Consider the following 61,540-nt stretch of genomic DNA (forward strand, 5'->3'; position numbering starts at 1 on the left):
GCGGAATCATCGGGGTGCGGCACTGAGCGAAACAGATTGTCCAGAAGTTTCCACAACAACTATTATTACAAATTCAGTTAAATGATACGTCCCATACCGTATCCCAAATAAATAAACAAGTTATCATAGAAAGCAACTAGGCAAATAATTCCGTTCCGACAACTCAGATTCAATTATTACAAACCAAATGAATAAAGTACTGCTTGAAGCTCATCAAGACTTATCCGGACAAGATCTACAGACAGCTAATGCCATAGACCCTTAATCGGACAACTCCAACGGCTCCATGGCAATTGTTTATTAGCTTCTAGAGACCCCTAGGTAGACCACTTCCTACAACTATTCATTGGCCTCTAGAGCTTTATTCTAGCCTCGCTCCCCTAGCAAGAATGCATCTTAAACACCTGTCACATACGTTAAAATAAAGTCAATACATATAATGTAAAGGTGAGCACACAAGTTTAATATTAGCATATAGAGTTCGAATAGTTTACGCATAACCAGGCACGTACACAGAGGAAAACGAAGCATGTTAATTATCGACATGGGACCATCGGTACCAACGACTGCGGGTTGACCGTCCGAGACGGCTCGCAATACATGATTACCACCGTAATCCATGCAAGTAATTGTCCTTAACAACCCCCGTGTGAACGGGTGCTGAGTCCAAACTATAGTACTATGTTGCTAAGGCAGGTAGATAGCACTCCACGTGTAAACATAATAAACAGCATTCATTTAGTCAAGTAGCACATGCAATTGGTCAGCGTTCAAATAGTTTGTGTTTGATTGTGATTTGATAGGTAACGTATGTAACACCCAAAAGTGCTAAAAACAAAAAGGGATCGAGTATACTCACAGTGATTGGTTATGGATTGAAAGGGAGCGCTGAGAGTAAGATTAGCCTGAATAAGTTCGATAGCATAACGATAAGTAACGCGGAAAAGTAAACAAGTGTGAAAGGATCGAATGGGCTGGTCGATCGAACGGCAGATTCGATCGAACGGGCTGTTCGGTCGGCTGGTATGTCCGGTTGGACAGTCCTGTTCGATCGGCCGGTAGGCTCGATCGGCTGGACCATTCGAGTGGATTGTTTCTTCCTCTGGTGTGTTTGTGTTTGAGGATTTGAACTTTTGGAGTTTTCGTTGCAGCATTTGAGAACACTGAAGTGTTCCTACCTTTCAAGTCGGTCGATCGAACGGTCCGTTCGATCGGCCGGCTTAGCCGATCGGTTAGGACTTCAGAAGTAGTTCTCTGTGGGATGTCACTCGATCGAACGGCCTGTTCGATCGGCTGGCACACCATACTACGACGAGTTGTAAAACGATTAAGTGTTGAAGTATAGTATCTCATGATCCGAAGAGTAATGTTTACGAATCGAGGAGCGTATTCGATCGAACATCACTTCGTCAATACCATACTTCATGAAACTTGAAAAGTGTGGGGCCATGTGCTAGCCGATCGGCTGGTATGTCCGATCGGCTGGGCTATTTGAACAGCCTAGCCGTTCGGCCAGCATTTCTGACCTGGTCGGCCTTCCGTCTAACACTTGGTTGTTTGATTGTTTGTCATTCTTTTAAGGTAACTTGACAACGAGTTGAACTATGATATCCTCCATCCCTACTTGCTTATTTGGCTCGGACAGGAATCACCCAAGTCCGGCCGGTGAACGGTTTGGAACGTTGGTTTAGAGTTTAACACATTGTCGGTGAACCTTGTACCTAGAATCCGAATCTTGACCCTCTTAACTGTTAGAATGATTAGTTAGCCGGTTCAAGCTTCGTTTCTACCAGTTTTAAGGTTTCGGGTGTAAAAAGGTTGAAGAAAGTTGGAAATCATTCATAAAAATGTTAAGATTTATAAGAATCTTAGTTTGTTTATGTGGAAATTAGTCAGATCTAAGCTATTCATGGTTGAATGAGGTCAAAGTTTGGTGTTCTTCAAGAACACCATGATGACATCACCCAAGAACACCTAGATCTTGGTGATTTCACGGTTAGAATCCAAGATTTGAAAGATAGAAAGATGTAGAATCATGTAATGATCAAAATCGTACAAGGATTAGAGCGAGAACTTACCGGGATTGAGAGAAATCCGAGAAAAGGTGAAGAATAGGAGCTGGCCGGTCAGAACTTTCCAAAAGTGGAAATGAAGACAAGGACAGCCCTATTTATAGGCTTCCAAAAGGGGAAAGTGGCAGCCGATCGGCCAGGAGCTCCGATCGAATGGGATGCTCGATCGGCTGGCAAGATGCTAGCCGATCGGCTGGCCTGTTCGATCAGGATGCCTCCTGTTCGATCCGCGACACACTTTTGAGTATTTTGCGACGATTTTCGGCGTTTCGATTTCGATGGACGATGATACGAATACGATAGAGTTCCTAGTCAGATTACTTTTAATCCCAACCACTATATCTACATACAAGCATCTACATTTCACATTTCGATGTCGGTTTTGATTGAATTCGATTGCTTTTCGAGTTTCGGTTTGATTTTCGATTTGTTCGCTTGAATACCACACCAAACATAAGGTAAACATGCACAAGTAACACATAAGGCACACACACACGTATAACAATACCAAAATTCGCATAATTCGAGTCTCGAGTTCGGTGATTGTTAGATTGGCTTGCTTACTGATTAGTTAACTTTATCGCATTGTTACTTCCTATCATTCACAGTCGTAGATCGGTCGCATTGACTAAACATTCGATCATTTCATTTATACAACACTTACTCCACATAATACAAAAATAAAAAGAACATTAATAGTCAAAGAAGTCAAAGTTGACTTGGACTTTGACTTTGACTTTGACATTCGAAAACGCGGGGTGTTACAGCCTCCCCTTGTTTAGGGAATTTCGTCCCGAAATTAGGTCGAAGGCTATATGACACCGTGATTTACCAATTTGATGCTTCAGATCTGTTTATTTAAACAACTGTTGGTACTTGGCCTTCATGTCGCTTTCGAGTTCCCAAGTGAACTCCGCGCCTCGCTTGCCTTCCCATCGGACCTTTACGATAGGGATGCGTGAGCGCCTGAGTTGCTTGGTTTGGCGATCCATGATTTCGACAGGCTTTTCCACGAAGTGCAAGGTTTCGTTGACCTGAAGATCGTCGAGTGGTACGATTAGATCATGATCAGCAAGGCATTTTCGGAGGTTAGAGACGTGGAAAGTCGGGTGGACGTTACTGAGTTCCTCCGGTAGTTCGAGTCTGTAGGCGACTTTTCCGATCCTTTCCAGAATCTTAAAAGGTCCAACATATCGAGGCGCTAGTTTCCCTTTCTTGCCGAATCGGACTACACCCTTCCAAGGTGATACCTTTAGGAGTACGTAGTCACCAACTTCAAATTCCAGGGGCTTGCGTCTTCTATCGGCGTAACTTTTCTGTCTGTTCCGAGCCTTTACCAAGTTGTCTCGAATCTGGTGGATTTTGTCAGTCGTTTCTTGTAGGATCTCAGGACCGGTTAGTTGCGAGTGACCGATCTCGTGCCATACAATAGGCGATCGACATCTTCTACCATATAAAGCCTCGAAAGGTGCCATTTGAATGCTGGCATGATAGCTGTTATTGTACGAGAATTCCACCAAGGGCAGGTGTTTGTTCCAACTACCCCCAAAATCTATGACACACGCTCTGAGCATGTCTTCAAGAGTACGAATCGTTCTTTCAGTCTGTCCGTAGGTTTGAGGATGGAATGCAGTACTTAGGTTAAGCGACGTACCAAGGGCCGCTTGAAACGTTTCCCACAATCGCGAAGTAAACCGAGCGTCACGATCTGAAATGATATCACGAGGCGTACCATGATTACAAATGATCTCGTCGGTGTAGATTTGGGTTAGTCGCTCCACCTTGTAGTCTTCTCGTATCGGCAGAAAGTGGGCTGATTTCGTTAGACGATCGACTATGACCCAAATACTGTCGTGACCTGATGGCGTGGGCGGGAGTTTTGTTATGAAATCCATAGCTATACTCTCCCACTTCCATATGGGTATCGGAGGTTGTTCGAGTAAGCCAGAAGGTCTTTGATGTTCAGCCTTAACTCTTGCGCAAGTCAAACAGCTTCCAACGTAAAGAGCGATATCTCGTTTCATACCCGGCCACCAGTACTTATAACGCAGGTCCTGGTACATCTTGTCCGCACCGAGATGAATAGAATATCGGGACTTGTGGGCTTCATTCATGATAATCTTTCGCAATTCGGTCCGCTTAGGGATCCAAATTCGGTCCAGATAATAGAATATCCCATCGGATTTGCTTACCAATTGAGCTCCATCGTGATAGATTCTCTCTTTCTTCAATGTACGCTCGTTAAAGCAAGCATGTTGAGCTTCACGGATAAGGGTTTCGAGGTTGTGCTGGGCTTGGGTGTTTCGGATACTGAGCACGTAACTCTTTCTGCTGAGCGCGTCGGCAACCACATTCGCCTTGCCTGGGTGATAACGAATCTCACAGTCACAATCATTGAGAAGTTCTACCCATCGGCGTTGACGCATATTAAGCTCTCTCCGATTAAAGATGTGTTGTAAACTCCTGTGATCAGTGTAAATTGTACACTTGGTGCCATACAGGTAGTGTCGCCAAATCTTCAATGCAAAGACAACCGCGCCTAGCTCGAGGTCATTGGTTGTATAGTTCTTCTCGTGGATCTTGAGCTGACGAGATGCGTAGGCTATAACCTTGTCTCACTGCATGAGGACACAACCAAGACCAAGGTTAGAAGCATCACAGTAGACAACGAAATTGTCGTTTCCGTCGGGCAGCGTAAGAATCGGAGCGTTGCACAGCATATGCTTGAGGGTTTGAAAGGCAGTCTCTTGTGCGTTGCCCCACACAAAAGGCTTATCCTTATGAGTAAGAGCGGTAAGTGGCACTGCGATCTTGGAGAATCCTTCAATGAATCATCGATAATAGCCCGCTAGTCCGAGAAAAGAACGAACTTCTGACGGGTTCTTAGGCGTAATCCAGCTTTTGACAGCTTCAATATTCGCAGGATCAACATGGATACCCTGACTATTCACGATGTGACCCAGAAACTGAACCTCCTCCAACCAGAATTCGCACTTGGAGAACTTGGCATAAAGTTGGTTCCCCTGGAGCAACTCGAGAACCAAACGTAGATGTTGCGCGTGTTCGGCTTTCGTATTGGAATAAATCAAGACATCGTCGATGAACACGATGACGAAACGGTCAAGATAAGGCTTACACACGCGATTCATAAGGTCCATAAAAACCGCTGGTGCGTTGGTTAGACCAAAGGGCATAACCACAAATTCGTAGTGGCCATAACGGGTTGGAAAAGCGGTTTTGGGAATGTCTTCCTCTTGAATCCGTAACTGATGATATCCTGAGCGCAGATCGATCTTAGAGAAACATGATGCACCTTATAGCTGATCAAACAAATCGTCAATTCGGGGCAAGGGGTATCGGTTCTTGATGGTTAGCTTATTCAATTCCCGATAATCGATGCACATCCGGAACGACCCGTCCTTCTTTTTGACGAAGAGGACTGCCGCGCCCCAAGGAGAGGTGCTTGGGCGAATAAAGCCTTTTTCGAGTAATTCCTGGAGTTGGTTCGAGAGTTCCCTCATTTCGGATGGTGCGAGTCGGTAAGGGGCTTTGGCAACGGGGTTAGCTCCAGGAATGAGGTCGATGCGAAAGTCGATATCACGACTGGGTGGTAGTCCGGGAAGATCGTCAGGGAACACCTAAGGAAATTCACGAACCACTGGAACGTCCTTCACTTCAACTTTATTTTTCTTTTCCTTCTCCGCTACTACAATGTTGGCCAAGAAAGCTCGGTATTCCTTGCGGAGATACTTGCTAACTTGGACACAGGACATAAGCTTGAGACCTTTCGATGCTGTTTCACCGTACACACATAATAGATCACCATTCGCAAGCGAGAATCGAATCATCTTTTCAAAGCACACAACTTCAGCATGGTTTTCACGAAGAAAGTCCATGCCTATTATGACATCAAAGCTTCCAAGTTGCATTGGAATAAGGTCGATTGGGAAAATGTGATTGTTGAGTTCGAGAGTACAATCACGGAGTACTGAATTAACAGCAATAGTTCTTCCTGTAGCGACTTCGACTTCGAATGACGAGGATAGATAAGAGCGCTTACGACTAAGGAGCTTCTCGAATTCAAATGACACAAAGCAGTTATCGGCTCCAGTATCAAACAAACATGATGCATAAATACCATTCACAAGGAACGTACCATTAACCACGTTGTTATCCGCCTGAGCCTGACGGGCATTGATGTTGAATGTTCGGGCATGGGCTGCTTGCTGCTGTTGTTGAGGCTGCTGTTGTTGCTGTTGCTGCTGGGGCTCTTGCTTAACCACCCTGTTCGGGCACCTGTTTGCAAAGTGGTTAGGGTCACCACATGCAAAGCAGACTCGAGCATTGGCTGCTGGTGCTTGAGCTGCTTGTTGGCCTTGAGGGGCAGGGAGTAGAGCTTGGTTGACAGTAGCCTGAACTGGGGCTTGACGGGGACCATAGCGACAGTTCGCAGTGAAATGACCGTAAAGGTTGCAGTGAGCGCAGAAACGACAAGCCAGACCCACCGGGTGATGATAAGAGCATGTCGGGCATAGTGGGTGAGGGCCTGTGTATGCACGCTTTGCTGGCGGTGCATTGATCACTGGGGCTGAGCGCTGGTGTTGCTGCTGCTGAGCTGGTACAGCTTGAAGAGGAGCAGCAGTAGTTGTCACAGCACAGTTCTTGTTGCTGGAGCTGTTGTTGTTGTGCTTATTCTTTCTTCTTGATGACTTGGAGGATTGAGCAGATGAATCAGTGGGTGCTGCAGTGGCTTGGTGCAGAGACTTTGTTTGCTTATCTCAGAAACCAGACTTTACCCGTTTGTCATTTATCTCAGCGGCGAGTAGATAGGTTTCTTCGATCGTTGCTGGCTTGGCGGCGTGAACAAAGTCGGCTACATAGTCGGGTAGAGCTCGAATGTACTTCTTGATGGCTTGATCTGAGGTCTTGACTTGATCGGGACATATGATACTAAGCTGCTTAAAGCGAGCAGTGAGAGCAGCGTTGTCTCCGTCCTTCTACTTGATTCCCCAGAACTCGTCCTCCAGCTTTTGGCGTTCATGAGGAGGGCAAAATTCATCGATCATAATTGCCTTCAGTTCCTTCCATGTCAGCGCATAAGCTACATCATTCCCACGCTTGTTTCGTTCAGCAGTCCACCAGTCTAGAGCGCGGGACTGGAAGACGCCAATAGCATTGAGAGTGCGGAGATTTTCGGGGCATCCGCTCTGGCGCAGAGTGACTTCGACTGAGTCGAACCAGTGAAACATGGCTGTAGGACCATCTTCGCCAGTGAACTCTTTCGGTCCGCATGCCTTGAACTGCTTGAAGCTGAAAGCAGCCTTGCTTGAATCCTTAGGGATTTCAGCTCGGGATTCTTCTGACGACTTGCTAGCATTTTCATACACCTCACTCACAGCTTTTGCCACGGTTTTGGAGATGATAGCAGCGAGGCGTCGGTCTCTCTTTTCTTGGCGAGTAAGTGGGGTTCGGTGTCCGGACGACGACATGGTCTGTATTAGACATCGTCACATGACTCATCACATCGTAATCGAATCTCACCTCACACGTCTACTACTATCTAAAGCCTAGAATCACGTCGAAACACACATCATGTAAAAAGCACAGAATCCACATAACCACAGAAGCACGTAAGCAAGTAGAGCACAGAAGTACGTAGTCACGAAAGGCAAATACGCATTTAAGCACAGAGGTAGTCAGAAAACAGAAACCTATCCTTCAAAGTTCGCGTGTCGTTCACATTGCATATGGAATGGCATCGTATTCGCCTAACTTAGTCGTATAGCATATTATAATATAGCATCATCTAGATTGCAGCAACTGGAAATCGAATGAGGTTAGAATAACAGTACGAGTCGTGTGTGTTGATTGAAATGGCAGTAAAATCGAATAATACCCGAAATATAAACACGTAAACAGGTAAAGTTCACAAAAACACATAAAATCAACGAGTGTATTCGATGACTCGTCAAATTCGAAACACATAAAATCGAGAGATAGATTGTCTGCGGCTACTAGACATCGACTACCCTAGGCAACTCGACTATTCACAGTAGACTTGTCATCACTTTCGACTCTAGAGGTCGTGTTTCTGCCTCGATTCTTGGGCATTCCACACGCGTTCCCTAGGTCATACTTGTGAGTTCAGGTCGTTGGAGTCCGTCGAATGCCTTGGTGAGATAAAATAAAGTCCAGAACAAACTGCCAAGGTTAGGGTTTCACCCCTTGGCTTAGCAATTTCTTCCTTGTTTTAGTAAAAATTGAGGAGATTATTCATCAAAATGTGGATTTCACTCTTGATTTGGTATAATTCTCCTCGTATGTTATTGAAAATACTATGATAAGCATGAGCAATGGATAACATCATCATAAGTCAGTCAGTTTAGTCGGGAGTTTGCGGTTTTCACACCTATTCCTGACTGAATCGTCTGACTTTAATTGAAAATTCGAGTGCAGTGATAGTGAAGGATTGCAGAATAGGCACATAAACTGGGTCTGTTGGTTCCTAACTATAGTCTAGGTCTCTAAGACAGCGACCCGGACTAGGTCGTGTCTAACCTAATTCCCTATAGTTATGGCTCTGATACCAATCTGTCACACCCCAACCGATGGCGGAATCATCGGGGTGCGGCACTGAGCGAAACAGATTGTCCAGAAGTTTCCACAACAACTATTATTACAAATTCAGTTAAATGATACGTCCCATACTGTATCCCAAATAAATAAACAAGTTATCATAGAAAGCAACTAGGCAAATAATTCCGTTCCGACAACTCAGATTCAATTATTACAAACCAAATGAATAAAGTACTGCTTGAAGCTCATCAAGACTTATCCGGACAAGATCTACAGACAGCTAATGCCATAGACCCTTAATCGGACAACTCCAACGGCTCCATGGCAATTGTTTATTAGCTTCTAGAGACCCCTAGGTAGACCACTTCCTACAACTATTCATTGGCCTCTAGAGCTTTATTCTAGCCTCGCTCCCCTAACAAGAATGCATCTTAAACACCTGTCACATACGTTAAAATAAAGTCAATACATATAATGTAAAGGTGAGCACACAAGTTTAATATTAGCATATAGAGTTCGAATAGTTTACGCATAACCAGGCACGTACACAGAGGAAAACGAAGCATGTTAATTATCGACATGGGACCATCGGTACCAACGACTGCGGGTTGACCGTCCGAGACGGTTCGCAATACATGATTACCACCGTAATCCATGCAAGTAATTGTCCTTAACAACCCCCGTGTGAACGGGTGCTGAGTCCAAACTATAGTACTATGTTGCTAAGGCAGGTAGATAGCACTCCACGTGTAAACATAATAAACAACATTCATTTAGTCAAGTAGCACATGCAATTGGTCAGCGTTCAAATAGTTTGTGTTTGATTGTGATTTGATAGGTAACGTATGTAACACCCAAAAGTGCTAAAAGCAAAAAGGGATCGAGTATACTCACAGTGATTGGTTATGGGCTATTTGAACAGCCTAGCCGTTCGGCCAACATTTCTGACCTGGTCGGCCTTCCGTCTAACACTTGGTTGTTTGATTGTTTGTCATTCTTTTAAGGTAACTTGACAACGAGTTGAACTATGATATCCTCCGTCCCTACTTGCTTCTTTGGCTCGGACAGGAATCACCCAAGTCCGGCCGGTGAACGGTTTGGAACGTTGGTTTAGAGTTTAACCCATTGTCGGTGAACCTTGTACCTAGAATCCGAATCTTAACCCTCTTAACTGTTAGAATGATTAGTTAGCCGGTTCAAGCTTCGTTTCTACCAGTTTTATGGTTTCGGATGTAAAAAGGTTGAAGAAAGTTGGAAATCATTCATAAAAATGTTAAGATTTATAAGAATCTTAGTTTGTTTATGTGGAAATCAGTCAGATCTAAGCTATTCATGGTTGAATAAGGTCAAAGTTTGGTGTTCTTCAAGAACACCATGATGACATCACCCAAGAACACCTAGATCTTGGTGATTTCACGGTTAGAATCCAAGATTTGAAAGATAGAAAGATGTAGAATCATGTAATGATCAAAATCGTACAAGGATTAGAGCGAGAACTTACCGGGATTGAGAGAAATCCGAGAAAAGGTGAAGAATAGGAGCTGGCCGGTCAGAACTTTCCAAAAGTGGAAATGAAGACAAGGACAACCCTATTTATAGGCTTCCAAAAGGGGAAAGTGGCAGCCGATCGGCCAGGAGCTCCGATCGAATGGGCTGCTCGATCGGCTGGCAAGATGCTAGCCGATCGGCTGGCCTGTTCGATCAGGATGCCTCCTGTTCGATCCGCGACACACTTTTGAGTATTTTGCGACGATTTTCGGCGTTTCGATTTCGATGGACGATGATACGAATACGATAGAGTTCCTAGTCAGATTACTTTTAATCCCAACCACTATATCTACATACAAGCATCTACATTTCACGTTTCGATGTCGGTTTTGATTGAGTTCGATTGCTTTTCGAGTTTTGGTTTGATTTTCGATTGATTCGCTTGAATACCACACCAAACATAAGGTAAACACTCACAAGTAACACATAAGGCACACACACACGTATAACAATACCAAAATTCGCATAATTCGAGTCTCGAGTTCGGTGATTGTTAGATTGGCTTGATTACTGATTAGTTAACTTTATCGCATTGTTACTTCCTATCATTCACAGTCGTAGATCGGTCGCATTGACTAAACATTTGATAATTTCATTTATACAACACTTACTCCACATAATACAAAAATAAAAAGAACATTAATAGTCAAAGAAGTCAAAGTTGACTTGGACTTTGACATTCGAAAACACGGGGTGTTACATTGTGTCACTCCAGTTGAGTGGATTTTGGCTCCCTTTTCTCTTTTAGGAGCAGATTCACATGTAGTCATTAGTAATTCACAAAGTGTTAGCCTAATATCACCAATAACACAAGTCAAACACTAAGAAATGTTCACATGTGGAGTGACGCCAATATCCAATAGTTAGAGTGATAAAATCCAATAACTTTATATTATAATATAATTAATAGTTACCTTTGTCACCAAGTATCAATTAAATCACAAATTCTAGTTTACACCGCTAATAATATTTTAATCATATTGCTCGCACTCGTTTGACCATATCAACTTTATATATTTTTCCATAAACAAATATATAAATAAGTGGGTTAAAAAATAGTTATCCATTTCGTAACACAATGCGTTAAATTAAAAAAAAAAAAGAAAAACATGAATTTAACAATCACCAAACCACTTGAAATTAATCCAATGAGAGTGTTTATAGTTTATAGTCTTGTCATTAGTCCTAATGATTTTTCTGTAACCGAAATACATATATTCTTTAAACATATATATGTATAGCAGATGAGACGACCTCCTATAGGCAATCCGGTAGGGTTAGAAACCGTCACTAGCCGGTCACTCATCCCGCTAGGTATATAATCTCCCACCCACACTTCCGATCAATGTTTCTTCACTCTTTTGCATAGGGGTAAGATTGTCAACTATTTTTTATTATCCTCAATTTTAATCATCTGATCATCAATTGAACTGTTAAATCACGAAATCTCTTTTCGTTTTGATTACTCTGCTGATTTTTTGTTTGAATTTTAGGATACCAGTGGGTTTTCTTAGGGTTTTTAATATTCTCGCATTTTTATGCAGACAGATTACGAGAATTTCGGTTCGATTTCTTCGGTTTTTAATGAAATGTGATGAAATTGCTTGTTGAAATTATGATATCTGATTGTTATTACGGGTTATTAGGCGGTTAATTTGGATATTTTTCTGCTTAATGTCAGTGTTTTCTTTGTCAGCACGCTATGAGTGAATAAATTAGGGTTTTTCATTTTGTTTTTTCAAATTAGGGTTTCTGAATTCCAAATTTTGTTTTTTCATTTTATCTTTGTTTGAGTTTTTTATTCATAGTGTTGGTGAAGTTAGTGATATTGAAAAGTTTTTTGGTGTCTTTTGTTAGAAATTTAATATTATAATTATATTTATATTTATATTAATCTGATTGTTGGTATTAAAATTTGTTGATATAGAAAAGAAGAATGGTGCATTCTTCACCAAGTTCTGGAATCTTCTTTGAAGGGGATGAGCAGCCTCAAGCTGTAAGAAATTCACATTTAAGCGCGTATGTGAATCCGAATTTAGTTTCTCAGAATATGTACCCGAACATGGTTCCGGTGTCTGGGGAGCTGAGTAATCCGGTTATGGATAATATGGGTGGATCCGGGCCTGGTTCGTTGGTTACAGATGCTAACTCGGGGCTTTCGGGGGGTACTCCATCTTTCAAACAAAGTGCGAGTATCAACACGGAATCTTATGTACGGTTTCCTGCGTCACCGTTATCGTTTAATTCTAATAATATTAGTATTTCCGGGTCGACTGTTATAGACGGGCCGTCTAGTCAACAGGGTCTTCAACAAGGAGGTTCTACTGCCACATCGTTGCCTAATCCAAGAGTTGGGCCGAGTTCAATGTTTCACGGGTCGCATGATAACGCATATCATTTGCAAAAGAAGCCTCGGATTGATATCAAGCAGGAAGATATCTTGCAGCAGCAAACTTTGAGACAGATGTTGCAAAGACAGGAGTCAATGCAGTTGCAAAGCCCGAATCACCAGTTGCAAGCTTTGTATCAGCAACAACAGTTGCTGCAGTCGTTGCCACCTGTGCAGCGGGCTCACTTGCTTCAGCAGCAGATGCTGCATTCTAGGCAAAATGTTCAACAACCTGCTGCTGCAGTCAACCGACCCTATGATAGTGGCGTGTGTTCACGAAGACTGATGCAATACTTGTATCATCAGCGTCAACGTCCAGCTGTGAGTTGATTATCAAGAATATAATATTGCGCTTTTCATTCCCGTTTTTTGTTAATCTTTGTTCTTAAGTGCAATGTAACTTTTGCTTATAGGATATAACTTACTGGCGGAAGTTTGTGGCGGAGTATTATTCTCCACGTGCGAAACAAAGGTGGTGCTTGTCTGTACATAATAATGTTGGGCATCACCCGTTAGGTGCATTTCCTCCTGCAACGACAGTAAGTGCTTTTTAAATACACGAAAACATTCAAACGATTAAATACCATGTAGTTTATTTATATGATATAATTATACGATTTTTCCTTTGTTGCTTCTGTAGGATCTATGGCAGTGTAGCATCTGTGGGTCAAAATCCGGAAGAGGATTTGGTATGTAATTCATATCATATAGAGTTAATTGCCCGGATGGTCCCTGTGGTTTCACGTTTTTTCACGTTTAGTCCCCATCTTTTGAAAATAGCAGGTATGCTCCCTATGGTTTGTCATTTTGTTACTCTGATAGTCCCCTGACATATACTCTGGGGACTATCCGAGTAACAAAATGACAAACCATAGGGAGCATACCTGCTATTTTCAAACTAACTGACATCTACTCAGGGGGCTATCCGAGTAACAAAATGACAAACCATAGGAAGCATACTTGCTATTTTCAAAAGGTGGGGACTAAACGTGAAAAAACGTGAAACCACAGGGACCATCAGGCAATTAACTCATTAATCATATATTATCCAAAGTTTTTGAATTATAGATGTGGTTATGATATCTTATATTCCTTTTTGTCGTGTATTTTGGCAGAGGCGGCATTTGAAGTATTGCCTAGGCTTAATGAAATCAAATTTGGTAGTGGTGTGATCGACGAGCTATGGTTTCTGGACTTGCCTCGGGAATGTAGATTTGCGTCTGGAATCATGATGTTGGAATATGGAAAAGCAATTCAAGAAAGTGTTTACGAGCAACTACATGTGGTTCATGAAGGCCGGCTTAAAGTTATTTTCACCCCTGATTTAAAGGTTGATCATTCATCTTAATCCGATTACTCTGTTTCCTGTATTCTAATACAACATAACTGATTCGGAACCGACACTGTTAAACAACTTTTAGATACTAAGTTGGGAATTCTGTTCACGCCGCCATGAGGAGCTTCTTCCTCGCAGACTAGTTGCTCCGCAGGTAGCATTTTCTTTCTTGAATATAAATATATTATTTAGATTGAATTTCAAGGATTGTCCTTAATCTTTATACCCATTTTCAGGCACTGTCCTTTATATTCAAAATTGACGAGTTTTGTCCTTTATGTTTTCATATCATACACGTTTTGTCCTTTAGGCTAACCCAGTTAGTTTTTTCAGTTAAATTTGGTCATATGCTTTGCATATGAGGGCATTTTTGTTAATTCAAAGGTAAGTTCAACAGCAGATTTACATTCAAAGCTTCTGCAACCTTTGAATTGACAAAAATGCCCTTTTGCACATGACCAAATTTAACTGAAAAATCTAACTGGGTTAGGCTTAAAGGACAAAACGTGTATGATATGAAAACATAAAGGACAAAACTCGTCAATTTTGAACATAAAGGACAGCGCCTGAAAATGAGTATAAAGATAAAGGACAATCCTTGAAATTCACTCTATTATCTATGACGGTCTCTTTTTGCATATTTATTAAGCAAATTTTTGTATATTTCAGGTGAATCAGTTGTTAGAAGTTGCTCAGAAATGGCAGTCTACTATCGCTGAAAGTGGGTCAGGTGGGGTTTCCCAGCAAGATTTGCAGACAAGCAGCAATATGTAAGTGTTGATTCAACGCTGTCGTTGACATTCTAATATAAGTTTGATGGTTGATTGTTTATTCGTATTCAGGCTTGTCACAGCTGGGCGGCAGCTTGCCAGGAGCTTGGACTTACAGTCGTTAAACGATTTAGGATTTACTAAAAGATATGTGAGGTCCTTGCAGGTAAAAAAAATATAGAGTTAAATGCCATTTTAGTCCCTGTGGTTTGGGCCATTTTGCCAGTTTAGTCCAAAGGTTTCATTTTTAACCTGTGGGTCCAAAAAGGTTTCACAGTTGCCATTTTAGTCTACTTGGTTAACTTCATCCATTTTTTCTGTTAACGGTAAGGCCAATTTGGTCATTTTATATGGCTGAATTGCCCTTTTAGTTAACAGAATTACATACAAAATGACCGAATTGGCCTTCTCGTTTAACAGAAAAAATGGATGAAGTTAACCAAGTGGACTAAAATGGCAACTGTGAAACCTTTTTGGACCCACAGGTTAAAAATGAAACCTTTGGACTAAACTGGCAAAATGGCCCAAACCACAGGGACTAAAATGGCATTTAACTCAAAAATATAAGTCTAGTTACTTATATTTCAACTCTTGTTTGTACCAAAGTTGGGCGTATTCGGTATTTCATATTGTTTTCTTTCATTGTCAGATTGCTGAAGTTGTCAATAGCATGAAAGACTTGATGGATTTCACCCAACAAACCAATATCGGCCCCATTGGTAATAATTCAATTAACTTGTTCATCGACATCATATTTTGTATTGAAATATCATTAACAAATACGAAAAATTGAAAACCAACTATATTATTCTATGTTACAGAGGCCCTGAGAAGGTTCCCTAGACAGACAAGTGTAACTAAATTGCAGATGTCGGATAGTCGTGGCGTCATCATCCCAAATGACAGAAATGCCCTCGGTGGTCTTGTTGGATTACAGCCGGGGGTTATCAGCGCAATGAACAATAATTTTCAACTGGGTAGCCGAGGAGCGCTTGCACATTCAAATTACCAGAATACCCTGTTGAGACAAAACTCGATGAATTCAAACTCCTCTTTTAATAACTCCATTCAGAACAGATCTCCGATTCAAGGTCAGCCGTTGCAGATTAACAGCAGCAGTATTCCAGTTGGGTATCAGCGGTTTTCGAGTGGCGTATTCCAAGCCCAGCAGAACAACCAGCAATCGTCTTCTCAAGGTGGTGGTCAGGTGGCACAACATCACATGATTCAGCAAGTGCTCAAGGGTATGACCGATGGAGGGGCGAAACCGAAACCGTCTATCTCAGGACAGAGTGGTGGTGGTGGTGGTCCAACCAGAAGCAACAGTTTTAAAGCCGGATCAGGTTCACATAGCGACTCTTGTGCGGCAGGTGGTGGTGACAAATCAGCTGATCTGCCTCATGTATCAGACATTTTCCAGGATATAGCCAGTGAGTTTTTTAACAATGAAACTGAAGACGGTTTGGGGTATGGGTGGAAAGCATGACCCGACCCGACCCGTGAACGATGAACATGGGAACTTGGTTTTGAGAATGTTTGGTTGTATAGTTTTTTTTTCGTTTTTAACTGTTGAGCTATGGATGGAGTTGGTGGTTATGTGGGCTTGTGTTTTCATGGTGAATGGCTGAATGCAAATGCAATCTATGAGTTTGAGTTTCCTTGCATACATGACCCGAAAAAAACGATCTCGATTATTTGTAAATCCACATACTGTTAACAACTAACACAGCATGATCTTATATAAAAAAGGGAATTTTGTTATTTTGCTACTTCGTTTATAAAAAAAAAAGTTTAAACTATACCAACGGCGTCATCATCATCTGAATCATCATCGTTCCCAACCACCACTCCGCCGCCAAGTAACGTGTTGAGAATCATCTGTTCCCAACCTCTTATACTTGCGGTGAATGAACGAAAACGTGATGGACTGCTACTTGCTTCACCTTCAGATTTTACGGGGGAACAACAATAATCTGCATCCGGGTAGTATTTTAGGGTACACTTTCCTCTCGGATCTATAATATCCACATCAAATGCAGGTGAAAGAGGCCGTCCTACGACTTGCACATGACACACGCTGCATCAAATCACACGAGTTTATCATTTTTTAATAAAATCGTATCGATTTCAACGAGGTGATAAAGAACTTAGTAACCTACCATATGTAGTATTTTTCATCCATTTCTTGTTTCTGAACCCTACCCAGCAACTCTATCTGCATGTACCCTCCGATACATAAAGCAGGTTCCGGTAGTTTAAACGTTTGCAGACAGCTTTCCTGTTCATGATTAAAAGAGCCTCAAATTAAACACACACACACACACACAACTTGAATGCATAAAGCAAGAAGACAAAGATGGCCAACTAGGGCTGTAAACGAACCGAACGATCACGAACAAGGTCATGTTCGTGTTCGTTCGTTAAGGAAATTAACATGTTCACGAACTGTTCACGAACGCAAACCGAACATAAGTTTACGTTCGTGTTCGTTCGTTAAGAAAATTCAGTTGTTCACGAACAGTTCGTGAACACTAATCTCGAACACAAACGAATGCAAGGAAATAAAACGAACGAAAACGAACATTTAACTTGAAAATAAAAAATAAAAACATTGTTATCCATAAACATTATATAAGTAGTTAAACACAACCATCAAATGATAAACCAAAACACAAGAAGTCTACTAAACCACCAAATAACGAATCAAGTTTAATTAACTTGCACATAATTATCCCAAAAAATGGCTTAGAATGTCCAAATTTTAGCTAACTTAGAAAAATAGGGTTTCAAGTTTTCAATATGTTTAGATAAAAGGTTTATTATTTATTATTTTTTAATACAATCAAGCGAACATGAACGAGATATGTGTTCGTGTTCGTTCGCTAAGCTAGCCGAACGAAATTTTTTGTTAGTGTTCGTTCGTTAAGCTAATCGAACGGACATAAACGAGCTTCCCGCCGAACGGTTCACGAACTGTTCGCTGAACGTTTGGTTCGTTTACAACCCTATGGCCAACTGATAAGAATTCAACTCACATGTGCCATTGGAAATGATGGAGATGTATAAGTCCAGACAACATTCTCATTGATAAACCTCAGAGCAGGTGAAGGCTTGTTTTTAGTATCGTTTCCAAATTCATAAGCAGGCTTCAGATGACCCAACCGAAAGCGCACAGCTTTAGCAGAGTAAATCGGAAAACCAAATTGAAAATACGCTGGCAGACCAACAAAACTATTGTCAGTACAGTGGCCCTAGCACTATCTATAATTTGACTATTGACAAATTCCAGTTTTAACCTTGAAACGGATGTATGTGGATCTCAGTAATCACGCACAGATTCGCAGTCAGCTTATAAACTAATGTTTCCGGAACCGAAGGATCAACCGCACCTTCACTTGACCAGTAAGAAGCCCTTTGGTCAACCCTGTCACCTGGTTCTAACGTGTTATGGATGCTTTCTTGAGGGTAGTTATCCGTGCTAGACGCAACAATCGCTTCTAATAAGCAATCTTTTCTCACAAAAGACGTAAAACCCCTTGCTAATAACGCATACACTCTGTTTTCTCGTTCCAAACATGGCCAGTCCATAGGCGTTTCATACCTAATCTGCAGCGGCTCTATCCTGTCGTGCAGTTCTACAACATGAGCGATACTTGATACCTCAGGAAACATTCTTATGCAAAGCTGCTTAGAAAGCCCATTCATGATGACTGCAATTGTTTACATGTTACAATCAACTACATATAACCATGTGAAATCTTATACTGATGCAACAGGGGTGCAAACGAGCCGAGCCGAGCCGAGCCCGAGCTCGACCAGGCTCGAGCTCGAGCTCGTTTAACATATGAAAGCTCGAGCTCGAGCTCGGCTCGATTCGAGCTTTATTTCTGAAGCTCGAGTTCGGCTCGAATGTAATTCTTCAAGCTCGAGCTCGGCTCGAGCTCGACTCGTTTAGTATTTTTTAATTAATTTATATTAATAATAATAATTATTATATATATAATTTAGTAATTTTTTATATTTATATAAATGGTAATTATTATTATATAAATATATGTTTAATATATTAATAGAAAATATATATAAATAGAAAGCTCGATTAGGCTCGCGAAGCGAAGCTCGGGCTCGGGCTCGTTTACTAAACGAGCTTGTTTTTAGGCTCGGGCTCGAGCTCGAGCTCGTTTAAGCTCGGCTCGTTCGAGCTTTTTTTCGAGCCGAGCTAGAGTAGCTCGCGAGTAGCTCGGCTCGTTTGCACCCCTAGATGCAAGGATTGATTTGTGAACTCACCAAAGTGACGCCAAGCGGTTGAAACCGCACTAACGCGAACAAGATCGGTCGGATTGTCCAAACACATGAGTATCTGCATAGACATATCAACTCCAAGCCATTGTATAAAATCACAGCAATCCTCCATCAATTCAAACCCTAGCGGTTAATCTGCAGAGAAAAATAGTTAAATAAATATACCTAAACCTAATCAATGAACTAGTGGTGTGTATTAATGCGTGTTAAGGCAATTCTGAAACACAAATAGGGAATATACAGCTTAAAAAAAACATAAACGTAGATACAATTGTTATAATTAGAATAAGAAACCTAGATGAAAGAATGGTAGTGTAAATTAGGGGGAATAGATATAGATATAGATACAGATACAGATACAATTGGGGAGGAGAGTGCGAACCAGATCGATGCGGTTGTGCGAAGACCAATGGAGCCACAGGTTTTGTTGATTGTGATGATGATGAAGGTGAAGGTGAAGGTGATGGTGATGGGAGGAGTGAAGCCAAAAAGATCAATTAATAATTTGTTGTTGTTTCTGAATCTCATCCAAACTATTTTTTCTCGCCTTTCTTTTTCTTCATTATCTCTATCAATTCAATTATATATATTTTTTAATCTGACATTGTTGTGGTTTGAATTATGTGTTCAATAATTTTAATTTTAAGTGATCAGGTTCCTTCTTAATTATAGATAAATAGTAAAAATCTGAAACATTCTACTCAATTTGGACCCGGTTTGAAGGTCTCGGTGAGATTGTTTCATAAACTTGGTTTTGTAAACTAATGTGTTTATAGAGTTAATTCACGTAGTGTCTTATTGTACAAAACGTACGAAAGACGTGAAAAAGAAAATGCGGTGATATTTTCGTAATTATTTGCTCATAGTGTAATTATCAAAATTACTCTACAAGAAATTTTGATCTTGTAGAGTAATTTTGTAAAATGATTTTGTAGGGAAATTATCAAAATTACTCTACAAGTGTATTAAAATTACTCTACAAGTTTATCAAACAACATACAATTCAAAACTACTCTATAAGATTATTTGTAGAGTAATTAGTAATTACGAACAAAATTACTCTACAAGATCAAAATTTACTTACAAGAACATTTTACAAAATTTCCATATAAGATCAAAATTACCCTACATGATCATTTGTAGGGTAATTTTGATAATTACTTTATTCTACTCATACGTTTTGTATGATAAGGGTATTCGTATTTGATCTTTTGTCTATGTTTATAACCGTACATTAAAGATACCATAATACTAAAATGTGTTAATATAAATTAAAATAGTACCATAGATTTGACAGCGAAACAAGAGATTACTCGTTTTCGTAAGTTGGTGTTAATGTCTGCCCATCGTTTTCTATTCCATAATATTCCCTCTTTATTTCGTTTTCACTCGATGTCCCTTTTTCCCGTTTCAATTGTCAACAAAATTAGATGAGCACCTTCATTCAAAAAGAATTTTATAATATGTCACCTTATCCTTCTATTTTAAAAATATTTTGTATAAAGCTTGGTTGTACCTCTTTTTGTATTAATAAACCATTTTTTTTTTATTGCCAGACCTGCTCAAAGCTAAATATTAAACACAATTTTTACATAACTATGCAAATATAGTGGAAGAATTAAGTGTCGCAACAATTTTTACAGGTTACAAAATTTTAAATAAAAAAAGAACTATTTTTTTTTCTTTTCTTAATGTGCACAACTAAAAACTATCTCATACTTTAGTATGTTTTTTTGCTCTTTTAGTCATTCAACTTTCTTTCTTTTTTTTTTTTTTTTTTTTTTTTTGGAACGGCAAATTTGGATCACTGAAGGACCACTGGAGTATCATCGTGCCACCAGAGGAACCACCCGATCATATCCATCTCCACTAGGCATAATGCCACACCAATTCAGAAGGAAACCCAATAAACATGGGAAAACCCCCTTGTGGGAATCGAACCCAAGACCTATTGGTCCCAAAGCCTTATCCCACCACCAAGATGCCACTAGGCTAGGCTTCCTATTTTTCTTGTCCAAATCTCCGTGATCTATATGCGTTGTTTTATTACGAGATGGGTATTACACCATCGAGCATTCGGTAGCAACAAATTCTTACTGAACTGGACTAACCGTCGGTAACAACTGAGCTCATACCAAACATTACGCCTAGTGTCCACGGTCACAGTCATGATGTGTGTGCGTAAGGAAGCAACAACCATCAAATCTTATTGCTAAGCAAGTAAATGCATCAACAACGAATCATGTTGTCTCATATTGTTTTTTTTTTGGGTAAAGGGTTACCCCGGTGATTCTATTAAAATGCAACCGCAATAAAGTACAAGTAGTGAGGATGTGTTCCACACTAGTTCATATACAGGACATGCCCCATATATGTAAAACAAAACAAATCCAAAGACCTATAAAACCCCAAAGACCTAGTCTCATATTGTTTGAATATATATCTTTTAATTTTTCTTGTTAAATGTTGTCTCATATTGTTTAAATATATATATTTTTTAAAATTTTCTTGTTAAGAAGTAACAACCCTTAATGATTAGAATGGGTCTAAAGTTATATCTTTTTGGTCCATATGTTTGGCGGGCCTCAGTTTTTTCCTAATGGGCCTTTCTTTGTAAAGACTCATGTTTTCACCTGGACTGGACCTTTCCAATGCACAACTAGAGGTAGAGGTGCAAAAAAAAAAAAAAAAAAAAAAAAAACTGGAACCGGAAAAAAGAACCGGGGTATTAAAAAAACCGGTTTTTTTTTTTTTTTTTTACCCAGAATCATACCTGATCCTTTCTTTGTAAAGACTCATGTTTTCACCTGGCGGGGTTAGTTTTCTTTTAGGTTTTTGGGGGGTAGGGGTTAGGTTTTTTGGGGGTTTTTTTTGACGAGGTATAGTTTTTTTTGTGTGTGTGTGTGGGGGGGGGGTATGACACTTGTCATTTTATAAATCCTTCTTACACTTCTTACAATTAGGAGCCTTCGTAGAATAACTTGACCATATGAATTTATATACATTAAAGTGTGAATCTATAATGTACTACTCTTTCTTTACTGTGAGCTTACTCAAAATAATAAACATCTCCATATTTTTAAGTTTTAACATGTGAGCTAACTCAAAATAACAAACATATCCATATTTTTAAGTTTAAACCTTAAAATAAAATCCATAACACCCATCCATACTGTTTATTTATCATTTGAGCATCTTTTGCAACAAAAATAAAAGTTTAGCCATCTTAGAAGTATGTTTTGTCTACAACATAAAATTAAAACTTGGCCATCAGAGATTCGAAGCAGTTTTTTTCAATACTCGAAATGCCTGGTTTATTAATACCTGGTTTTAACGGTTTTTGAAGAACTAGTTTCATACCTGACCCGAAACCGGGTATACTCGGTATGGTTTTTTATGCTAGGAACCGGAACCGGTTCTTTTAATACCCGGTATAAGTGATACCCGACCATACCCGGAACCGGGTATTGAAAAAATCCGTTTTTTAATGCTAGGAACCAAAACCGAAACCGGAACCGGTTCTTGCAATACCCGGTTTAAGTGATACCCGACCATGCCCGGATTTGGTTCTATAACTGGAACCGGGTATTGGAAAAACCCGGTTTGTGCACCTCTAACTAGAGGTGGACAAAAAAACTGGTTAATTAACCGAAACCGGTTATTAACCGGTTAGTAGTTAATTTTAACCATTAGTTAGTAACCGATTATAAATATTTAGTATAACAACCGGTTATTCCGAAAAAAAGGAAAGAAACCTAGCGGAAACTGTTTAATTAACCGAACCAGTCAAAAAAATAATCAATTAAAGTCAAAAGTTAAATTAACCGGTATAACCGATTACCCGAACCAATTATTGAAATTAACTGATTTGTACACCTCCTATTTGGACAACGCCCACAAGGTAATGTACAAGCTATTAATCTTCATGGTGAAAGAGTTATAGGGACGAAATCAAATAAAAAAAGTATACGCTGAAGTTAAGTACGATTAAATGCATGGGTTGGGTTGAATATGTCAAATGAACTACGAATAAATTTTATAGAGTGAATTGCAAGGATTGTCCTTTATCTTTATACCCATTTGCAGGCGCTGTCCTTTATGTTTAAATTGACGGGTTTTGTCCTTTATGTTTTCAAATCATACACGTTTTGTCCTTTAACTCTAACCCAGTTAATTTTTTCTGTTAAATATGGTCATATGCCTTACATATGAGGGCATTTTTGTCATTTCACCTTTAAAAGGACTAATTATGTAAGTAACTTTAAAAATAAAAAAAAAAAGATTAATTTAATAAAAAAATTATATTAAGATACTTTCTCATTCCCTCTCTGTAATCTATATAATTACTTAACCATCACCATAAACCATCTATCACCACCATCCACCTTACCGCCAACACTTACCACCACCTACTGCTATCACCTACAACCCAACCCACTCAAAGTCTCTCTCTCCCAACAGTAACCCAATAACAAAATTTAACAATGAAACCCACCCATCTCCCCTTCTCTATCCTAAACCCCCAAACGATGAACAATCAAATCCCACATCTTAAATTCAAATCAATACACAAATTCATCAGTCCTCGTAGTTTCTCTTAAATCTGACCAAAGTCAAATCAAGACACAAATTCATGAGATACCAATTCGCAGTTAACCACATCCGAATCACCATATCTATCTCAGATCTAGGGAACGAACTGAATACAGAGCGATCGGGTTAAGAGACGAACCAACATATCTCTCAGATAGTCAAATCGAGGGAGGTGGTCGTTTTAACCCTACCATAGATCTGGCGGTGGCCGCCGCTGCCTTTCTTCTCATCCTCAAATCTGGGGCAGTGGGTGGTGATTGCGAGTGGTGTGGTGGGGCAGTGGAGAATTGATGTAGAGAGAGGGGGTAGAGGGTGGCGGTTGTTTGTGGTGGTTGGTGGGAGGTGGTTGTGAGTGGTGCGGTGGGGAACAAATGTAAAAAGAGGGGTGTTGGTGGCGGTTGTTTGTTGTGGTAGGGATGGACACATGTAGAGAGGGATAACAGTAGAGAAGGATAAGGGTGAAAAGACAATTTTACCCTCATGTGCATTGCACATGATCAGATTTGACAGAAAAATCTAACTGGGTTAGGGCTAAAGGACAAAACATGTATGATTTGAAAACATAAAGGACAAAACTCGTCAATTTTAAACATAAAGGACAACGCCTGCAAATGGGTATAAAGATAAAGGACAATTCTTGCAATTCACTCTTTAGATTAAACTACTATTACATAATACGGTTATGACTTATTTCATAAAATGACTCGCTAACCGAAGTACCAAACTTACCGTTATCCAATTCATCTACTTTGCTACGTCTTATCTTCAAGAACTTTGACCGGGGCCTTATAAATAGACATATAATAAATCGGGAGACTAGACAAAATTGATTTAATAAGGATGAGACGCCCACCAAAAGAAAGGGACTTAGCTTTCCACAACTTCAAACGGGATTTATATTTATCGATCACCGGGTCCCAATTGCGGATTCGATTCATATTGGCTCCAACTTTAATACCAAGGTAGTCAAAGGGAAAGGGAACGGACCCATGTTTACACCCGCAAATATCTGCCAAAACTTTAACCTTCTCTTCCTCGGCATTGATACCAAAGATGTTTGACTTTTGCAAATTAATTTTTAACCCGGAGCAAAGGTGAAAAATCCTAAGAATCTGGATCATATTTTTGCAATTATCCAAGGACCACTTCCCCACAATGAGGGCGTCGTCCTCGTATAGGAGATGAGAGAGAGTAGGCACGTGATTACCAATCTTTAAACCTTCAAAAACCCCGTTATCCGAAGCCTTGTCAATAAGGCTCGTGAATGCTTCCATGACAAGAAGAAAAAGAAAAGGAGACAAAGGATCGCTTGTCTCAATCCTTTTTCACATTGAAAAATATAAGTGGGTGACCCGTTCACTAAAACCGAGGAACGCGCCGATTTGAGGATCCCATCTATCCAAAGGCACCACCTATCCAGAAATTCCATTTGTTGCATAATAGAATTCAAAAAACCCCAATCCACATTGTCATACGCTTTCTGAAAATCAATCTTGAACATAAAAGCTTTTCCCCCTTTTTTCTTCAACCACGCCATAACTTCATTGATGATTAAAGGGCCATCTAAAATAAATCGATCCGACAAAAAACCACTTTGGTTTTCCGAAATAAGAAAGTCCATAACCTTTTTAATACGATTCGCCAAAATCTTTGAGATGACCTTAGAGATAATACCAATCAAAGTGATTGGCCTATAATCCGTTAAACCAACCGGATTTTTAACCTTGGGAATAAGAGTAATAAAAGCCGCACTATACCCGTGGTTTATAGATCCCGTATGATAAAAATCTTCCATCAAATTCACAAAATCATCTTCAAAGAAGGCCCAAAATTTCTTAAGAAAAAATAATTTAAAACCATCCGGGCCCGGAGCACGATCACTACCACATTCAAAAACTGCTTCCTTAAAAGAGACATGTACAGCTGCCTAATAATCTTTGCGTGCTCTGCGAAAGAGACAGGTACAGCTGCCTAATAATCTTTGCGTGCTCTGCGATGTTTCAGCAGAATCCACCCTTCATATGTTCACAGGATGTGGATGCTCGTTTGGAGTTTGGATAGCGATCGGTGCGTGGTGTAAGTTGGATCCGATATATGCTTTTGATGTTTCGGATCTGCTTCAGTTGGTTCGGGTAGTCGGAATAAAAAGGCTTCGAAGATTATTCAAGGTATAGTTATGGTCACGATGTGGGTTTTGTGGAACGCCCGCAACGAAAAGATTTTCCAAGGCAAAGAGGCTCAAGTGGTAGAATTAGTCGCTAAAGTTAAGCCCTTATCTTTTCTTTGGCTTCGGTCTAGGTCCAAGTTTAATAGTTTGGCTTGGAAAGATTGGAAGTTGTTCCCTTTGTATATGGTGTAATCGTTTGCTTCGGTCCTTGTTTTGAGGACCGTTAGCGGTGTTTTAATGAAGTTCAGTTTTCAAAAAAAAAAAAAAATGTAATATCAATCATGCATTCATGAGACATATATACTATTCATTTTAATTTTCAACTAACTGCAAAAGTTCATTACAAACAAGGAAGAGTAAAACTAAAATATTTGTGTATATTGTTTGATCAGTTTACACTCACACCATTATAATAGTAAATTTAACGGAGTAAAAAAAATCCACTCTTAACTACATGTTAATTAGATGAGTTATTCTACATGTCCTAACTAAAATAACGACTTTGCATGAGTTATGGGCTTTAGTGGTTTATATTAATTTGATGAAGGTATGATGTTTTGATAACATTTAAACGTTTCATAACCAACTTTAAACACATGAAACAACTTATGCAATCAATCCTTACAAGCATGGTATAACATTTCTTGCATGTCAAGTTTATTGTCGCATATGAACACCGAGTCTAAGGACAAACCACCTTTTTGATGAGTACAATCGATTTGTGTCATCGAGAAGTTGATTTTAGTAGGTTTATACGAGTTCTCTATAACAAAATCCCCAACATGATACCGCAACCATTTCCCTTGCTCATTTAGAAAATGTTCAGATGTTGCATGCTCGCCGTTGGATACTGAAAATTGAAACCGAACGGGCTTGATGTTCCAACCATGGATTTGGTGAGTCGTAGTTGAGCATTGCTTGTTGGATGGTCTCCCGAGTTTGAGACGAAAGTAAAGGCTGTACCTACCCGCTGGAAGTTCAAAATCCACGTCTCCTTCTACTTCCAACCACCATATCTGATGGAGATACGCGATAGTGTGAAATCTACATGAAATACGTTAATAAAATGTGGTAAAAGAATATGTTTTTATTTTAACTTTCATAGGTTAACGATACAAACAAGAAAGTTACGTTAATGATGACCTAAATGCCAAAGAATCAAATTTATTTATTTTGAGATTATTTCAGTATCTTGGACGAAAGGTTAAGTGTTGAGTGTGGGATATAACTCAACATGCAAATAAATAAATAATTAATAATACACCAATTACATTACAATATTAAGAAAAGTTTAACGTCCCAAAATGTGATATCACTTAAACTATAGCCAACCTAACTATATATATTCTTGTTGACTGGGTATTTCTTCTAGAAATTCCTTATATTAGAAAATACTTGTGTATAAATTAATTAATTACTTAATAAAAAAATATCATTTTGACTTCTAAAAGATTCATTTAGATATCATATCAGCCCATAGGGAGCAATAAATTTGTGAGCTGTCGTATAATATCGGGTATTTTTAAATAACATATAATGAACAAATAAATTTTCAATTAAAATTTTATATCGGGTATTTTTAAATAACATATAATGAACAAATAAATTTTCAATTAAAATTTTATTATTGTTTTTAAGTCATTATTTAGATAAATCGACGAGCAACAAAAAAGATATTACATTATTTTAACATATGTTTTCTTCTTCTTCTTCTTCTTTTTTTTTCTTTTTTTTTTTTTTTTGTGATTGTAGAATTACAATTAAGATTTCCTATTCATATTTACTCATCAACAACAACAATAATAATATATACTAATAAAAATTCTATAGTTTGGTTCATGATCTGCAAGCTGTTGCTTCTTCTTTTAATGTCGAAGTTATTCTACAATTTAATACACACACAATAATAATGTCCCTATAAATTTATGTTTTGACTATTCATGAAGTGATATTCATGGATTTAACAACTAAAGTTAAACCAGAAAAATATAAACCACAAATAATCTCACAAGTTATCTTGCGGAAATCACGGGGCGTCCCGACCCCCTAATCATTGATTTAAAAAAGAGTTAATTACATAGTTAGTCCCTGTGATTTGCACAAAATAACATACTTAGGTACTAATAGTTTAAATTCACTTTCTAGGGTATTAACTTTTCATTTTATAACGTTTGAAGGTATTAACTTTTAGGGTATTAACATAGTTAGTCCCTGTGGTTTGCATAAATAATATACTTAGGTACTAATAAAATCTGATTTTAAACCTACAAATAACGTTAATACATCCAAACGTTACAAAATGAAAAGTTAATACCCTAGAATGTGATTTTAAACTATTAGTACCTAGGTATGTTATTTTGTGCAAACCACAGAGACTAACTATGTAATTAACTCTTTAAAAAATAAACTTGTAAAATTTTATTTTCGTCTTGAAAAAAGGAGTAAGAATAGAGGAGTAATCTAGTACATATAACAACTCACAAACTGGTGGATATCAATTGAAAATACTGAACAAAAATCGACTCTAGGACTAGCTTCAGCTATTCGTTTAAAATTTAAATCATCTCATGTATCAAGCTTTAGTTAATGCAATGTTAGGGTTAGGATACACTAGAATCTCACTCTTATTGAGAAAATTTAGGAAACTCTATGTAACAATTTTTTTCTTATGAAATTATAGGGCATGTATCATACATGTTTCCAAGCATGTTTAGTGTTACACACATGTTACACAAAGAACATGTTTATTTAAAAAAACCGTTTGGTGTTTTTTTGATTTTTTTTTCTTGGTATAAAACACTTGAAAAGATATACATCACATGCCCTAAAATTTTCAAAAAAAAAGTTTATTACATAGGATTTTTCTCAATAAATCTTGTTTATCTTTCACCTGCTATTTTAATTCATGATAGAGAATATCGATTGACCATCATAATATACACATGTAACAAATTAGTAATGATAATCGGGTCAAGCCAAACTTAAAAATATAGATTAATTCGTCCACCTTGAGTTCAAGCTCTAGCTTGAAAATACAACCAGATCGACCTAGCTCAAGTCGTGTTCTAAAATTAACTCGAACTCGATATTACAATGGTTTAATTCGACCCAAATTGATGATAATTATATCTTAACCTAGAAAATGTTATGCGCACTTTTCAAACTCATAATGTTATAAAAACTTATACACGCCTTTAATTTATATACAAACTATAATGAAATCCTTGTAAATATATATACTAGGTTTTATGAAAACCACAGTGACAGAAAATTTGTTCATAAGATATGATGAATTTAAATAATTTATTATTGGTTTTTAGATAATTAATAGAAGTAAGATAAAAACCTTGATTGGAGGGTGGGGATGTAGCTCCAATATCTACGATCATCAATGCCTGTTATCTTCATCCCCTTCCAAGAAACCAACATGCAAATCCCTCCTCCTTCTTTATCCATCCACACTTCCTGCATATGATCATCAAGCACCTCCACTGAGGGAGTCTCCATGTGTGAATTGAAAGTCAAGAAGCTAGAGAGAAAATGGTTCTACCTTTCTACCACTGGAGAAGCGAACAGGACAACACAATCCAGCATAGATCTCTTTCTTGATCAAACACTCGCAACTCCCTTTATATGACATCAGTTTCTCACTGAGGATCCGGTAGTTTTCGGGCAGCTTTGGTTCCCATATAAAGTCGGCTGATGAGGCCCGGTGAAAAGACCGACTAGTTCTTGCCAAGTTACATATATCCGGCGGGTCCAAGTAAGCGAGAACCATAGCCAGACAGTTCTCCGGGATGTCTCCTAGACCAAGCGGTCGTTCACTGCTCCTCGTTAGAGATCTGTCGGTGGTAGCGGAAGATAACCAAGACCCCATAGATAAATGGAGTACGCGAAGATTTTTTTCTAGAGCAGCTAAGTCACACACCCATAATAATACTCTTATGATGATTTTGGTAAGAAAGTGTAAAATGTATAACTTAAAAGGAAGGAGGGTAGTGTTGAGGCGAGAGACATTTATTGGCAAATGTGGATCACGCAAACTTATTATATTAACATCTATAGAAAATTTTTATTATTTTCTTTTAACTTTTTATAACATAATAACTAATAGACAACAACATCTTCATTGAATTATGCGTGGATGTATTGTTATCGTTATTTTATTGTTATTTTGAAATTCAATTAAGCAAAGAGAGAAATTAAGGTAACAGTTGAATCCTTAATAATAATAGTATGTCCATCTCTTTATAGTCTAGTGACATCTTAAGGGTGAGATAACACTTTGGGATCAATATGTCATGAGTTCAATTCCTACAAAGGGTTTTCCCATATTTATTAGGTTTTCTCCTGAATTGGTGTATAAGCATCAGGGCCGGCACAAGCCCAAGTCAAATGAGGTTTGAGCCTTGAGCCACCAAAACTATAGGGTCTCTACGATTTGATGAAACCACAGTCCATTTATAAAAGTTTAGGCCTTTAGGGTGTGTGGGTTATCAACAGATTGATGGTTGGTAGTGTAGTGGTTTTGTGTATGTATTAATGTTAGTGAGACCCGGGTTCAAATCCCTGCTTCACCATTTTCTTCCATTTTTTTTTCTTGTTTTTAAATTTTAACACAATCTTTCAAATAATTACACTTGGGTCCTTCAAGTTTAACTTTCAATTACATACGTTTTTTTGGGAAAAAAGGCCAAAAGCTTTTACTTCGCCTTAGGCCACAAAAATAGTCGAGCCGGCCCTTATAAGCATTATGCCTAGTGGAGATGGATATGATCGGGTGATTCCGCTGGTGACACAATGATACTCCAGTGGTCCGTTAGTGATCCAAATTTTCTATAACATGCAATTATGCAAAGGTTGGTGTGAATTAAGCATGTTTTGCGGAACCTGTGTTTCCACTGACACCGCAGAATCCCCCGAGTGATAGGAACCATAGCTTCAATCCTCCATGTGTTCTTTGTTTTTATTCATGATTTAACTCAATATATATATATATATATATATATATATATATATATATATATATATATACATTTTTTCAAAATTCTTTTTATATAAACTTCGCAATCACTTATGTCTTCAGTAAAGTTTTTTTGTTTGTTTCAAATTGTTTTATTGAGAACTTTGTGAAGTAGGGTCCGTTTGATTGATATGGAAAGATCATGCATCTTGTGTTACCTGTTCACAACTTGACACATGCCATCCTACCTAGTGAAGTAAATACCACTAAATAAAATATTATTTTTTTAAGCTTTTGTTAATGATGATCTTTTGTGATTATAATAGTATCTGTGTTTTTACCTAAGTTACTTTAATTATTGGGGATTGATTTACAGGTTGTTTATAAAAGAGGTCAAATTGATGCCATTTTCTAGGCAGACATATTTCGTGGATTTATGGGGAGTGTAAACATAACTTGTAAACACATGCAACAAGTTTATCTTAATTATTTCTTAATATTCTATATGTTCTAACATCGTAATGTAATTCAACTTACTAAATGAACATAAAGTCAAAGAGTAGGAAGGTATAATTTGTGCATAATAGAAATGGTAACTCTGCCAAGTCAATTACACAATACAACATAAAGTCAAAGAGTAGGATGGTATGAAGTGGGCATCTCTCATGATGTGTGAGAACCCTACTTCTTGAAAACTAACGAGATTTTAACATTCAACATATTATTATATAATGTCTTTGTTTGTATTGATTTTTAGTTTTATTTAGCGGTTCGAAATAGCGGCCCCTATGTTCAATTTTATTGTTTTTTTCATAAAATAGTAGTGGTTCGAAAAAAAAAAGACATGGGCCGTTGAATCAAACTTGGTGGGCTTGCCTAAGTCTTAGGACAAGTTTTGGGCTTTTCGGCTTGATTTGGTTTAATGTTATCGTTTAGTTTTTTTATTAGCTTTTACACTTTCAAGCTAAAATCACACCCGTCTTTAAACTTGCGGGGGAAGTATTAGGCTAAAATGATTTATTGTGATATAATAAATCACCACATGTGTAACCTTAAATTAAAAGATGTTAATACAATCACAATATTCCTCCTACATATCCTCCAACATATCCCTAAAGCTTCACACGATGGCTCGCTCCCTATTTTATTCGGTTACCGTTAACTATACTCTTACATAATTGTTTTTTACTTTTTTATTAAATCGTCGTTAAGTTAAAGATATTATATCATTTTGATGTGGAAACATGCTTTTATAGTTTAATATAGTGACATCATTAACGTCCTTTTAGTATGAATTAAAAACTAAAAGGCACCCACATGAATCATGTGAAAACCCATATGGTACGTTATTTTCAAAGTCCACCCCAATCAAATTCACACACATAACAAAGGTAAAAAAAAATAAAATTATTTATAATAACTAGAATTAACCCTGCCGCGACAAGAGCTGCCTTCCAATTATTTCATTACGCAAGTTACGATTTTACTACACAACGTTCACATAAAAACATCTCATTGATTGTCATTAACATTTACAACAAAATTACAACCAATGATTACTAAAGCTAACGACATATAAAAACGCTAAACTCCGCGAACATTATTGGCGTCAGCATGACGCGCATAAAACGTGTTGATCTCAAGCTGGAGTTTAGCTTACTTCTCACGTATCATGGACATTCATTCTGTTGACTCAACCAATTTTTCGTTAATCCTACGGTCCTACTCCACAACCTGTTCAAGAATACGTCCAAGTTGTTCGAAAACGTTTTGCTCCTCGTTTGGGATTGTCATTTTTTTACCTACGAATCGATTTTTGAGCTAGAATTTAGTTTAAGTCTTTACATACACGAAGTAAAATAATATAAAGATAGCAATGTTTTTAGATAAATGTAAACTCGTGCACATCATACTAAGCATTTAGCTAGTTTGATGTTACTTTTCATCACTGATCAAGAAACTAAAAGTAAAAGCACACAAATGAGGAAAAAATACTAAGGGTGTACGGGGTGTTCGCGGGGAATGGCAGCGGTAACCCTAGTCATCGATCGGGAACACCGCCGCCATCAAAGCGGGGACCCGAATCGGTGATAGGGGGCGGTGTGGACTTACCGCGTTGTTTGGCACACTTTTCGAAAGAAGACCGTTTGACAACGGTCATTTTTATAAAAAAAAAAAAAAATTCAACTTTTTTAAACAATATATATCTAACCAACCTAAATCAATTTTTTTACCACACTCACCACTCTCAAACTCACACCAAAACTCTCAAACTCAAATCTTTCAAATACAAAATGGATTCCAAGCTTCCGTTTCTTTCTACCCTACCCGACTTTCCCGACGATGGAGATGCATCGTCAAGCGATAGTAGCTTAATTTTCTTCCAAAATCTCATCCAACAAGCGGAGCTACTAGACACGGCATCGTCTAGTAAAAAAAATTATGTCCGTCGAGATCGTGAGGGGGGCCATGAGACACTCATGGCCGATTATTTTGATGAAAATCCAAAATTTAATGATGATACTTTTCGTCACAGATTTCGTATGTCCAAGTCTTTGTTCCTAAAAATTGTTAGTGACGTGGAAGCGTATGACGAGTGGTTTAAAGAAGGCTTAGACGGGAGAATGAAGAAAAGTTTTACACCGTTGCAAAAGGTTACTTCGGCAATTAAACAACTTGCAACCGGTAACCCACCAGACGAGGGGGATGAGTATTTAAATATGTCTGAAAGGACCTCTCGTGAGTGCCTTGAATATTTCTGCGAGACGGTCTGTAAAAGATATGGCGGTGAATTCCTACGTAGACCAACGAGCCACGACGTCGCGCTATTGTATCAGGCTCATGAGGAGAGGCATCACCTAACCTGGTATGTTGGGTAGTCTGGATTGTACACACTTCGTCTGGAGAATGTGCCCCACAGAATTGCGTGGACAATACATGAGAGGCGATCATCAATACCCGACGGTTATGTTAGAAGCGGTGGCGTCTCAAGATTTGTGGATTTGGCATGCTTTTTGTGGCCCGGCGGGTTCACAAAACGACATCAACGTGCTGCAACAATCTCCATTATTTCTTGCTCAACGAAACGGAACGGCGCCAAATTGTCCATTTCAAGTGAACAACCACTTATACAAACGCGGGTATTATCTTACTGATGGGATCTACCCTACCTGGTCCGTGTTTGTGAAGTCTTTTCCATATCCACACGACCCGAATGAAAAAAAGTTCAAAAGGCAACACGAGGCCGCAAGAAAAGATGTGGAACGGGCGTTTGGTGTGTTAAAGTCGAAGTGGGGAATACTAAATCGTCCAATGCGTTCGAAAACGGTGAGAAAGATAAGGTCCATCGTGTATACGTGCCTTATTTTACACAACATGATTATAAAAGACGACGGAAGGGCGATAGCACCGGTACATATTCAAGATCCTCCAGTCGAACCCGTCTTGAACCCGTCTTCGATGATACAGCTTATACGGAGCTCATTGACGAAGACACGCATTGGAGACTAAAACACGATCTCGTTGAGCATCTCGGAAGTTTAGATCTGCCTCACCTTGAAGTTGATTCGGACGACGAGTAGTTTGTTTTTATATTTTTCTAGTTTGAATGTATTTTTTTTTAATTTAATGAAATGTCTTTTATTTAATTTTTATTTTTATTAATATTTTTTAAATTTGTAAACATGCATAATTTTACAAAAAAAAAAAAAAAAAAAAAAAACCCAACTCCCCTAAGAGGGGAGTGCCGCCATCAAAATGGGGTGTTAGGGGAGTTGACGTGGCACTGATTGATTGGTTGGGCGTAAGAGAGGGGACTCACCTCTTAGGTGAGCACCCCTTACACCCTAATAGTTTAAGACAAACGTTAAAGTGTCGAATTTTATATGTTTTTATATTAGGCTCAAGTTATCTTACTTAAACCCATTGTTTTAAAAACCGGTTTATACGGGTCGGTTAAACCGGATGTCGGAAGCTTGGCTGGTACGAATCATACAAGTAAACTGAGAGAACGACAAAAAAGTTGTACCACCGATAAATTGGGTTATACCGGTTTAAACAACCGGTATACTGGTACCAAGTCAAAGGTTAAAATTTGGAATTTAAATCTTTTATAGGCACAAAAAAGTGATGATTTACCTTTTTAGTAAAACCTAGTGCCTAAAAAGGTACCGATACTGAATATTTGGATTATTTTTTATTATGGATTAACTTTCAGAATATTTTATATTATGAAATGATGTAGTTTGGATTATTTTTTTGAGTAAAAATTGTATTTTATGGATTTATAGGGTTAATTAGGCAACCCAATTGAACCGCTCGGTACAACCCTGTTGAAACATTTCTGAACCTAACCCGATATGATTTAAAACCAATTAAAAACGATTGCTTTCTCTAAGCCATCATACTTTAGTAATTTAAGACGTAATCCATCATAGCCTTTCTAATCGCAACATTTATATACTATGAATTAGCAACATGTTCAAGACATGTAACCACGCAATTGCCATGCCATATAAGTCATAGGTTACCTTAAAGCGTATAAGGACCCCATAAGTGAAAGAGAAACATGGCGGCACAAATGCAGCCGCACCCCAAACAGAAACTTGGTTAATACCCAAAGAATGCATACCATAACTAAGTCAAGTCTCACCCCAATAAACCACAAACCACCCAATATGTCGATTGTCCAAACAAACCATGTCATCGCCGAATAGGAAAGATACAACACGGATTGATTATAAATACCCAAGTCAGAGTACATAGCCACAAGCACAAGTTACAATCCTTTAAATCATAAACAAACCACAAAGCCCTAGTTACAATCTATAACACAGAATTCCATGAACAAATCACAGCTAAACATGAACTAGACAAGAAGCATTTCGGGTTCACAGTATACAAACACGACTATGCTCGTCTAAAGAAGTGCACCAACACCACGAAGGTTAGGTAGCCAACACAAAAGCCAGGCCAAACCCAAGGGTTTGCAAGGAACTCAAATGTTCCAAAATCCAACAAAGAACAAACATGTTGCGAATCCATAATACATAAAAAGACCATCCGGGTTAGACAACCAAAATGCATGTACTTGTACATTTAACCAAACACAAATCAAGCTCAGCAACCTCGGTTGGCTGCATTAAAAAATGTGTCATGCCCAAACCGAAGCACAACCATGCTAGACTCTTGGATAAAAGCCAAATTATCTTCATCAAGCATCAAGTACCATGAACTAAACTCAAACAACCAATATCCATCATACAAAAAACACAGAAACCATATAAGTCTCAGATGAACCAAAAAATATTCATCTTCATCGACATGAACCCAACAAAAAACATTAAACTGTAACCGAAACAAAAATCCTCAGATGAATCTAAAAATCCATCTTCATTCACATATCTTAAATCTCACTTTATGAAACCACAAAGAATCTCACAAGCAAAAGCCAACACACAAAGTGCAAAACAAATCTAGGTTCAAATTGTCCATGCAAGACCATCGAATGGCCAACAAATAGACAACCATCTTCAGAGAATATACCATACGAAGAAGCCTCAGAAGAAGATCAAAGCCTCATTGTGACATCGTCATAGGCAAAGCGTAAACATCAAATTGCCAAAAAACCATACTCCAAAAACAATCATGAAACAACATCACGGCCCAAAAGGGCAACATTTTTTTTGTTTTTTTTCGTATGGCAACATTGGAGCCAAAAAACACAACCAAAATCAATTTCGGCTGGTATGATTTGAAAACAGATGGAGTTCGCCAATTAACGACAACAAAAGCAAACAAATACGTCAGAAACACATCGTAGTAAAGATGTATTACCGGGTTTCATAGAACAATCGGTAGCAGAAGTAGTCGTTGTGGCGAACAGAATCGCCTTGTAATAGTCTTATTTTTTACTTTTTAAAATAATGGCAAGTAAAAGTCTTATTTTTACAAGGCCTTATTTTTACTTTTTCTTAAATGGTAACTAGAAGTCTTATTTTTACTCACAAAAATTTTGATAAAACTCATCTAAAGTGTAATTCTTCTCAATTTAATTTTTACATAGGGTGGAGATACAATAGAAAGTTTATTTGGCTAGGAAGGCTAGGAAGTGATCTTGACCATTCATTTAGTTAATCAAGGGCTAAGATTAAATCAGAGAAATTGAAGTGAAAAAAGAGGCGCGTGAGTTTGCTTAGGAGCATTCTAGTCAATACAAGCCAATAGTTTCTCTCTTTTCCAATTCCCCCCCATTTTTTAAACGTTAATAACTCTTTCATACGACATTATTTTTTTATAAAAATTGCACCAAAAAACGAGCGTTTTTTTATCTTTAAAACGAGTATACTGTTGCTATATTTAAAAAAAAACAGTTGCGTAAAACGCAATAAAAAAACCCTAGTTACGTAAAACGCAATGAAAAAAAACCTAAAAAATGACATTTTTCTAAAACGCAATGCACCAAAAACACATAGAAATGACTTAATTGTAAAACGCAATGTCTAGAAAACACAAAAAATGTCTTATTTCTAAAACGCAATAGCCTAAAAACTCAAAAGAATATGTACTTTCTAAAACGCAATGGACTAAAAACACATAAAAATGTGTTTTTACCTAAAACGCAATGCACTAAAAACACAAAGAAATGTCTTATTTGTAAAACGCAATGGCCATAAAACACTTAAAATGTATGTTTTCTAAAACGCAATGGACTGAAAACACATAAAAAAGTGTTTTACCTAAAACGCAATGCACCAAAAACACAAAGAAATGTCTTATTTGTAAAACACAATGACCATAAAACACTTAAAATGTCTGTTTTCTAAAACGCAATGGACTGAAAACACATAAAAAAAGTGTTTTTACCTAAAACGCAATGCACAAAAAACACAAAGAAATGTCTTATTTGTAAAACGCAATGTCTAGAAAACACTTAAAAATGACTCATTCTAAAAAGCAATTGCTAGAAAACAAAAGAAAATGTTATCTGTAAAACGCAATGGACTGAAAACATCTAAAAAAGTGTTTTACCTAAAACGCAATGCACCAAAAACACTTCAAGAATGTGTTTTTCTAAAACGCAATGGCCAAAAAACACATAGAAATGTTTTAGTTCTAAAACGCAATTGAACCATGACAATAGTTGTCTGTGCTGTGAATTGTCTGTGCTGTGAACTGTCTCGACCAATGCAGTTTCCAGAGGCAATTTACAGAAAATTAATTTTTCTGATGCATTTTTATTACAGCATTTTAATCGACAACAACGCACGGAGTTCGCCAATTAACGACAACAAAAGCAAACAAATACGTCAGAAACACATCGTAGTAAAGATGTATTACCGGGTTTCATAGAACAATCGGTAGCAGAAGTAGTCGTTGTGGCGAACAGAATCGCCCTGAGATGTATTACCAGCTCAACCCCAACCAGGGGCTCTGCCCCTTGGACCCCGCCAGGGGCTGCCGCCCCTGGGACCCCGCTACCAGGGGCGCTGCCCCCGGACCCCCGCCAAGATCGTAAATCGCAATGACTACATCAAAAACCCAGATCGTAAAAGTGAAATTAAAGAATTTCTTACATGGATCGAAGTGATTTCTTCAACAATTGACGATTTTTGAATGATTGAAACACTTATCAGCCCTCGAATCGAACGGATCGAGTGATTATCTTCAAAATCACCCGAAAAAACGAGATTTTGTATGAAATTAAACTGGGTTTTCTTCAAAAAAGCTGAAGAACACGTTGATCGGATGTTTGAATCATTGATTGGTGATGAAAATCGCACTATAATGTTGTGATTATTGAGATAGAAAGTGAAGAAATGGTTGAAGATGGTGGGTTTTGAAAATGGTGAGTTTTGAAGTTATTGAGTTTTGAAAAGGAAGAAGAAATGGTTGGATTGACTAAAATACCCTTTTTCTTTATTTTAAATGTTGCCACATGTCCTAATCCTATTGCTTTCTACACTTCCTAGTCAAAATAAACTTTCTATTTATAAGTCTTAATTTTTAACATATTCTTTAATAATGTCATTACATTTTTTTTTGTTCTAATCACTCCTTTTACAAAGTGTCATTGAAAGTCTTACTCCTTACTTTACAAAAAGTCTCATGGTAGTCTTGGTTTTACTCAACTCTTTTTATAAAACGTCACTAAAAAGGTTCCATCTGTCTAATTTTAATAAATTGTCAATAACATATTTAATTCTGCCCCTCTTTTTACAAAGTGATATTATAAGTCTTATTATTTTTTTTTTTGAACAACGAATTTCTTTAATCCTACCGTTTGTGGGACGGGACTTAAATCCATGACATATAAATCTTAGGCGCTCCTAGAGGCTTTGTCTCTACCATTGGACGAGCCACCCAATGATTATAAGCCTCAAGTCTACTCATTATATATTATAAATTAGCAAGTTTTTGGTGCACAATAAGTTGTACATTGTGCTATGCACATTTTTCAAAAAAAAACTTGATTTTTTATTTTTAACCCAAAGGTTTTTACCTTTTACAATTTTAATCATATATAATTTGTTTTTTAACTTTAACCCAAAACTTTTCATTATTTGCAAGTTAACTTCACAACTTTTATCACTTATACTTTTCATCTTCCGCATATTTTCGTTTTTACGTATAGTTCTAAATATTTCGAGTTAATACGACGCAACGTGCATGTGTGGTTCAACGTTTTTGCCTCTATTTTTTCATGTTTGACAGGTTCGTCGCAACACGCATATCCTAGGTCAAGCCAGTGTTGGTGGTCGATGACGGTTGTGTGACATTAGTACTATCACTGTTTTACGCCCCGCTGCAACGCGAGCTTTCAGGGTTTTTCAAAGAAAAAATGGTTATGCATATGGTTGTCGTAACGTTGGCTTTGGGGGTTTTCAAAAAAAAAAAAAGATTGTTTTTACTTTTCACTCAAAGGTATATCATAAATTACTTTTAACCAAAAACTATTTATTTTTTTACTTTTAACCCAAAACTTTTTATCTTTTGCAATCTATCCTCATAACTTTTTTTACTTCAAACGTTGGTACTTTATATTTTTCATTTTCCGCAAATTTTTCTCTTTATACTTGGTTCTAAATTTTGTGACTTAACACATCGCAACGTGTGTCTTTGGCTTAACGTTTTTACGTTAAGTTCTAAATTTTGCGAGTTAACACTGCAACATGCGTGTGTGGGTGAACGTTTTCCATCGTCTATTTTTCCCTGTTTGACAGGTTTAACATAACATGCGGGTCCTAGATCGACTTAGTTATAACTAAAGAATCTCCGCCGCATTGCGGCGGGTCGCAGTCCTAGTTGATTTTATTTTATAAGGTGTCACTAAATGTCTTTATTATCCAATTGCTCAAAGCACTAGGTAGGTGAATTGCACCATGTTCCCCTGATAAATTGATCTCCATTTCGACCTATTTCTTATCTAGTTAAACGAATGAGCAAGGATATACAGGATTATCGTACCTCTACACTTCTTCCCCTTCTTGAGGTATGTAACACAATTATTGCAACTGATTTGCTTTAGCTTCACAAAATTTATGTTACTAGAAAATGTGTATGTCACTGTAGTGTCTCTAAGGAGCATGAATAGTCACAGTGTCACTAAACATGAAGAGCGACAGAACATGAATAACTTATTGCACATTCTGTAGTGATGTCAAGTCAGCGTCACAAAGGTAGTGGGCAATAACTATCGTGAATTGAATAATTTTTTTTGAACGGCAAATTTCTTTTATTCCTGTCGTCTGTGGGAGTTGAACCCAATCTGATTTGCATGGGGGTGTTAACGGACTACACGTGGTCTACGTTATCTTGTTTATGCTCATTGAATCATTTACATGTAAAACAGGAAGAGTAATTTCAAGATTGAATACCAAATGTACATTTCTTTCTTTGATGCAAAATAGATAAAAGAGTGATAGATGGATGGTATGGTAACTAAACAACCAAATCAGTCACAAACTTAGATGTCCCTTATATAAATCTCTCTAGACCAAAATACACAAGAAAAATGTAACGAGATTTAATCAAAAACATAGTGTTGAGTCAATCCTTAACACGATGATGTTCGTTGTCAAACTCAAACCCCTCTCATAGGTGTTGGCTTCAAGGATGAAATCTTAAACCACCTCCTTTTGACAAACAGGGCAGTTCTGAAACAGATTTATAACCTTAAATTAATCAAAGATAAACCAATAAACATGTCAAATGTTTAAGATACAGAAAAATGTAACCTTTTTATTCTTTAACCATTTGACGATGCATTTCCTATGATATTGATGAACACAAGGCAATGTGATTATGCGTTTCCCAAATTTGAAATTCTCTTGACATATCACGCACCTAAATCTGCATATTTATCAGTGGACGGAACACATAGTGGCGTATGTGATCAAAAGATAAAAAGATTGCAGTTTTGCAGCTTTTTAGGTGGTTCGTGATCCTTTTTCTGTCATTGCTTTTTGAGTTAGTTACTGTTTTCGTCCCTGTGGTTTGTCAAAATCACTATTTCAGTCCATTAGTTTAAAAATTGCGATTTCAGTCCCTGTGGTTTCACTTTCGTAACCATTTTAGTCCCTGTGGTTTCACTTTCATAACCATTTCAATCCATTTATTCTGTAAGTACAGGGACTGAAATGGTTACGAGGTGGACTGAAATGTTTACGAAAGTGAAACCACATGGACTGAAATCGCAATTTTTAAACTAATGGATTGAAATAGTGATTTTTGACAAACCACAAGTACGAAAACAGTAATTAACTCTTTCTTTTTTCTCTTCTACAACTATTATTACTAATCCTAGTATAGTTTTTTTTTTTTTTTTTTTTTTTTTTTGTAGAGTTAATTACTGTTTTCGTCCCTGTGGTTTGTCAAAAATTACTATTTCAGTCCATTAGTTTAAAAATTGCGATTTCAGTCCCTGTGGTTTCACTTTCGTAACCATTTCAGTCCACCTCGTAACCATTTCAGTCCCTGTACTTACAGAATAAATGGATTGAAATGGTTATGAAAGTGAAACCACAGGGATTGAAATGGTTACGAAAGTGAAAACACAGGGACTGAAATCGCAATTTTTAAACTAATGGACTGAAACAGTGATTTTTGACAAACCACAGGGACGAAAACAGTAATTAACTCTTTTTTGTATATACTTTTAGTTACTTATATTTTTATAGTGTGCAAAAAAAAAAAAAAAAAAAAAAAAAACATAGTTTTTTTTTACATTTTTTTTTGAGGACGGCATATAGTGGGATCGAGTCATAGAGGTAAGGGTCGTAAGGTTTATCCTCATCTCACCCTCCCGGGACCCTACTTTAGCATGTTTGTTCGTTTGTTTAGCTTTGATCAATTAAACGCTAAATCTTTAGCGGGAAAAAAAATCTTACGTTTCTTCCGGGTGATTCGAAAACACTCCTGATGTGTAGATGGTGACTGGTAACTGCGAAATATGCGCTGCGGATAACCCTACGTTCTCCACACCAACTGCTTCAGTTAGGTTCAACAATTCCTGCACAAAAAAAAAAAAGCAACAAAATGTTTTCAAAAATCTAATTTCAAAACGACTCTACAAGATTGATCATTTGTACCTCGTATCGCATATTAGAAGGATCAATATCGTCTTGGTTCAAATCCGGAGTAGCATTGAATTCCGCTATGAAGAACTCATCAAACTCCTCCCCTAACTCCTGTAAGGATCTAGCAAAAGCTTCATCCATGGCTTCTTGTGAAATCACACTTGAGGATTCACCCTCATCTTCCGACGAACTCGATTCATCATCATCGTCACCATCATCATCATTAGTACCCACAGCCCTGTTTGCTACACATTCTTGATACGAATGATAGACGCATGCCTGTTGCATCCAGTTTCGGTTAATCGAACCGTACTTGGTTAAATTTGGTTAAAAAATAAAAAGTAAAATTACCTGTTGCAAGATAACTTCTTCATAACTAAGACCTTCTTCATCTTGAGGCAAGAATTCTTTCAAATTCTCCGGTATATCAACTGGTACACGGCCGTTTAGATGATAATGATCATATGTGTCTATGTCTCTACTCATGGATATGATGGTCTGTTTTGACTTTGGTCAATCAAGAGACAAGTAACATAATTTAGGGTTTTTAACAAGAGTTTCAACATCAAAATTAAAAAAAAAAAAAAAAAACAAATGGAAATTAGCCAGAAGGATTTACAAATCTATCCATAACAACATCAATTCCTCACACAAGATTAAAGTAAACAAAAGAAGAGTCAACTCCCCAACAAAAGAAGAGTCAACTCCCCAACAAAACAGATACATGTTTATATATTTAATATGATTTAAAAATTCATGTTATGGGTTTGTTGATTTGATGAGTTCAATTACATGATATTGCAGAATTGAAAGAAAAAGAAGGGTATGGAGTAAAAGAGTTACCCTGAAAGGAAGGAATTGATGAACAGGTATGTGATGGAGAGGAAGAGGAAAGTGAAGCAAGCAGCCATAAGTTGTTTAACATTAAACATAAGCCACTGTTGACTATTGTGAACCTACTGGGTCCACTTTACTTTTCAACTTTTATGATCCAATTTTGTACTTCAAACTAAAATAAAAATATATATCTGACATAATCATCCGTAATTTCGGATCGCCAAATGAACCTACGTGGATATTTGGCGGATTGATTTTATTAAGAATCTACATTTAAATCCGTTAGAGATGGTAGTGGTGGATCTAGCTAACAAAATATAAGGTATTCTAATTTTTTTTGGATTAGGGGTGTCTTTTATATAAAACCGGAAAAAATAAAAATTTTACACTACATAGACGGAGTTGAGGGCTGAGGGGTATTTTTACACCATGAAGACGAAGTTGATGGGTAACATACACTAGTAACACTACATCCGCCCGTGAAAGATTGAGTATGTTTGATTCATCTAAAAAACACATCTTAATGGTTTATAGAGTATGATATGGAGTTGTTTACAAGTTTTTATTAAGAAGTAACTAACCTTTAAAAATACATATATACCGGAAATAAAGTAGAAAAATAAGGATTAAGTTCATATTTGGGATTGCTTATTGAAACTCCTTATTGACTTATTTTTACATGTTAAAATGGTGTTTGGCAATTTGACTTTTGCCCTTCCTTATGAATTTTTGAAAGTGTTAAAAAGGAGATTTTGAGAAGTTAGGAGATTTTGACTTTTGCAAACTCATTAGTCCCTCTCTAGTGGGTCGCCACCTCCACCTGTAACACCCTATAGTGCCGGCGTACCTACGGGGGGCGCTACAGGCTGAATCTTCCCCTCCTCCGTGAAAATTTTCACAGGAGCCATACCTTCCACCATTTGTTTTTCTCTCACACACATATATATACATACATACATACATATATATATACACACTCAAGTTATATAACCTTCTTTCTTATACAATTATCACTTGTCACATAACCCCTCATTGTAGGGCTCTATGGAGTCTTATGACTACACATAGCCTTATAACTTTTTGCAAAAGTTAATAAGAAGGTTTGAAAAGAAATCCCAAACACACCTAAGAAAGAATAATATTTGAGAGACTTCTATGCTTTTGTGTTTGTTTATTTGATTGATCTTTAAATTGATTCCTAGTTTCTTTATTTAATTATTTTTGTGAACGACAACCCAAGAAAGATACGTATAAATGATTTTATTTTATTTTATTTTATTTTATTTTATTTGGGTGGACAGTGGACATTGTCCTCATAAAACGATTCCATTCGATTTAAACAAAAGTGTCTTAAAAGATAGTGGGTTCAAGTCTCACATACGATAGCAATAAAAGAAATTTGTTGTTAAAAAAAAAAGAAAACAGATATTTAATGCATTCAGCTTTAACAAATAAAATCCCATGTATTTTTTTTATTGTTTAATATGAGAGAAGGATATGAATGTCAATTTTCGCCTTCATGTGAGTAATAAAGTTGGTTTCAGCGTTTGGGCATTGATGATATATACAATATCAGAGCTCTTGAGTGCTAACTAGAGCATCTCACATACGAAGAAAAAATTTAAGTATCTCTCAAGTGTCACATGACGAATATAAGATTGTGTAGTGTAGAGCTATTATATATACGTAGCAAGGGAAAGTCCTATAGCAAAGGTCAATCAAAGGTGTTTTTTGTCTTTTAGTTGTGTTTTTTTTTTCGCTATTTTTTTCTTTTTTTACTTTACATTTTAGTAGCAGAGGACCCAAGATTTTTTTCATGGGGTGCGAAATATTTTTAAAAATTTTAGGCCGCCTAGATATATTAATAAAAAAATCGGTTCGGTTCGGTCGGGTAATGTAAAACAAAAAACATCAACCTAAAATTTATATAATCATCGAAAATACGTCAAAAGTTGTTACAAACATATTTAAAATGTCGCCCTACAGTTTTTAATTTTTGAAATCTATACAAAATAAACAATGATCTTTGAGTATTCAACCATCAATATTCCTTAATTTTCAAGTTTTGAATTTCAACTTTTTAAACCCTATACTAGAATCATATAATCAATAATATATTAAGAGACAACAAACTCATCCTATAAAGACTAGAACAACCCCAAATTATCTCAAAACACAAAAAACCCATCTTATTATTTCATAAACATCAAAATAACAAAAAACAAAACATGTACTGTTTGTGGCCGGAATTTTGCAGTCGCCGTCGGGGGTGGGGTGTCGCAGTGAGGTGAGGCAGAGGGAATGCGGGAGTCGCACAAAGCTGACAGGTCGATTGTGTGCTTTTGTTAACTTGACTGGTTTGTTTAATTAAAGTTTTGGGTTGGGCTTGAATTTTCACGGAGGAGATTAGCCAGAAAGATTTACAAATCCATCCATAACAATATCAATGCCTTACACAAGATTAAAGTAAACAAAAGAAGAGTCAACTCCCCAACAAAAAAGAGTCAACTCCCCAACAAAACAGATACATGTTTATATATTTAATATGATTTAAAAATTCATGTTATGGGTTTGTTGATTTGATGAGTTCAATTACATGATATTGCAGAATTGAAAGAAAAAAAAAGGTATGGAGTAAAAGAGTTACCCTGGAAGGAAGGAATTGATGAACAGGTATGTGATGGAGAGGAAGAGGAAAGTGAGGCAAGCAGCCATAAGGGTGAAAGGGGTGCACACCTAATAGGTGAGTGCACTCTCTTACGCCAAACCAATCCCCGTGTGCCACGTCAACTCCCCTCTTAAACTCCCCTAACACCCCCATTTGATGGCGCCACTCCCCTCTTAACTCCCCTTATTTTTTTATTCAAAAAAAAAAAAATAAAAGAAATAAAATGGTTTGATTGGCTGGAAATATGGGGCCCACCACCTTTCTCCCTCACCGCTCTCGTTGAACCACCACCGTTCTCCCTCACCGATTCGGGTCCCCGCAACGTTGGCGGCGGTGTTCCCGATCGGGGAAGGCGCTCACCGAAGGGGGTTACCGAGTACGCCCCGGACACCCTAAGTTGTTTAACATTAAACATAAGCCACTGTTGACTATTGTGAACCTACGGGGTCCACTTTACTTTTAAACTTTTATGATCCAATTTTGTACTTCAATCTAAAATAAAAATATATCTGACTGAAGGGGTATGGTCCCAAAAAGTCGCGCAAACCTCAGATCAGGTTGCGCGTAAGACCATACTCCTTAACACAACAAGGTGTTAACAACAACCTTGCGCGGCCTGCATCGCTCTACGATTATCCCGCGCGAGGGAATGCACACAACAAACCCAGATATCAGCACTTAACATAAAAACAATGGAAGAAATGAGCCACTAGGTAAAGAAGCGCGCGGCTACCTACAGTGGTACACAAGGTACAAGTGGCAGTAAAAGGAGCCAATGAGCGTCTAGCAGGCTCTGGTCAATCGTGCGCCACGATCGCCTGACGAGAAGTACACAAGGACGCCTACATGGCACCAATCAGAGGACGGAGACAACTGTCCCACGATCTCCACTCGTCTGCTGATGACAGAGGGACAACAAGGCCGACAACAATGACACGTGGCTCCAATCAAGGTGCGCCAGCACCGACGAGCATCTAGAAGCCACTAAGCAGTCGAGGCCAGCGAGGCAAAGAGCATATTCGTTGTTGTCCGTTTCTGGCCCAAGGCCCATCAGCCCACAACCTCTTACACCTCTCCGGCTATAAATAGAGACCTTCATTCCTCAAGTTATTCATTCTATTCCCTTGGCTCTCACTCTTTACACTTAATTACTCTCAAAGCAGTCGCTTATTCTCACGCCGGAGCCTGGTTAAGAGGGAAACCCCCACATTCCCCTCTTAACGAGTAACGGTGTTCTGTTTTGCAGGTTAAGATCACCAAGTCGAAGCTTAAATATCATTAAGAAGATTAACCAACATGAAAGGAACATAAACCAATCTAATTAACTCCCAAATTAGATCACTGTTTCTTCACTGACATAATCGTCCGTAATTTCGGATCGCCAAATGAAAGTACGTGGATATTTGACGGTTTAATTTTATTAAGAAGATACATTTAAATCCGTTAGAGATACCAGTGACGGATCTAGCTCACAAATTCTAAGATTTTTTTCTTTTTTTTTTTTTTGGGGGGGGGGGGGATCAGGAGTATCTTTTGTATAAAACTGAAAAAAAAATTATACTAGTAAGGGTTAAGGGGTATTTTTACAACACGAAGACGAAGTTAAAGGGTAACATACACTACCTTAGAGACAGAGTATGTTAGATTTATTTAAAAGGCACATTTTAATGGTTTATAGAGTATCATATTGAGTTGTTTACAAGATTTTATTAAGTAACTAACTTTTAAAAGTACATATACTGGAAATAAAGTAGAAAAATAAGGATTAAGTTCATATTTGGGATTGCTTATTGAAACTCCTTATTGACTTATTTTTACATGTTAAAAAGGTGTTTGGCAATTTGACTTTTGCCCTTCCTTATGACTTTTTGAAAGTGTTAAAAAGGAGATTTTGAGAAGTTAGGGGATTTTGACTTTTGCAAACTCTTTAGTCCCTCCGTAGTGGGTTTTGGTATAGCGCCACCTCCACCTGTAACACCCTATAGCGCCGACGAACCTAGGGGGGCGCTACAGGCTGGATCTTCCCCTCCTCTGCGAAAATTTTCACGGGAGCCATACCTTCCACCATTTGTTTTTCTCTCACACACATATATATACATACATACATATATATATACACACTCAAGTTATATAACCTTCTTTCTTATACAATTATCACTTGTCACATAACCCCTCATTGTAGGGCTCTATGGAGTCTTATGACTACACATAGCCTTATAACTTTTTGCAAAAGTTAATAAGAAAGTTTGAAAAGAAATCCCAAACACACCTAAGAAAGAATAATATTTGAGAGACTTCTATGCTTTTGTGTTTGTTTATTTGATTGATCTTTAAATTGATTCCTAGTTTCTTTATTTAATTATTTTTGTGAACGACAACCCAAGAAAGATACGTATAAATGATTTTATTTTATTTTATTTTATTTTATTTTATTTTATTTTATTTGGGTGGACAGTGGACATTGTCCTCATAAAACGATTCCATTCGATTTAAACAAAAGTGTCTTAAAAGATAGTGGGTTCAAGTCTCACATACGATAGCAATAAAAGAAATTTGTTGTTAAAAAAAAAAGAAAACAGATATTTAATGCATTCAGCTTTAACAAATAAAATCCCATGTATTTTTTTTATTGTTTAATATGAGAGAAGGATATGAATGTCAATTTTCGCCTTCATGTGAGTAATAAAGTTGGTTTCAGCGTTTGGGCATTGATGATATATACAATATCAGAGCTCTTGAGTGCTAACTAGAGCATCTCACATACGAAGAAAAAATTTAAGTATCTCTCAAGTGTCACATGACGAATATAAGATTGTGTAGTGTAGAGCTATTATATATACGTAGCAAGGGAAAGTCCTATAGCAAAGGTCAATCAAAGGTGTTTTTTGTCTTTTAGTTGTGTTTTTTTTTTCGCTATTTTTTTCTTTTTTTACTTTACATTTTAGTAGCAGAGGACCCAAGATTTTTTTTCATGGGGTGCGAAATATTTTTAAAAATTTTAGGCCGCCTAGATATATTAATAAAAAAATCGGTTCGGTTCGGTCGGGTAATGTAAAACAAAAAACATCAACCTAAAATTTATATAATCATCGAAAATACGTCAAAAGTTGTTACAAACATATTTAAAATGTCGCCCTACAGTTTTTAATTTTTGAAATCTATACAAAATAAACAATGATCTTTGAGTATTCAACCATCAATATTCCTTAATTTTCAAGTTTTGAATTTCAACTTTTTAAACCCTATACTAGAATCATATAATCAATAATATATTAAGAGACAACAAACTCATCCTATAAAGACTAGAACAACCCCAAATTATCTCAAAACACAAAAAACCCATCTTATTATTTCATAAACATCAAAATAACAAAAAAACAAAACATGTACTGTTTGTGGCCGGAATTTTGCAGTCGCCGTCGGGGGTGGGGTGTCGCAGTGAGGTGAGGCAGAGGGAATGCGGGAGTCGCACAAAGCTGACAGGTCGATTGTGTGCTTTTGTTAACTTGACTGGTTTGTTTAATTAAAGTTTTGGGTTGGGCTTGAATTCAAATTACTTATTGGGCTTGATGGAATGAATTCAAGTTTTATTAAAGAGGTTAGTGGGCTAACTTGTTTACATAATTGGGTCGGGTTTCAATTCGTGTTCACAATTTTTTTTTTATATAAATTCCTAAAAAAAATTTCTAAGGGGTGTGGACGAAAATTTCCAAGGGGTGCGGCCAGGATTTTTTGCGGAAAATAACACTAAGATTTTTTTTTCAAAGGATGCGGCCGCCCACCCACGCCAAAGGATAGGTCTGCCCGAGCCTTTTAGCATATATCTCAACTTTCTAAATAGTGTGGGCCCGCCTAAACTTCAATTCTGCAAATAGCCCAATCAGTTGACTTTTAAAATCGAAACAAAAGATAAGTTACAATTCCTAATTTCCTTCTATTTAGAATGGGCCGGTCACAATGAATAGAAAACTACATTTAAATAAGCGGTTAAGAATACATGAAAACTACATTTAAACAACTTTCTGACTCGTGCCTATACTGAAAAAAAATCTTATAATTCACCAATTTGGTTATAAGGCTCAAAATAAATTGTTTAAATGACTGGTTTAGTTATATGAGAACAAATAATGGTTATAAGGCTCAAAATAAATTGTTTAAATGACTGGTTTAGTTATATGAGAACAAATAATGTTGAAAAGTTTAGTGGAAATTTACTTGTCAAGCACACGGTAATCTAATTGAACCAATGTGAAGCTCGAGTGTGTTTTTCAACCATTTTGTGTGTGTATGTAGTGGCAGAACAAACCCAAAAATTCAGGGGTATCCCGATTTTTTTTAGGGGATTAGAGATATTTTTTGTATAAAAAGATAAAAAATTTACAACTACGTAGACGAAGTTGAAGGGTATTTTTACACTACGAAGGGTAGCCCGGGCTACCCCTCCTTGTACATTGGTTCCGCCACTGTGTGTATGTATATATGTAACGAAAGCATATGTGTGTAGATTTGTAGAATTAATATAAAACATAAGAAAGATAATATTGCAATTCGCAACTGAAACTGAAAATTCAAAATGTTGATATATATCAAATTTGATCCCACATAAAATCGGTAAGTAAAAGTATGTTATCGTTTTGTATATATTTTCTCTATAAGACATAAGAGGGATAATGTTTATTAAAGAGACATGTTCTTTTCCTATGTCTCTTGTTTTATTTGTAGGACACCTAGTTAAAAAACAAAAAGAAATGTTTATGTAATTTTGGATTTGTTGTTGATTATAGTTTGGGCCATACTAGTGTACTTTCATGCAATCCACGTTACACTCACATGTAATACTAGTACATTAGTTACATGTTTAGACCCATCCTTAAACATCTCATTGATAGAAATTAATAAATATATCATATAAACACGCTTAATAATTACATACATTTATTAGTAAATACATCATAGAGGGTAGAAGGCATCCATACCATCTATAGGAAAATAAGAGCATATACATAGTATGGGTTTTCTCTCATCTGGATCCGAGCTGGCTTTTAGGTGAAAGACAGTGAGTGAGGAAAATCCGGAAGTTTAGACAAGATGTGAGGGAAGGTGGGTTCATCCGGCTTAGTCCGGTGATGAACATGCTCTAAGCCGTAAGTACTATTAGATTTTGGATCTGAAATAAAAAAAAAAAGATATATATATATATAAAACTACCTAACAAATAAAAAAACGAACTATTTCACCAAACTAATTAAATAACTGTGAGAACTAATTAATAAACTACAACACACAGATTTAACTGGGAACACTCACCTCACTCCTCATCCTGGCCTTCCCCAGTCAGGTTTAATTAAACTTACTTTTTTAATCGAAAAATAAAGGAAAATGTCGTTCAGAGATCAAATTACATGCCACTGTGTCAACTCACCATTCACGAGTTAACTCACTTCCTCTCCTTATATATAATTTCAAACAATGTACGTGCCAACCAACCTTATTGAACACTTTATCAATGGCGGGACAAACTACATCGTACTACACCCATCTCCGCCGTAAAAACAACCTTTTACTAACTTGTTTTCTTTTCTTTCTTTGTTCTTTCTCCTACTTACTCGGTTCATGGCAACCACGCGCCACCACCTCTCCCACCGTCACTTCCACCACCATCAACTGCCCTTCCACCGTACCCGACTCACACAAACCCCTCGACTTCACCACCCACCACTCCGCCGCCGCCACCAACAACAACATCACCCTCAAAACCTACCCACCATGTTCCCTCAAATACTCCGAACACACACCATGCCAAGACCCAAAAACATCCTTAAAGTTCCCACGTGCCCGCCTTATATACCGAGAAAGACACTGCCCGGAGAAACACCACCTTCTTAAATGCCGTATTCCGGCGCCGTACGGTTACAAGAACCCCTTCAGGTGGCCCACCAGCAGGGATCTGGTGTGGTACGCCAATGTACCACACAAAGATCTAACGGTCGAGAAAGCGGTTCAGAATTGGATCAGATTCGAAGGTGACCGGTTCAGATTCCCCGGCGGTGGGACCATGTTTCCTAACGGTGCCGGTGCTTATATTGATGGTATCGGAAGGTTAATCAATCTTAATGACGGGTCGATCCGAACCGCCGTTGATACGGGTTGTGGGGTAAGATTATTTTATTATTTTTATCAACCTATTCGACCGTTTTTTACTCTTATTTTATTTTATATTTTATTAAATTTCGTAGTTTTAAAACTTTAAACAGAGAATATTTGGCGTTATTTAGGTAAACTGTCTTTGTCCTATTTTTTATTATATATAATTTTTTAAAACTATGAGGTCGGATAATTTTAGGTACATATAATGTTAATGTACCATACTATTGAACCTTTTGACAGTTTGCAAGTACTCAAGTAGGATCATTTTAGGTACAAAAATTGTTAGTCATATTGATTCAAAACAGTTACATCACAATTCTATTAATTATTTAAAAGTGTGCTTATTTTTATTTATTTGATCAATACAATGAACAAAGTTTTAAATAAATTGGTAATTGAATATGATGTTAGGTAGCTAGTTGGGGAGCTTATCTTATGTCAAGGGACATCATAGCAATGTCGTTTGCTCCAAGGGATACACACGAAGCTCAAGTACAATTCGCGTTAGAGCGTGGGGTTCCCGCTTTGATTGGTGTCATTGCCTCCAAGCGGCTTCCGTACCCTTCTAGGGCTTTCGACATGGCTCATTGCTCTCGATGTCTTATCCCATGGGGTCAATATGGTAATTTTCTTCCCTCATTTAATTTTTTCAAATTGGGAATTATTGAATGAATGTTGGATTATTGATTCAATTTTAGATGGAGTATACTTGATTGAAGTGGATCGGGTTCTTCGACCCGGTGGATACTGGATCCTTTCTGGGCCTCCGATTAACTGGCAAAAACACTGGAAAGGATGGCAGAGAACAAAGGAGGATTTGAAAGAGGAACAAACCCGAATCGAGAAAGTTGCAAAGAGTCTTTGTTGGAAAAAAATAGCACAAAGGGGTGATCTTGCTATATGGCAAAAACCAATCAACCATTTTAACTGTAAAACAAATCCCAAACTCACCCCAACTCCCCCTTTTTGCCCCGTCCAAAATCCTGATTCCGCTTGGTAAGTTTTTATCTTTTACTTTCCAGTTGATTTTTTACTAAAAAAAAAGTAACTGGAAAGTAACGTTATTTTATAAAACTATTGATTTATAAATAACATGATCAAATACTTATAGGTACACAGACATCGAGACATGTTTAACTCGATTGCCAGAAGTATCAAGCAACGAAGAAGTTGCGGGTGGTGCAATTGCAAAGTGGCCAAAGAGATTAGACATGGTACCTCCTAGGGTCACAAGTGGAAGCATTGAAGGTGTAACACCCGATATTTTCCAACAAGACGTTATTTTATGGAAGAATAGAATTTCATACTATAAAACTGTAAATAATCAACTAGGGCAGCCCGGAAGATACCGGAACCTTCTTGACATGAACGCATTTTTGGGGGGCTTTGCGGCCTCACTCGTCAAAGATCCTTTATGGGTCATGAACATAGTCCCGGTTGAAGCCAAGGCTGACACGTTGGGTGCCATTTATGAGCGTGGACTAATCGGAACTTATCAAAGCTGGTGTGAGGCAATGTCGACGTACCCTCGAACGTATGATCTCATCCATGCCGATTCGGTTTTTACGTTATACCAAGACAGGTTGGTAATTTTTTATTTTTGTTTGTTTTTATAGATTTTTTTTTTTTTATAGATTAGTTGCAATATTTATTTTTGTAACATTTTTGTTGTAGATGTGAGATGGAAGATATAATGTTGGAAATGGACAGAATATTGAGACCAGAAGGAAATGTGATTATAAGAGATGACGTGGATTTATTGGTCAAAGTAAAGAGAATTGCAGATAGCCTAAATTGGGAAAGTCAAATAGTTGACCATGAAGATGGGCCACTAGTGAGAGAGAAACTTCTTTTTGCTGTGAAATTGTATTGGACTGCTCCTGCTGATTCTGACCAAGGGTCATAAAAGTCAAAATATACCTCCTTTCTCTTTTTTTTAATATTTTAGATAAAAAGTTGTAATTTAATTTCTAAAATTTAGCCCATTTAAATTTAAATTTAAATTTAAATTATTATATATACGCAATAACGTGCCGTTTGGTTTTTTGGTATCTGAATATCATGAATCACTGACATTAATTTCTTATATTCTAGTAACTCTTTCGTAAGACCATGTGTAGTGGTGAAGAATTATAATACCCCTATCATTGTGCATTATCCGACACGTGTCATCCTAGTCAGCATAGGGCATTATAGCATAAAGTGGTATAGTGGTGAAGAATTATAATGCGCATATTATTTTTAATGCAAAAAAAAAAAAAAGAGTCAAATGGATGTCAGGTTGAAAAGTGTGGGTGGGCAAAAGTGATTGGAGGACCAAAGTGAAAAGTTTGGGTGGGAAAAAAAATCAAATGGATGTCAGACGATGAAAACCAAATTCACCGTTTTAATGAAAACGCCAACATGCAAAATTGTCAAATATAACGCCCAAAAACGCCCGGTATAATGGGGGGACGGCGTTTTGGGGCGTTTTTTTGAATTTTTTTTTAAAAACACGCCCCACTACGGGTGGTCTAACAACTAGCCTATTAACATTATAGAGATAAGAAAGAAAAATTGAGGAGATAGATATATCTTATTGATGTGTAAAATAGATTATATATGCCTCTATTTATAGGTTTACAAGAATGGGGGTTAAATATATATATTTTTTTTGAACGGCTGATTTCATTAAACGAAAAAAGCTAGCAAGAAGCTAGACAAAACAATACATGAGAAGAAATTTACAAGACATTAAAACTGCACCAATCCGACCATTCTAAAGATTGCATTTTAGCTCTGTTTCTCACCCAAAGGAAGCTTGTGGATTTTATTTCCGCTAGGAGTCTTGATAAATCCACCCGATTATGGGGGTTAAATATATGGAGAGTCATAAGAAAAGTGGATAGCCACACAATTAATACATAATAATTCATAACAGTAACATATTTATCAATTTTCGATTTAGTGGTTTATAATTCGGCCCAATATCTAGTAACATATTTATCTTATCAATTTTCAATTTAGTGGTTTATAATTCGGTCCAATAATAATCTACGGATGCAATTTTGTTTGTACTAAAAAATTAAAATATGTTGTAGTAGTATTTTTAATAAATACGTAAAACTGAGGATAAAAAACAAAGGGGTATAGGGTATTTACTATTTAGTTTGTTTATATGTATAGATGTATAGATGTTTTATGGTATAAATGTATGAGTTGTGAGTTCCCAAGTGGGTTTTAACGTGGAGTAAAAATTATGTTTAGTGGGAAAGAAAGACATTTGGGTAATAGCCGAAACTGTAAACGAGGTGGGACCTTAATTAAAAACGGAAATCACAGTTTAGGATTATGTGGATATTTGAAAATTGTAAGCAAGTTGTTCTTAGCTTTGGTTTTATGGGACTTGATAAAAATGGTCACAACTCAGTAGTCTAAGTTTTTTTAAGGCGAAATTTATTAAAAGCAGAAAAGAAATAAAGAAAAGAAAAAACAAAATTGTACATAGGGATTATAGATAAAAAGATAACTATTGGACCATTCTATTCTGTTGAAACAATGGTTAACACAAGGATAACCAAGAGGGTCGTTTCACGTATGGGGTTCAACCTCTTCTCTTGCTCGTGCCAAAGGCCTAAGATCTGCAAAACAGTAAACACCGTTAGTCTCGTTAAGAGGGGAAAAGGGGGTTTTCCCTCTTAACCAGGCTCCGGCGTGAGAATAAGTACTGCTCTGAGATGAATAAAACAGTGTGTGTATAGAGTGAGTAAAGAGCTAAGATCCTTCACCTGAATGATGAAGGGTCCTATTTATAGCCGGATGGTGAAGAAGGAGGAAGCAGCTGTGCCAGCTGTGGGCGTGCGCCAGCTGTCCGACCAAGGGGAATATCCTCTTGGTTTGCTCTGTCGCGAAGGGTGTAGTGGTACACGTGGCGTCCTTCTATTCGCTTACGCTGGATACCTCGTACTGGTTGCGTCAGACTTGCTCCCTGGATTGTCGCAGGCCTATGTGGCCTTCTCTCAATGGTGACACGTGTTGTCCTTTATGTTGGACGAAGCATCTTTGATGCCAGCTATGGACCGCCTAGACATCTTCTGGAAGCTTCTAGAAGGTCTTGGTGACATGGATGCCTTGTGTGCACAAAAAGTGGTGTGGTCCCTGCCATGTAGGCAGGGAATTGGGACCATACCTCTTCAAGTCCCCCCAGTCCAGTGTGCCTTCTAGTTGAGTTGATCGTCTAGGAGGGATTCTGGACTTATGAGAGTTGTGGTTTCTGTGCATCGCGTTGGAGTTGGTGAATTATAAATTGAGCCGAGTGGGCGCATGCCGCATGGGTCTTGGCCTTTGAAAAAAGTGAGCCAAATGGACGCATGCCGCATGGGTTTTGGCCCTTTGAAAAAAGTGAGCCAAATGGACGCATGCCGCATGGGTTTTGGCCCTTTGAAAAAAGTGAGCCAAATGGACGCATGCCGCATGGGTTTTGGCCCTTTGAAAAAAGTGAGCCAAATGGACGCATGCCGCATGGGTTTTGGCCCTTTGAAAAAAGTGAGCCAAATGGACGCATGCCGCATGGGTTTTGGCCCTTTGAAAAAAGTGAGCCAAATGGACGCATGCCGCATGGGTTTTGGCCCTTTGAAAAAAGTGAGCCAAATGGACGCATGCCGCATGGGTTTTGGCCCTTTGAAAAAAGTGAGCCAAATGGACGCATGCCGCATGTGTTTTGGCCCTTTGAAAAAAGTGAGCTAAATGGACGCATGCCGCATGGGTTTTGGCCCTTTGAAAAAAGTGAGCCAAATGGACGCATGCCGCATGGATCTTGGCCCTTGAAAAAAGTGAGCCAAATGGACGCATGCCGCATGGGTTTTGGCCCTTTGAAAAAAGTGAGCCAAATGGACGCATGCCGCATGGGTTTTGGCCCTCTTGTGCTTTCTTCGGTTGGAAGTTTGGTGGCTATGGGGAAGCGTTTGGTGTGACCGTCTGACGTCCCTGTCTTTTCGGAGGTGAACAGTTGCTTTTGCAGTGACTTTCTGTCATATCAGCAGACCATGTCGCCCATGCTTCCCGAAAAATGAGCCGACGTCTTCTCTCTCCTGTGACGTGTCAGTCATCTATTGGGCGCTTTTTCTGTTCCCTGACGGTTCACTACCCATCGCATTAAATGCGATGGGTATAAATATGGGGCGGTTATCTCTTTCTTCTTTCACTTTCAAATTCTAAGTGCAATTTCTCTCTACCTTCTTCTCCTTTGTTCTATCTTTCACCTTTTTTCAGGTCGTTTTCTTCTTGATTTTTATCATGGCTGATAAGAATCCTACTCAAAAGAAGAGGAAACATAAGAGTAGAGCGCCTCCTGGTCCTGACCAGGCCCAGATTAACTGGAAAGAGGATGAATTCCAGAACCTCGTTAGAGGACATAACTTTCGACCTGAGTGGGGGGCTCGATATCCTCCGTTTGGATCTACTGCACTGGATGCCCCCCCCTGGTTTTATCACTTTATACGCTGCTTTTTTCCGGGAAGGCAATTTTAGGTTGCCCATTACTAAGTTTGTTGCTGACGTTCTGAGAGGTTATGGTCTTCATATTTCTCAAATAAATGCTATTGGGCTCCCCCGGATTACTCACTTCGAGTTTGTTTGCCGGTCTTATCGAGTTGAACCGACGTTTCCAATGTTCAACACTTTTTATAGTGTTTCGTATTCCAGTGGGTTCTACTCTTTCCAAGCTAGGATGGGAGTTGCTCAGGTGTGTTCGGTGCCGATAAAGGGCATTCATGATTGGAAACAAAAGTTTTTTTACATTCGTCGTGGTGTGATTCCGACGGATATGTCGTATAGGCAGGTGGAACAAGGGGTCCCCAGGGTGGATGTTCCTCCCAACTATGGTGATCAAGACTGGTTTAAGAAGATAACTGCGAAGCCGACGGCTATTTCTCAACTGGATGAGATGGCTTTGGTTGGTGCAGGGATGAGTTTGTTGTGGGTTCCTAAACATCCGCTGGGTCAGCCTGCGTATAGCCATAAGGGCAAATGTATTGTTCTTTCATGTCTCATCGCTTGATTATTTCCCTTTATGCTTATTATGTGTCCTTATTTTTGTTTCCACTTTGCAGTTGGTTATAGTTTGCTGAATGCCTTGGACCCGAAATCAGCGGGTGCCATGGTTGAAGCTATCCAGGCTGATGGGAATCCAACGTGGTTGGAGCAAATACATGACCGTTTTCTGCATCCTACCGATGCTAGTTTGAGTGGATACGCCAATGAAGTTCTTGGTGAGGATGATGAGGACGACTTGGTCGACTCTGGTCGAGAGGAAATCGTTATCCTTTCTAGTGGAAGTTCTGACCAGGATGTTGAAGATCTAATATCTCATTCCGCGCGTGCAGGTACCGTGCCTGGTGGTGTTGCTGAGGCGGTACATGGGTTTGCTGAGGGTGATGACGATGTGGAGGCATCTGTTGATCCGTCTGCCCAGTTGGAGACGAGGAAAAGGGCAAGGACGGAGAAATCTGTAAGAAGGGAAGAGAGGAAGGAGGGCGGAGCTGCTGGATCTTCTCGTAAGCAACCTTCTACTCTGCCTTATCTAGATTATGTGGTAGTGTCTGATACGTTGTCTGGCCTAGGCCCTGGGGAGGTGCGTCAAGGGTCAGATCCTGATGATAAAGCCACTTTAACGGAGCATATGAATAAGAAGGCTCTTGATGATCATAAGCGTCATCTTGATGAACAAGCTGCTGCCCTTCTTGCGGCCAAGAGGGCCAAGCTTCAAAAGGATGCCCCCCCAGCCCCTTCTGAATCTGAGGTTGATTTGGGTGTATTTAGTGGGGGTCGAGGGAATTTGTTGGAGAAGATATTTGAGGCCTCTGCTTCCCGCCCTGGTAACTTAGTTTCCGTGTATGTTTCTGTCATCTTTCCTTTGGTCTTTTTTGCTAATTGTAGTTTTATGGCAGAATCTAAGACTAGCAAGAAGCCGCGGCCAGTGGATATTTCTCAGATTACTCCACCTACCTCTCCTCCTTCGAGGACTGTTGGCTTGACCCCTCCTCGCGATGATGTTGATGTAACTGTGAAGGGCGGGGAAGGGTTTGAAGGTATATTTGAGGGAGGTGACGCTGCTGGTGGTGATGTTGGTGGAGTTGATAAGGGTAAAGGTGTTGAAGTGGAGATGGAGTCTAGTGAGACTACTCCGCAACAAACCATTTACACAAAACGCCCTCCCGTTGAAGGTGGAGCCACTTCTGGCTTTGTGCGAAGTCCGCACTTTGAACAAAATCCTGATGATTCCTGGGGTAACCCAGCTTGTGATGATATGCCGCACGTCCCCCGTTGGGGCCTTACTCAGGGCTCTCGGATGACTGACTTGCAGAACTGTCATGAGTTTTTCTCTTTGTCTCTTCCGCCTGCAGAGAGAATGTTTCAGAAAAACCGCAGCCGCTTTGCTCTTTTAGACGATCATGTTAGGGCTGGGGTTAACTTTTTTGCCACTTCTCAGGAGATTCTTCGCGAATGGCGATCTATGGGAGAAGAAACTCTGGAGTTTGAAGAGGCTAAGAAGGCGTTTTCTGAAGAGAGAGAGAAATTTAACACAGAGCAAAAAGGTTTGCAATGGCGGGTTGCTGATGCTGAGCGGAAGCTTGAAGAGCAGAAACAGTTAAACGAGCAAAAACAAAAGGATTGGGAGTCGGCATGTGCTCGTACGAACGCGGAGATGCAGTCGCAGCGTGATGCTATTGTGCGGCTGTCCGGTGAGAAGACGGCTCTTGCGGAAGAGGCTCATCAAGCGCGTCTTGCTGCGGAGAAGAAGGAGAAGGAGTATATTGCGCGGATAGATAAGCTGGAGCTTCTTGTGCAAGAGAAGGCTTCGGAATGTGAGGCTGCTCAGCGTCTCCTTGATGAGAAGACGGCTGAGTGCCGTGCGTCTGAGCTCCTTGCTGAGGAAGCTTCAGCTGATAGTAGGTGGCTGCTATCCCGCGGTGTTCCATTGGTAATGTTCTTTGCCTGTTCTATTTCTGTCTTCCTTTATTTATACTTTTGTGTAGTTATTTCTGCTATCTTATTCGACCTTGTTTTTCATGCAGCTTGCTGATCGTATCTTGAATTCTCCTGAGCTTGCCCGCTATATGTTTGAGTTGGGTGGGGCAGGCTATAATAGTGGCCGCAAGAATGGGTATGCTGAAGGCAGGTGTGCTGCTGCAAACAATGAGAAGGATTACCATTTTGAGTTATTTAAAGAGGATTGCGAGGGTGCTTATGCTGCTAAGCGTCGAGAATTTTCGATGCTTGATTTTGCTGTCGTTCGAGCTGCTGGTAAGTTGGCCCTCAAAGCTGATGGAGTTGCTTTGTTGAAGAAGGCATTGGGAGATGATGGCGCTGGTAGTGCGGGTGGTGCTGGTCCTAGCCATACTTGATAGGTTGCTTCCGGCCTGCGCGCCATGTATGGCCCTGAATGGGTTTGTAATGATTGTTTTTGAGACAATTTGAAATTTCTTACCTGTGGTGTTATGTGTTTGACAGATATGGTGTTACTTTGATTATGGGTATGCAAATTTTGAAATCGTCATAATATGTGCATGTTTAATTACTTTGATTAGGTGTCACGAATGAATGATGGCGCTGACAGGTGATGTTGTGTTACTACAACGTTTTTTATTCTGTCGTTTAAGTATGCGCGCTTGCATGTGATGTACGAAGTGATCGAGTTGCAGGTTATTGTGTGAGCTCAGCTGGGATCACAGCCTTGGGAGCATTACAATGTTTAGTTGCCTTGCTATCGATATTTTCGTGTTTATGTGGGCACGAAGTTATGTTTTTTGGCGTTTTGTAGGCTTTGGTTGTGTTTCTGACCCGACTGTTCACTTGGTTGTGACGAGCCTTGGAGGTCTACAACGTTTCCTATGGTCGAGCCATTGATGTTTTCGTGTACGCCCGAAGTAATAAATGCAGTTGTGACAAAAAATTTGCATGAAATAAAGGTAGCCAAACACTTCTTGTATTAAGTAAATGTGTCGGCGATTCGCCCTATACGATTACATGTTTATATGTAGCATTTTCGTAACTGTTGGGCATTCCAGGTTCGTGGAACCTCTTTGTCGTTCATGGTGCGTAGCTTGTATGCTCCCTTGCCGAGGACCTCATCGATGATGTATGGGCCTTCCCATTTGGGAGCCAGTTTTCCCGGTTTTTCTGCGTTGGACGCTTCATTGTCCCTTAAGACATAATCGCCTGGGTTGAAGGTGCAGATGCGGACTCGGGAGTTGTAATATTTTTCAAGCTTTGTCTTGTATTTGGCTTCGTTGATTGCTGCCATCTCTCTCCGTTCTTCTAGGAGGTCCAGGTCGATCCTCCTTTCTTCTTCGTTATTGATCAGATTCATGGAGAGCATTCTCGGAGATGGAAGTCCGATTTCTGCTGGAATCACAGCCTCGGACCCATAGACCAAGCTGAACGGTGTTTCTCCATTGCTTGTCTTGGGCATTGTTCTATGGGCCCATAATATGCTTGGTAGCTCGTCGACCCATCCTCGTCTTTTTTCACCGAGTCTTGCTTTGATGCCATCAACGATGCTCTTATTGACTGCTTCAACTTGACCATTCCCTTGCGGATGTGCGACCGGCGAGAAG

At 38.4% G+C, this 61,540-nt stretch overlaps 5 protein-coding genes across 11 annotated transcripts; 2 read left to right on the forward strand and 3 right to left on the reverse strand.

Moving 5' to 3' along the window:
- The first annotated feature begins 11,431 nt into the window (after nucleotides 1-11,431).
- On the forward strand, nucleotides 11,432-16,349 carry LOC110905090 (probable transcriptional regulator SLK2). 2 transcript variants are annotated; one of them, XM_022150969.2, is made up of 10 exons: nucleotides 11,432-11,567; nucleotides 12,124-12,906; nucleotides 12,999-13,124; nucleotides 13,226-13,274; nucleotides 13,701-13,915; nucleotides 14,007-14,075; nucleotides 14,591-14,691; nucleotides 14,764-14,857; nucleotides 15,341-15,410; nucleotides 15,513-16,349. In XM_022150969.2, the coding sequence occupies exons 2-10, from the start codon at nucleotides 12,133-12,135 to the stop codon at nucleotides 16,175-16,177; spliced, it is 2,163 nt and encodes a 720-aa protein (XP_022006661.1). In that variant the 5' UTR covers nucleotides 11,432-11,567; nucleotides 12,124-12,132; the 3' UTR covers nucleotides 16,178-16,349. The 2 variants fall into 2 exon arrangements, with proteins under 2 accessions (XP_022006661.1, XP_022006662.1); XM_022150970.2 differs by lacking the exon at nucleotides 11,432-11,567 and adding an exon at nucleotides 11,669-11,759.
- Nucleotides 15,418-19,531, reverse strand: LOC110905091 (F-box protein At4g00755). Of its 2 annotated transcripts, none has more exons than XM_022150971.2 (6): nucleotides 19,376-19,531; nucleotides 18,979-19,128; nucleotides 17,988-18,401; nucleotides 17,727-17,905; nucleotides 16,851-16,969; nucleotides 15,418-16,768 (listed from the first exon to the last, which is right to left on the reverse strand). In XM_022150971.2, the coding sequence occupies exons 2-6, from the start codon at nucleotides 19,103-19,105 to the stop codon at nucleotides 16,483-16,485; spliced, it is 1,125 nt and encodes a 374-aa protein (XP_022006663.1). In that variant the 5' UTR covers nucleotides 19,106-19,128; nucleotides 19,376-19,531; the 3' UTR covers nucleotides 15,418-16,482. The 2 variants fall into 2 exon arrangements, with proteins under 2 accessions (XP_022006663.1, XP_035839464.1); XM_035983571.1 differs by having other exon boundaries at nucleotides 19,288-19,386.
- A 6,759-nt stretch (nucleotides 19,532-26,290) lies between these two features.
- LOC110905092 (F-box protein PP2-A13) lies at nucleotides 26,291-29,707 on the reverse strand. Its single transcript, XM_022150972.2, has 3 exons — nucleotides 29,304-29,707; nucleotides 29,100-29,218; nucleotides 26,291-26,797 (listed from the first exon to the last, which is right to left on the reverse strand). Exons 1-3 carry the CDS (start codon nucleotides 29,628-29,630, stop codon nucleotides 26,368-26,370), a joined length of 876 nt encoding a protein of 291 aa, XP_022006664.1. The 5' UTR covers nucleotides 29,631-29,707; the 3' UTR covers nucleotides 26,291-26,367.
- A 10,865-nt stretch (nucleotides 29,708-40,572) lies between these two features.
- On the reverse strand, nucleotides 40,573-45,838 carry LOC118486796 (E3 ubiquitin ligase BIG BROTHER-related-like). Of its 5 annotated transcripts, none has more exons than XM_035983574.1 (6): nucleotides 45,777-45,838; nucleotides 42,644-42,799; nucleotides 42,305-42,571; nucleotides 42,104-42,225; nucleotides 40,952-41,060; nucleotides 40,573-40,870 (listed from the first exon to the last, which is right to left on the reverse strand). In XM_035983574.1, the coding sequence occupies exons 2-6, from the start codon at nucleotides 42,776-42,778 to the stop codon at nucleotides 40,838-40,840; spliced, it is 666 nt and encodes a 221-aa protein (XP_035839467.1). In that variant the 5' UTR covers nucleotides 42,779-42,799; nucleotides 45,777-45,838; the 3' UTR covers nucleotides 40,573-40,837. The 5 variants fall into 5 exon arrangements, with proteins under 5 accessions (XP_035839467.1, XP_035839466.1, XP_035839465.1 ...); XM_035983573.1 differs by having other exon boundaries at nucleotides 40,952-41,066; XM_035983572.1 differs by lacking the exon at nucleotides 45,777-45,838 and adding an exon at nucleotides 43,136-43,285 and having other exon boundaries at nucleotides 40,952-41,066.
- A 5,368-nt stretch (nucleotides 45,839-51,206) lies between these two features.
- Nucleotides 51,207-53,941, forward strand: LOC110873212 (probable methyltransferase PMT15). The gene is made up of 5 exons (XM_022122148.2): nucleotides 51,207-51,951; nucleotides 52,356-52,566; nucleotides 52,643-52,940; nucleotides 53,056-53,526; nucleotides 53,619-53,941. The coding sequence occupies exons 1-5, from the start codon at nucleotides 51,304-51,306 to the stop codon at nucleotides 53,848-53,850; spliced, it is 1,860 nt and encodes a 619-aa protein (XP_021977840.1). The 5' UTR covers nucleotides 51,207-51,303; the 3' UTR covers nucleotides 53,851-53,941.
- Nucleotides 53,942-61,540: the final 7,599 nt, after the last annotated feature.

This window comes from Helianthus annuus, chromosome 14 (assembly GCF_002127325.2).
Source record: "Helianthus annuus cultivar XRQ/B chromosome 14, HanXRQr2.0-SUNRISE, whole genome shotgun sequence".
NCBI classification, from domain to species: domain Eukaryota; kingdom Viridiplantae; phylum Streptophyta; class Magnoliopsida; order Asterales; family Asteraceae; genus Helianthus; species Helianthus annuus.

What these genes read in the sequence shown, in the direction of transcription:
- LOC110905090 (XM_022150969.2), top strand. Translation starts at nt 12,133, where the DNA reads ATGGTGCATTCTTCACCAAGTTCTGGAATCTTCTTTGAAGGGGATGAG. An exon ending in AAAATCCGGAAGAGGATTTG is followed by an intron (nt 13,275 to 13,700) that starts GTATGTAATTCA and finishes GTATTTTGGCAG; the next exon opens with AGGCGGCATTTGAAGTATTG. An exon ending in AACCAATATCGGCCCCATTG is followed by an intron (nt 15,411 to 15,512) that starts GTAATAATTCAA and finishes TCTATGTTACAG; the next exon opens with AGGCCCTGAGAAGGTTCCCT.
- LOC110905091 (XM_022150971.2), bottom strand. Translation starts at nt 19,105, where the DNA reads ATGGAGGATTGCTGTGATTTTATACAATGGCTTGGAGTTGATATGTCT. An exon ending in AACCGCTTGGCGTCACTTTG is followed by an intron (nt 18,402 to 18,978) that starts GTGAGTTCACAA and finishes AAACAATTGCAG; the next exon opens with TCATCATGAATGGGCTTTCT. An exon ending in CCACATACATCCGTTTCAAG is followed by an intron (nt 17,906 to 17,987) that starts GTTAAAACTGGA and finishes TTGGTCTGCCAG; the next exon opens with CGTATTTTCAATTTGGTTTT.
- LOC110905092 (XM_022150972.2), bottom strand. Translation starts at nt 29,630, where the DNA reads ATGGGGTCTTGGTTATCTTCCGCTACCACCGACAGATCTCTAACGAGG. An exon ending in GCTTCTCCAGTGGTAGAAAG is followed by an intron (nt 29,219 to 29,303) that starts GTAGAACCATTT and finishes GATCATATGCAG; the next exon opens with GAAGTGTGGATGGATAAAGA. An exon ending in ATCCCCACCCTCCAATCAAG is followed by an intron (nt 26,798 to 29,099) that starts GTTTTTATCTTA and finishes TATTTCATGTAG; the next exon opens with ATTTCACACTATCGCGTATC.
- LOC118486796 (XM_035983573.1), bottom strand. Translation starts at nt 42,778, where the DNA reads ATGAGTAGAGACATAGACACATATGATCATTATCATCTAAACGGCCGT. An exon ending in CTTCTAATATGCGATACGAG is followed by an intron (nt 42,226 to 42,304) that starts GTACAAATGATC and finishes TTTTTTGTGCAG; the next exon opens with GAATTGTTGAACCTAACTGA. An exon ending in TCGAATCACCCGGAAGAAAC is followed by an intron (nt 41,067 to 42,103) that starts GTAAGATTTTTT and finishes ATAAATATGCAG; the next exon opens with ATTTAGGTGCGTGATATGTC.
- LOC110873212 (XM_022122148.2), top strand. Translation starts at nt 51,304, where the DNA reads ATGGCGGGACAAACTACATCGTACTACACCCATCTCCGCCGTAAAAAC. An exon ending in CCGTTGATACGGGTTGTGGG is followed by an intron (nt 51,952 to 52,355) that starts GTAAGATTATTT and finishes ATATGATGTTAG; the next exon opens with GTAGCTAGTTGGGGAGCTTA. An exon ending in CAAAATCCTGATTCCGCTTG is followed by an intron (nt 52,941 to 53,055) that starts GTAAGTTTTTAT and finishes AAATACTTATAG; the next exon opens with GTACACAGACATCGAGACAT.